Here is a 72,089-nt window from a genome sequence, read left to right as displayed (position 1 = left end):
GGGATTAGGGCCCCATTGTACTTGGCACTGTCTAAACAAATAACACAAACAGTCCCTGCCCTAGAGAGCTCACAGTCTAGGATTCTGCCAATATCCAGCAGGTGAGTAAACAGACAAAGGAGGGAGAGGGAGGTGGAAAGGCAAGGTAACAGGGGAGACAGATGCATGTGTATAACTGTGTAGGCAGTGGCCTGGGCAGCCAAAGGTGATTGCCAGCCTAACTAGTTGTCGCTGTTATTCATGTGGGTTGCCATTAACTTCCACAATATCCTGGGTGCTTTCCACATATAAAAGGCCATGATCCCTGCCCCAAAGAGCTTGTACTCTAGAAACACAAGTAAAACAGCCAGGCAAAGAGTCGGGGAAAGGATTAGAACATTTCAGTTGAGTGATGAGGTGCTGGTTGGCGGTGTCTTGGTCTGTATCTCTGCGAGTACTTGTACGTGATGGCCCCTATCACCACAGGCCTTTGATAACACAATGACTCATAGAGTTTAAGGCCTGAAGGGACCATTAGATCATCTAGTCTGACCTTTTGTATAGCACAGGCCATAGAATGTCACCCAGTTAGCTCCATATTGAGCCCAATAACTTGTGTTTGACTAAAGCATCGTTTGTGTTTGATTAAAGCCTCTCTGCCAGAAAGGCGTCCTGGCTTGGTTTGAAGACATTAAGAGATGGAAAATCCACCACTTCCCTTAGTAGTTTGTTCCAATGCTTAATCTCCCTCACTGTTAAAAATTGGTGTCTTATTTCTAATTTGAATTTGCCTTTAATCTAGTGGAGAAAGGCACAAAAAGGATGAATGGTTGGAGGGGAAAGAGCCTTTTAGCACCCAGAGTTTTCCCCACAGTGAAGGTCCTTATACATGGTCATTTCTTGATCTTTTTGATAGGCTAGCCAGAGGGAGCTCTTTAAATCTCTCACGTTTAGAAGTAATATGACACAAATGCAAGACTCTCACCATGGTAAGATCCAGGGGAGGGGGGGTTAGATATGTTATAAGCAATTCCCTAGTTACCCTTCAGTCTTGCTACGTTATTAGTTGGCTGAGGCCAGATATTTAAAGGCATTTAGGTACCTAAAAATGCAGACAGGCACCTAGTGGGTACTGGTATCTTATGGCAATGAGTTCCACTGGTTAAATGCACATAGCATGAAGAAATATTGCCTTTTCTCAGTTCTCAATTAGAAGAGCCCAATCTCCATTCTCTATACCATCATTCATTTTATGCACCTTTATCACATCCCTTCTTATTAGTCTCCTCTGTAAAGTAAACAGTCCCATTCCTTACCTGTGCCGTTTCCATTGGTAAATAGCATTAAAATAATGCTTAAAAACATTTAAATATTTTTAAAAAAAACTAAGTGCAATTTAACTTTAAAGAAAACATACATAAAACTCTTTTTTGGCTCCATTTTCACTCAACTTTGTCTTGGTTGCATTTAGTGGTTTGGCAGCTCGCTGTATATTTTGGGATCAAATACTCTGACCAGTAAAGACAAAGGTTCCTGGTATGATACACAGGGAAAGACCTCAGCAAAGAGGAGTATTTATTTTTGTTAAAATAGCCCATCTCTATTTGTATAAAATTTGGCAAATGAATGGGTATGATTTTCATTTTTTTGCAATGCTTCATTTTAAACTTTTGATAAAAATAGTAGATAACAAAAAAAAGTTGGTTTATTTTTATACCAATGCATTTTTTCCTTGCTGCTCGAGTCCCAGATGACAAATATAGCACATGGGGGCGGCAAGTTACGGGGAGGGCAGAAAACTTTTTGTTCTCATTTCCACAAATCTGAATCAGTAACCACAAGCCAGACAACCCCCATATTTGCTGCTTTTTCCCACTTTTACTGTTGCTCTTCCTTCCATGCCCACTCCTGTGCTCAGAATTTCCTCATCCTCCGGCTCTTCATTCAGGTTTCTCTCCTTCTGCAAGTCCTCTAACGGACATCCTACCAAACAGTATAAAACACATCTAGCCATTGCTTAAAATCTGCACTTCTCAAAATGTCGCCTTTTTACCCATGTATCATATTTTTTGGTCTATATTTACTGTGCCTAATTTAGGCCCTGATCCCACAAACACACACAGGAGTAATGTTCTGGAGGAAACTAGACAAATGAAAATCAAGTATTCTCAGAGAATGAAAGTTACTCATGTGAGTAAGTGTTTGCAGGGCCAGAGCTTTTGTCTGTAAGCGCTTTGTATCAGGGGCTATATCTTCTTCTAGGTTTGTGAAGCACAGAACAGTCTGTTGGTATAAATCCATGTAGCTCTATTGAAGTCAACGGGCCGGATTCTTAGCTGGTGCAAATCAGCATAGCTCCAAGTCAGTGCAACTATGCAAATATGCATGCGCTGGGGGCATGGCCCAGTTCTGTTGACACGCAAAATAAATTAACTAATTGAATATTATTACAATCTCTCCAGATATATGGACATGAATTATTTAAAATAATGCAAAATTAGTTGACTGTCAAACTACATATAAAGAGACACAGCTTTACAATCAGCTATTAGCAGCGGTAGTAAATATTGATAGTGTATAAACATTTATAGCACCCAGAGGCCCCACTCTGCTGGGTGCTGTTTTACCACAGAAGAGATGATCCCTGCCCTGACGAGGTTGGCAGAGATATACACCCTCTCTTCACGCCTATGAAAGCAGAACTCTGAATGAAGAGATGGACTTTACAATGCACCCTGAAGGTTAACAGGGTCAGGCTTGGCTGAACCAGTGAGAGAAGCAAATTTAACAGACAAAGACCTTTCACTGACAATTCCCTGCCCTAGCCATTCCAGTGTTGAGACAGTGCACAGCGAGTTAGCTGATCTCAAACGTTGTGGTGGAACATGGAGAAAGCGGTGGTTTCTTAGGTCCTGTAACAAGGACTCTAATCACATGGAGCATTAAAGAACAATTGAACAGCACCTAGAGGCAAATAATCTCACATCAGACCTGTTGATTCATCTTCTAGCAGTCTTCTGAATGCAGCACCTATTGGCATAACTCAAGGGATCCATCAGAGCAATGGACAGCATTAATCCTTTTATGATAGATATTGTATATCAGTACATACTAGGTGGGCATGGAAGGGGCCAAAAACCACTGTGTCTTTTCAGGCCTGTCCAGCATTGGCAACATATCACTGGATTTCAATTAAATCATCTTCCAGCTATACCTCATAGGCTACACTGAAGGGAATGGATATATAGTCTTCCATCTGATCATCTCCACAATAAAGGTAGGAAATTTGTCATTAAGTCCCATCCATGTTAGAACAAACTGTGAGGTGATGGATGAGTTAATGGCAATGATGTTGATTTAATTTTCTTGACCCAGCTTATGTTTCTGATCCTCACAAATGCACATGAAGACTACAAAACTTTCCACAGAAAATTTTAATCCCTTGAAACAGACAAAGCAAAAACCGCATTTTCAGAAAGGTGGACCCATCCCTTCTCCACCCTAGAGAGAATTATTTTTCGGTATAAGTGTATTCAAGAGTAATCCTTGCACACCACACAAAAGGAAGATCACGTTTCCTTCCACCCTCCAGGTTCCTTTTGTTAATAATAATTATCAACCAACACTCAGCTCTCAAGTCACGTGTCTACTGGTGAGAGATGGGCTGTGTCTCTAATTCCGGTCCTCCTCTCCCATTATTGTTTCATTATTGACTTTAAAGTGCAACTGGAAGCCAGAAATGAATGGGAAATTGGAATTGCAAGACTGGTGGGGCAGGTTTTCCCTACCAGTGTTGCAATAGGCAGAAAAGAAATAAATTTAAAAATACTATTTATCAAGAGTCAGGTCCTTCTAGGGTCACTGTGCACATATGTCACAGATCTAGGACAGCAGCAAAAGAAAAAAACCCACTTGGTTGTGTTTCAAGTTTTAAAAGTGGCCTCCCTTGATACATCCCATGTGTCAGCCAGAATTGAAATGGCTCCAGAACTGGGCAGCAATTGTCTGAGATCCTCCTCCTAAGTGGAACCAAACTGAAAATACTCTCCCCTCCCCTTAATAATTCAATTGGGATGGTCAAAGCAGCATTTTGGGAGAGACTCTCTCAATTAACAAGTTACCGGCTGACGAGGCGAGCAGGACTCACTCTCGGTCAGAGAAAGTTCTCCTCAAAGTGATCTTGCAGACACAATGCCTCTGGGATTTTTGCTTCCAATGACTAAGGCCAGAGTCCTGATCCCTGGAGGAAACCCTCGAGCTGGTAGTACCTGAACAGTTCTGTCAGATCTTGCCACCAGGACCGCAGGAGTGGGTTGTATCTGCACCAGGCAGCCATCCTGGGAACTGCAGAGTGTTTGGTCAAGAACTTCCTGGAGGCTGAAATAGATTGTGGGGTGCCCCTCTCAGCCTGAAACAGGAGAAGTGGGTCTGTTTGGCATTCTCCCTGCAAGGTGTTGGGCTCTTGGAAGAAGGGACAACCCAGGGGTTTAAGAGGGCCACAGGAAATCTATTTTGTGGGTGGGGGCAGCCCCCCAGGTAACACGATACCCTCTCTGAGGGCGACAATCCCCAAGGGGAGCACTTGGGCAGGGATTGAAGTGGCCCACGAGAGAAGAGGGGTTGATAGGAACTGCAGAAGCTGCTTCCCTGCTGAAAACCATTGTTGACCATGTGGAACTAGTACAACCCTATGGGAAGGAAGGAGCCTGATCTCCTTCACTGGTGGGAAAGAAGGCCATAGCCACCACTCCTGTCCCAGTCTGGAATATGACAATGTGGTAGCCTGCTACTCCAAGACATCAGCATTCCTCAGGAAGCCTGGTGCTCTAGGTGTGCTCATTATAGTCAATGTATTGGAGGTCTATGGGGTGGTCATCTCTGGTTCTGGCTAGACTTCTGTACACGAGCAGCTACTGGGCCCCAACATCCTGAAAGCTGGGGGAATGTTGCTTTTAGGGTCTATCCATGGATATTTCTGACTCTATCCCACTAGCAGGCTTAAGCTGTCTGTAAATGGGAGCACCATGGAGTTGGTGTTGGCAAAAGAATTGTTATATCCAGTGGTGCTGGGTGAGATTGGGGCCTGGTAACTGGCCTGCTATAAGAGGCAAACCAATCCTGCCAGGATCCTAGCCCGCAGGTAGGGTTGATGTACCACTTGGGAAGACCTTGCTCTTTACCAACCCTGAGCTCTTTGGCCCTTCTATCCTGACCAAGAAAACTCACTAGGAGTGTTGCTTTGTCTGGAAGTGATCTCTACTGACAGATAAGGGCCTGGGAACATGGGCCCATAAAGCCATGGCCACCCAATGTGGCTCCGACCCCGCAGATTCCCAGACACGACTGCCTGTGGTCACTTGGGCCCTTAGGGTCTTACAGCTCCTGAACCAAAACTATTGAAATGGGCATGGAAGGGCACGGCTGCTCAGTGCAGTTTGAACATCCCAATAGGCCCACACCAGGGTTGCTACTTCCAGGAACCCCAAGGTGGACAACCAGTCTCTCATGGGCTTTTTTGACTTTTAACAAGAGCGGCAAAACAATAGGAAGTTTAGCCATCTGTACGGGCAGCTCGCTGGGGTAAACAGGACCCTGGTGGATGCAGTACAGGATGCACAATGTCCTCACTTTGAACTGGAAGGAGGTGTCCTGGTTTGGGTGGTCAAAGAACACCAAACAGGGAAAGGTTGGTCACAACTACTAGTCCCCAGGCTCTTTAGGCACAAAGTCCTCAGGCTGGCCCACACAATACCATGATTTGGATAACTGCGAATGGAAAAACCCCAGGAATGAATATTGGCTCATTTCTTGGCCAAAGTAGGAGTACATCAAGAGGTTATGGAATATTGCAACTCTTGTCCTGAGTGCCAGCTGCTGAGTGCCAAAGCTACCGAAAGCATGCCTCTGAGTCCTCTTCCCTGGGAAAACACTCCATTTGAACTCATTGAGGTAGATTTCATTGGGCCCTTTGAACCGACAGTCAGGAGATGCTGCTACATTGTAATCATCATGGATTATGCCACCCAATACCTCAAAGTCATTCCCCTGTGGTCAATTTTGGCCCAAGAAGTTGCTGATAAATCGCTAAAAGTATTCCCTCGGGTAGGCATCTGCAAGGTGAGCTGACTGAGCATGGTATCATCTTCATGTCAAGGTTACCACAAGAAATGTACTCCCTACTTGACAAAATCCACAAGAACCTCAGTGTACCACCCCCAAATGGGTGGGTTAGTGGAATGTTTTAACTGGACTCTCAAAGGAATGCTGTGCAAGTGTGTCACAGCTGACTCCCGCAACTGGGACCAACTGCTGCCATGCCTACTATCTGCCACCAGGGAGGTGCAATCTTCCATGGGGTTCTCCTCCTTTTGAGTTGGTGTGTGGAAGGTGGCCCTGGGGAATTCTGAACCTGGTGCAGGAAGCTTGGTGGGACCAAAGGCTGAGAAAGTTGAGCAGTGTGTCCTCAATCTATGGGAAAAATGAAAAGTTAAAATATCAGAGTTTCTAAAAAAATCTAGATACTTTCCTAATACAGAAAGGTATGGCACCCAACACCTGGGAACTATTTTGGACTCAATTAGGATGGATAAAGATGAATTAATCACTGGACTAGAAGTCGGTGGTTGCCTAGGGATAATGACCTATTTACATTCAATATGGGCAAACAGAGGACAGTCCCAACCAGTAATTATATATGCCTTTATTTTAACTTGTTCTGGGGCAAATTATAGTGAGTCCAGCACCTGTATTGCTACAGTTTTAAGATAAATAGGGTAGAAATCACCTTTAGATTTGAAGGCTCTAGAAACAGGTGAAGAATGAAGACAGTGACCACACACAGAGTCACATGTAAGAAATTTTGTCTATATTATAAGTTTTACTAAGCAGACGACTGATGTAACAATCACAAACATATAAAACCTAAGAGAGCCCCCACACTCACTAATGTTGTATTCACACTCACATACCTGGTGGATGTCTCAACAGGTGGTCATTGATAGAGAGGTGGTTTCTGCTGGGGTCTGCCCAATCTCTTCATACCAGGGAACCCCCTTTTTTATCTTGTTGTTCTGACAACGCTTAACAACTTGTGTGTATGCATGAGGGTTCCAACCTCCTTTTCTTTATCTCTTTTTCCATACCTCATAAATTCTGGGGTCTCCGCGTCTCATAGGTCGGTCTCTTAATTCCCCTTATTCTCATTAGCAGTTACGTAAACATGTTTCCATTGTGACCTGTGGTCCAGGCAGAACTTTCCATGATTACAATCAGGCACCTTGCAGTCTAGACAGATACATTGTGGTCTATTTTTCCAAAACATCACCTATTGGCACATCGTTTACAGTAATCTCGTAACTCTACTGGCGTAGGGTCATTCTTGGGTTACCCACTTATGTCAAGTCTCCTTAAGCCTGAGGCCTAGTTTGGCTAAGCTGATATCTGACAGGCCTTAAAAAAGGGATTAAAAACCGGCTAATCATCAGATCTCGAAAAGCAGCTGTGAATGGTGAATAATCATTGAACGGGGATGTTTCTAGTGAGGTTCTGCAGGGATTGGTACTAGGCCGAACTCTATTCAACATTTTCATCGATAATGGGGAAGTAAATATAAAATCACTGCTGGTAAAGTTTGTGGATGATACAAAGATTGACAGAGTGGTCAGAGCTTAAATGCAGCCGGAGCTGTTCGGAGCAGAGCTCTGGTAAATATTTTCAAACACACAGGGCAGAAACCCCGAGCCCCAAATTGGGGGAAGGGCTCCAGGAAATACTGTATGAGAATTTAAGCCCCAAGAGTGGTAAATAATGAGGAGGACAGGGCAGGTACACAGAGCAGTCTGAATCTCTTGGTAAGCGAGGCCCAAACAAAAGACATTTTAATACAACCAAATGGAAGGTCATACATCTAGGAACAAGAATGGGCTCTGTATCCTGGAAAATAGTGTGTCCAAAAAAGGATGTAGGGGTCCTAGAAGACAAGGAACTCAACATGAGCTCCCAGTGCAATGCTATGGCAAAAAGGATTAATGTGATCTCTGGATATATAAAGAGAGGAGTAGGGAGTAGGCCCAAAGAGGTGATTTTACCTCTGTATACAGCATTTGTGAGACCAATACTGGAGTACTGCCTACAGGGGTCGGCTCCGGCTGCATTTAAGCTCTGACCACTCTGTCAATCTTTGTATCATGTAAAATGTGTCCACATTTTTGACATAACATTGAAAAAGTAGAGAGGGGGGGCGCAGAAAAGAGCCACAAAAATTATTCAGGGGCTGAAAAAAAATGCTCTTCGGCTAGAGACTCAAAGAGCTCAATCTGTTCCTCTTATCAGAAAGAAGTTTGAGAGGTGACATGATTCCAGTGAAATACTTTCCTGGGGAGGAAATCAGGTCCTGAAAGGTCTCTTTAGTCTGGTGGAGAAAGGCATAACAAGAACCAATGAGTGGAAGCTGAAGCCAGACAAATTCAAATGAGAAATTAAGCACACATTTTTAGCAATAAGGGTTTAATAACCATTGGAACAAACTACCAAGGGAAGTGATGGATTATCCACCTCTTGATGTCATCAAATCAAGATTGGATGCCTTTCTGGAAGCCATGCTTTAGCCAAACAAGTTTTTGGGCGCAGTACAAGGATAACTGGCTGAAGTTCTCTAGTCTGTAATACAGGGATCGGCAACATTTGGCACGTGGCTCGCCAGGGTAAGCACCTTGGCGGGCCGGGCCAGTTTATTTACCTGCTGACATGGCAGGTTCGGCCGATCGCGGCCCCCACTGGCTGCGGTTTGCCGTCCCGGGCCAATGGGGGCGGCAGGAAGCTGCGGCCAGCACATCCCTCACCCGTGCCACTTCCCGCTGCCCCCATTGGCCCGGGACGGCGAACCGCGGCCAGTGGGGGCCGCGATCAGCCGAACCTGCCACGTCAGCAGGTAAATAAACTGGCCCGGTCCACCAGGGTGTTTACCCTGGCGAGCCACGTGCCAAACGTTGCCGACCCCTGCTGTAATATACAGGAGGTCAGACTAGATGATCTAATGGTCCCTTTCTGACCTTAAACTCTATGAACTGTTCAAGAACATTTTACTAGATATCCAGAAAGATACTAGAACCCACAATTGAGAAAGCAAGCTATACGCTGCTTTAAAAACAGCTTGGCTTAGAGGGGAAGTGAAAGCAGTTATAAGAAATTATATATAACAAATGGGGAAAAGGGAGAAGTTGATAGCAAAAAATATAAATTAGAAGCTAGAGTTATAGAAAATTGATAATGAAAGTAAAAGGACACAAGGCAAAAATCTATGTTCAGCAGGATTAAGCACAATAAGGAGTTTAAGTAAATCAGGAACACAAGGAATCAGGAATCCTAACAATGTTAAATGTCCATTACTAGCTGGAAATGGTGAACTTGTCAATAATATTGCAGAAAAGACAGAAGTGTTCAGTAAATATTTCTGTTCTGGCTTTTTTCCAAATACAGATGTATTCATATTGTGAGGAGGAAATATTTTCCATTCCAATAGAAACTAAGGAGAATGTTTAACAGCAAATAATAAAGCTAGATATTTTAAAATCAGGAGGTCTGGATAAATTGCACCCAAGAATTTAAAAAGAGCTGGCCGAGGAGCTCCCTGAACCACTGAGGTATATTTGGTTGCTCATAAGGTTGCTGTGTTAAATTAGGGAAATAAGAAGCTGAGGCTCCACTAAACAATGGGAGACAAAGTGGGTGACCAACTTTATGGCCCTGAGGTCACTATGTGCTGATGTAACTATTTCTTTCCCCCCCTCCATCTTTTACTATCCAGCAGCTTTTCTGCTGCGGTCAAACCACAGTTTGGTCTTTTTCAGGACTTGGATACATGTCTCATAAATATTAAACAGAATTAAATCAAAGAATGAGTGACAGCCTATAAAGTAAAATATTTACAATTCTAAATAGATATTGATATACACATATATTCCTAACAGTTTGCTTATAACCTTTGGGGGAGAAAGGTATTAAATCTCCTCAATAGCAATGTCAAAAGAAAACATTTTCAGTTGGTCTTTATGTTCAAAAACAAATGACTCTTTATACATGCGCACAAACATACACGTCCTTAGGATATGGATTTATCCCCTTCTCAGTATCTGCAAGGTGGGATCAGAACCCTATCTTATATATACGAGGCATGTGAGCTCTCCTGAACAAAAGAAAGAAAAACAGTCTCAGCCTTTTTCTTCAAACGTTTTCCCTTGGGACTCCGCACAGCAATCTGCAATGCACACAGCCTACGGCCAATCTTCAGTCCTCCTCTTCCTCAGTGGGTAAAGAGAGCTGCAGTCCAGCTCCAATAAAACCTGGCAAACTCTCTGTAACGTGTCCAGGCTCCATCGATCCCTAGGATTTCCCTGCACTGCTCCACTGCTGAGGGGTCCCATCAAACCCCACGTATATCCATTCAAAGTTTCCTCACCCAGCCTCTTGCCGGGTTCATCACCCTAGATGGAGTTTTTCCATGTTATTCCAGACAGCTACTGAGCATGCCCAATGCTTATCTCACCCAGCTTCTGGATTGTTCTGGCACATTCCTACAGAGTCCCCCTGGCTGACTACGGGAAATCTGCCGGCACACAAAGCACTTCAAAACAAAACATGGAAACTGTATTTCACCCCACTGATTACTCCCCTATTTCCATGACTATATGCTGAAATGCAATGGGTTACACTACTAAGCCACACTCAGGTTTAAGTCCTGACCTTAGTCTCACACATTACCTAGCAAGGGCAGGGAATGTTATGAAGGCAGAACACTCATCTTTAGGGCCACCTTGTCACTGAGTAGCATCACAGGCTTGTCAATCAATACAGACATTAGCAGAGCTCTAAAAAGTGTTTCCAGCAGGGGCTGACTATAGTGATATATAGCTTGAACAGGCAAAGGGCTCAAGTCTTGCTTCCCTTGCTCAGGATCTGTACCCCAAGATGCAACTAGATTTTCCCCTACTTGGAAACATGTGTTGCAGGGGCTTATCCCAGACTGAGCTTGTGTGATGCTGGAGAATCAAGGATGTCAATAAATGGAGAAGAGAAAGAAATGTTATCTACTAGAATGATAGAATTGGGCTGGTAGCTTTCACTCATATGCTGAAACACAGGGAACTGTAGCTTGTTGCAGAGAGTAGTGAAATTAAATTGGTGCCCAGTGGATTTAGAGACTACAGAACTAGCCACACACACTTGTTTATTTTCCACTTTGTCTTAACAATCGGTCCTGACTTTGGGAATGATAGTGTACCGATTCTTGCTGTGCTCTTTCTATTCCATTCGGCTAGGCTATTCAGTGGACTCCTTCTGTACAATCATTCTTTAAAAATTATTGTTAAACCCCGACCCTCTACGCTCACTCCAAGAGGAAACTCTTTCAATCTGTTTTTGATGTTCTCTTCCTCTCCTCCTTTCAGGCCGTGCTCTCCACCCCAGAAGGCAGGCAGGCTGCCAATCCACCAGCCTGCCCCACTCCACAATAAGTGTTATAAACAAAAGAATGCACAAAAAGGAATTGTTAACTGGATTGGCAGCTGGTAGCAAGTTTTTTTTTTAATTGTGAGAGTGTTCGTGTGTGTGTGTTCCAGAGAACATTCTATTCTATGTTATTCAGGTTCTTATACCAGGCCTTGGCCTTATGGCCCAAACTGTTACTGCTCGGGGTATGTCTGCCACAAAGCACAGAGAAGGTAGCAGAAATGGCTTATGTATTGAAAAATTTACACTCGTCTTCCTTTAAGTTCCTCCCCTGCCAAAAATAGATTCATTAGGGGCAGATAAGATGGGATAGGGTGCTGGGAAACTACTTATCCAGCCAACAGGCTGACAGATGCCTCCATCTTAAGAGAGAGATGAACATTTTCCCAACAGTTAGGTGCATTTACAGGGCCAAATCCTCAGCTGGTGTAAACTGGGGCAGCTCCATTGCAGTCAAGAGAAGAGCTTGCAGCTGGCAATTCAAGTAATGGCTGCAGAGTAGCCCTAGAGCAGTGGTTCCCAACCTGCAGCCCAATCAGCACACAGCTGCGGCCCATATATATGACATCTTTAGGGCATACAGGTGGTAGAGTGGATGCGGTCCACATAACACACAGAGAGCTGCATATGCAGCCCACAATGGTAAATAGGTTGAGAACCACTGCTCTAGAGAGAAGATTCCATTCCTTAAACCCCTATGCATATCCACTTTCTCAATGGCCCAAATACAGACTTGTCATTATTTTAACTACATGAAAGTCAATGGGCCAGATCACCAGCTGGTGTAAGTCAGAAAAGAGCCATTGACTTAAATGAAGCTAAAATGATTTATACCAGCTGGGGATCTGACCCCTTGAAGAGGTAGGGCAGCCGTTCCCCAAGTGCACAGACTGCTGCTCTGACCCTTCTGGAGATCTGGCCCTGAATCTGCAAAGAAACAGTGTTGTTTGTTTTCCAAAGTGCAATTGAAGCTCTTAGTACAGTTGAATGTAATTATTTCTTTTTAAGTGCAATTTTGTGCAGTTAGGTTAGTTCCCTCTGCTCTCAAACTGTAAAATGCCTGACCTAGCATCAGATATTTAATATAGTCCAGCGAGACATGCTTCAGCTGGCAGTTAAACCCTGGTCAGTCTCCCTTGATCCTTAACATACAATATGCTGGTCTGTCTCCACCAATTTGTAGCCTAATTTACATTAAACAGATTCTAACAACTGCATTGGCCTTTGGTTGATGTATCTCATGTGTTGTAACTGTCCCAGAGTTATAGCCTGAACTACCTGCACGGACACGAAATAAGCAACCGGCAGCTAAACTAAGGCCGTTCCAATACATAGGAGGGAGGAGATAGGGAGCTTGTGCAAAGGATCATCACAGAGCAGTTCTCTGCACGGTGCAATCCAGGATGGGGTATGGGAGTTATACAGATCGACCCTGCAGTCTCCTTTCTGTACAGGTAGGTAAAAGATCTTGCACTCCCGAGATTGCAGTAGTGGCTGTACAGTAGCCAAAGATAGAGGATTCCATTTCTTAAACCCTTGCCCACCTCCAGTTACTCCATGGCCCAAATACAGACTTGTCTTGCTTCTTTGTTGCTACCACAGCATGGACAAATACTCATGCTTCGGCTATTGCACATATATACCATTGGCCATCATTCAGCGAGGACGAGAGAACCAGGTCTGTGTGCAAAGGTGCAAGCGTGTGACCAGCCATACCGAATGACAGTCCTCAATCCATAAATGTTTCCACTTGTGTGCACACGGAGCCTCAGGAGTTTCAGTTTTTTTAAACCCATTAGTGCTGGTAGCGGACATAAAAAACATTAGCAATGGACAGCACCTAACAGCCCCTGAGTATTGACCAGACTGGTAATGGCTCAGCTATCCCTTGTAAATGGGACACAGCCCTCACACTCTGCAAACTGTGCATTTTGAGCATTTTTCTTTTTTTTTTTTTTGCACAATATGGAGAATATTTATTTCAGACCCGGGCAGTGAAAAGAGTTCTCCATGCTGTTGTCAGACTCAAAAAAAAAAAAAAAAGACGATTAGCTGGTGTGCGTAGCGAACTCTTTGGCTGACTACGGAAGTTTTTCATCTTTTCATTTCATGTGCCTCCAAACGTTTCACTCAGCTTTGCTCGGCACAGGAGTGCTGAGTCACCATTACCCCGCACGGAGGCTGGCTACATTGAGTAAAAGGCCTGTTCTCGTGGCGGAGGTCCCAGATCAGAAAATGATAAAAATGTCAGGCTTTTTTTTTTTTAAAATAAGCACATCATATTTCATTAAGAAGTTGCTTGTAAAATGCAGTGCTCATCATGAATATCTGATGGGACAGTCTAGCAACGACGGTGTTGGCATTGATTTCATTTCTCTTTCTCTGGGTGGGAATTCTGTAAGCCTTCCTTGTGTATATGGGGTTCTTTTTTGACAGTCAAATGTAAGACCGTGGTGAACCACTGTAAGGATAATCTCAGACCTTCCCTTTGGAATTCATTCCTTTATATCAGTGGTTTTCAACCTGTGGTCCTCGGACCCCTGGCTGTCTGCAGACTCTGTCTAAGATTTCCAAAGGGGTCTGAACCTTCATTTGAAATTTTTTAGGGGTCCACAAATGAACAAAGGTTGAACACCACTGCTTTATACCATTGACTTATTCAGTGTTCAGGTTATTAATAATAATACTTTACATCGTGTTACTTCCATCTAAGGATCTCAGATCACTTTACAAACATTAGAGACTGTCAACTTGAATTGTATTTCGGCGCTAATTTTTAAAAATTCCACTTTGACAGATCCCTCTTTAACATGCCCTGAATTTTTTTTAATTCCTTGAAAAAGAAATTGATAAAGGTTTTGCTGCTTCACTATTAATGTTTATAAGGGTCTTCTCCAGGAAGGAGAGAGAGTATACAAAGGCAACAGTGACACTGAAGCTTATGCTCTAATAAATTTGTTAGTCTCTAAGGTGCCACAAGTACTCCTGTTCTTTTTACTGACTATATGCAAAGTGATGTCAAATGCAAGAAATGAACAAACTGGGGTAAAGATATTGAACAACTATTATTTGTCTAACTTCTTTCAATAATAGCCAATTTAAGTGTTACTTTTAACTATCAAATGTACAATATCTTACAGATGTGATTTTCAAGCCTGTGGTGTCCCTTTAAGGGCCACATTGTGAATCCCTTTGTGAATAGTTATACAAGCCAACCCAATGAAAGTTACTAGAACTATACCAATTTACACCAGCTGAGCATCTGGCCTATGACTCCAAGCTATTACTGCATTAAACCTCTTGGGTTTAAGCAAAGCCTCAATTTTCTTGGGTTCTTTGTAATAATTACTTCTCCATAGTTCAGCAAGGCTATTAGTGTTATAACTTCTCATTCTTGCCTGAGCTCTGCTTCACCTTTTGTTCTGCTAGCATTGTTAATGGAACTTTTCTAGGTTCCCGCATTACTGCATGGGTATTCTTTTGCAATTATATGTAGTAATCCCCCAGGACCTGAGAAAACTTGTTGATTCTCTTTTACAATAGTGTTTTTGTCAAGCTCTTTTCCCCCCCCCCTTTTGTTACTTTAATTATGCTCATTTCTTTGCTTGTTTGGTAACTTAGTACCCCACAGGGTAGCAGCATCTATGACATAAGTGTCTATGGGGCATGGCTTCTTTGTAATTTACCAAGAATTCACATCTATTGGTGGTTTGACAGAACTGCTCTCTCTAGATAGCCTTCTATTGTGCAATAGGATTTTATTCCATTTAGTTTGCATGAACTCTGTTACCACTGGGCAGTTTGCTTGAGCTTGTTTTAAAATGACACACGTGGCCTTCTGTCATTTGTAATTTTACAAATACTTACCCCTGATATTTAAAGGACATGACTTCTGCAACAAACAACATCATTTTCTCCTTCGCTGTTCCCGGTACACCCTGCCAGTATGGTATGGCTTATTTAACCCTTTGTGTTGTAGCTCATCTTGGCTGGCAAAGCAGCTTCTCTTGCCACAAGGCTAATGGGGTGTTGTATGCCCTACATCCAGCATCTTGTCCAGTCTGCAGTTCTGATTTTTCTGACTGGTACCACAGCAGTTCTGATCGTGCCACTGAAGGCTTTTGCTTTGCAGAAGAATAGTTCTTTGGAGTTGTGTGTTCTCACAGCATCATTTTTAATTGTGTTGCCATAGCATCTAGGATCCCCAGCCATGGACCGGGACCCCATTGTGCTAGGTGCTGTACAAACACAGAATAAAATGATGGCCTCCTTCCCCAAAGAGCTTACAAATCTGATTTGCCTGCTAGTATTTGCATGTCTTGAAGTTCTATTTAGAACAGTCCAGATCTAAAATTTCCACTAGATGCATTTTCCTTGTACCTCTTCACACTGTATTTTGCCATCACTAGAATTTGGTCTTATCAAGTGTCAGAACAGCAATCTGTCTAACATGAGTGACCCACAGTTCCTCTCACCCTGGCAACTTGTATGTAATGCTTTCCAGTGGCAAGGTGGCTTGAAGTATTTTCCAGAATGCACAAATAATTGAACAGGGTCTAATTTGTCTGCTTCTGACATGTTCTCACTGGCTAATCCATGTGTTGAGTACACAGTATTATCAATTTCATGCAGTTGGAAATCATGAGTCAGGACCTAAAAAAATTATGATACTGGCTTACAAATCATGGTATTTGAAATAATACATTGGGGTTAGTTTTATTTGTGTTCTGGTGTTTGAACCGTTAGGATTCAAACTTTCAAGTGTTTCTCGGAAACCACAAAGGCTAGAAACTTGCTTTTTAAAAAATGCAAGCTGAGATGCTCACAAAGCCATGTGATTCCAGTGGACAGGGCTTTAAGAAAAATACCAACTGATGTGTCACTCACAATGGAAACACCTATAGATCAGTGTGACAGTTTGCCCGCTCCCTCCCCTCTGTCCCCCGAATGCCACCAGATGAGCTGGGATGGTACTGAGTCAGCCTATTCTGACAGCCTGGGTCCCCTTTACCTGGTCTTGCTGGGCTCGGCTCACAAGCATCTTCCAGCCAAGCTCACGGGCAGGGCCGCACCCAGCTGCACAGAGAGACCGAGATCCGCTCTGGAAAGATTCAGCCTTAGGGCTTGCCTCAGCACTCTGGTGCCCAATCCCTTTAAGGGGTACAAACCCAAAGGTTTTATGAAATTCGCCCCTTCCCTCAATGTGAAGGGAGATATGCACAACTTTTTTCTACCCCCCACCCCTCCGCAGTTAGAAATTACATAAACTGGGTTATATTATAAACAGGAAATAAGTTTATTAACTACAAAAGGTGAATTTTAAGTGGTAAAGAGGTAGCAAACAGAACAAAGCAGATTACCAAGCAAATAAAACAAAGCACACAAACTAAGCTTGATTCACTAAAGAAATTGGTTACAAATAGTAATTCCTCACCCTAGATATTGTCTTAGGTAGATTCCTTCACAGGCCAGATCTCTTTCCAGACTGGGACAAGCAGTTCTCTTCCCTCACCCCCCCCCCCCCCAGTTCCAGTCCTTTTGTTTCCAGATGTTTTCAAGTATCTCTTTGGGTGGGGAGACTGCGGAGAAAGGAACTGAAGACGTTGATTGTTTTCCTCACCCACCTTATGTAGGATTTCCATAAGGCGGGAATCCTTTGTTTGATTCCCCCACCTCCCAGTGGAAAAGTTCAGCAGTCCAAGTTTGAGTTAAGACAGTGCCGTTAGAGAACAGGACCCAGGCCTTCCATGATGCCCGAGCTCGAAAGGTAGAGAAATATGCTCCTCTGGCTGAAACCTTGAGAACTAAGGGTTAGCAGGTCTAGACACACGCATTGATCGTTGGAGCCTTAGGCACATGGGATCCCAGTAATGAGAGAGTGCTGAGAGAATGCGGAATAGGTCAACGCTACGCTCAGCTGATGCGGCAACTCATGGTGTTGGACGCCATCAGGTGGTCGAGGGACATCTACATAGAACACATCACTGGACATAGGCAATACCAGGAGGGATGAGCTGGAGTGCCGACGAGAAGCGCAGTCAGGAAAGTAACTGAAATACTTTCCTCATGGATTGTATTTTCTAAATAGACAACCAACCTAATTCTCAATTATTGAGGGACAATCTCCACTCACTGATATATTTTGCTTTCCACAACCAAATCTCTGTACAACTTTTCATGAGTGATATACCCAAGTATTCAGATTCTAATATCTAAACTGTATTGTTAAATCTATTCACCTAAATTTGGGTTATTGCTGATTATGTACTCTATGTATCATATGACTTTTAAAAACTAACTTTATATTTGTGGATAATCTAAGCACAGTACCCAGATGTACAGACACTCTTTTCCCAACCTATGCATATATATAATTTTTTTAACATTAGCTTTAATAATTTTTTTATATCAGGTGACCAGGTCACCTGACTCTAGTATCACAGCGTCCATGAGTCAGAGGCAGTATGGAGATATGGAGAGTCCATAGGAAGGCCAAGCTTTTTCAAAGTCCATTGTCCTCACTGATGGGCCATCAGCCCTGTCTGGCTTTTCCATTGTTGTACCTGAAGTGTTGGCAGTGGGCGTCACCCAAAGTAGCATAGTTGATATACAGATACATAGTCAATATTCCTAACTTCAGATACAGAAATGATACAGGCATAGAGATCGGGTAATCACATTCAGTAAATTATATCCTTTCCAATGATATCTTACAAGACCCATCTAGCATAAAGTATATCTCAGTTATATCATATGCATATGATAAGCATATTTTCAGAAAGAGTATGGAGTGCAACGTCACAATCGGTGCAAAGAAAAGTGACTAGTTCTCTATCATTTTGAGGCTGCTAGACATCCCAATACTAATCGCAAACGTTTCTGCCATCAGCCCAGCTTCCTTCTGACTTCACATATGAATGTCGTAGCAGTGATCCAAAATAAATATCACACAGGGTTTAAGTTCTTCCCCACAATGCCCAGGAAGCTGTTGTCCCCAGTTTGCAAAGAGCTAGAGAAGCTCGCCAGGATCTGAAACACAATCTCCTCACTTAAAATATATCAAAATGGTCATACTTGTTCCTGCCTCAGCATGGCTTCCTCAGTCTTTATTTTCTCTCTGTATTTCAGAGGAGCCAGGTCGGTGCGAGTGCCGTATTCACTAACATTAGCCCAACACTGGGGCACAGCTCCAACCATCATTCAGTGCGGTATGGTCGGAGTGACTAGAAGCCTCCCCTTCAGGAAAGACTCAGAACTAGAATAGCAAGACTAAGGTGCATTGGTAGAACAGTGCCAGGCCCAGGATTTGAACTGGCAGAGAATTCTGTGGGCCAGGATAGGTGTGAATTGACAGAGCTGTGAGGGAGCCCAGGAGTGAATTGAGGGACATGCTGCAAAGCTGTGAGAGTAATTTAGGACTGGGATAGCAGAGGCAGGAGGGTTTTGTGGAGCTGTGGGTCAGGACTGAAGTGCGCTAGCAGAGCTCTGTGGGGAGGCTAGGACTAGAATAACAAGAGCTGCTGCTGGTCAGGGTAGAGGTGAATTGTCAGGGCCGTTGGGAACTCAATGGGAACAGCAGAGGTACAGCAGAACTGAAGTGTGTTAGCAGAGCTGTACAGCCAGGGACCCACAGCCGGAGGAGGTTGCTGCAGGTTTACAGTGAGGTGTATTTGACAAAGTTGTGTGGGAAAAAAAAAAACAACAACACCTGCCCCCAATAGCCCAGCTCCAGCTTGTTCTACAGCCCTGTCACTTCCCTGTGTACTGCAAGTGTCACTCTAGAATGATACTTGGGGGAAAAGGAAAGGGGAGTGATGACTATTCCTTTCCAATGGTCCTTTATATGCTCAGCAGTCAGAGCTGGGTCTGCAGCTTTGCTGCGGGCATGTGAGAACTGTACTGGGGATGCCAGTTTTGGCAAAGCAGCCAGCAGTTTATGACGAGAACAAGGGGCAGAGCCAAAAAATTCCTCCCCCCAAAATCCCTCCCACGCATGAACTGAACTGTAAGGAAATAGAATAATGGCAAAGGTCAGCCCCCAGCAACATTTGGCTCTCTCCGCGGTAGTACAAGGGACTAGCAGCCCAACCATGAGCCCAGCCTTTGGTACCTGGTGTGGTATGAAGGGCAGCATGAGCCAAACCAGCTAACTCAGACTTCTGGGAAGCCTCTCCGCTGTCCACACCCCAAGTCAATATGTTCTCTTTCCTCCACACATTCTAGGCCCCTGGATGAAGGCCTTGCTTGGCAACAGATGCCTAGAAGAAGTGCATGACATATTAAGCATTACGTAGGCATGTGATCCTAAGTCCCTGGCAGTGTGCCAGCGGAGTCATATTCCCATTGCATTCCTTGGACATCTCCCAGATGCTGGTCTGAGAAAGTCACTCACCCAGTATGGCTTCATTGTTCTGGCTGGGGCATCTCAATACAGCAGGATCTGATTGACCATTGAGTGTGCATTTGTATGTCACCTCGAAGAGAACAGAGGAGATGGAAGTTCTGTGGACAGTGCGTATCCCCATTAAACTCTCCCAGCTGCTGCATCTCTGAGAGCAGCTGGGGGTGGGGCCTTTCCAGGTGTGTTGTGTAATCATTTCTCCAGCAAGGCCTTCCAGTGGGAGATTGGGGAATGATCTTGTCGCAGTTGAGTGTTTCTCTAATGCTGGGGGGTGGAAGGACCATCTGAGAGGCTGGTGCAGGGGAGCTCTTCAGCATGAGCCTAGCTGCACTGGGTATACCTGAAAGGCAAGTACAGCACTGTGAGAAGCAGGCTGCACCCTCTAGAGGCCTGTGTAATTACAAAAGCATGTGTATCCACTTCAGACAGCATCCTTTCTTCCTTCCTTAAAAGTAATACTCACAATGGGAAGCCTGGCTAGAGGTGAACATCCCCACACCAGGATACATCTCTGCTATATTGAGAAGAGCAGGGATTTTTTTGCATCTTTATCAACAGACCACTGTGGGTTTCCAATGTAGTCTATACCTCCCGTTTTTGCCTCAATGCAATCCACATATTTTTCTCCCTAGGAATCTGGGCTGCTGAAAGAAGAATTTCATTCTCCAGCTGTATTTTCAGTCAGTCCCCGCCTCCCTTGATTCCCAGGACACCTATTCAAATAGAAAATGATCTTGCATGGATTCTGGGATGGCGCCATTGCACAGAGCTGGTGCTTTGCTGGTAAAGTTGAAGAATTCTCATCACAATTAGAATGAGCAGGAATGAAATCTCCTGCCTCCTCTGGGGGCAGAGGGGAAAGAAAGCTGCACCCGCCAGCTCATCCCCAGAGTGGGTCGTGTGGCAGAGAGGTGGGCATGGCTCGGGTGCCCAGAGAGGAAATTGTTTCAGTGCTTCCCTAGGTAGCCTCTGCTGTCGGGGATCCCACGGAACTTCAGTCATTACAAAGGTACCAGGTAGCAGCGCTGCAGTTAAGGTTGCATGCCACAATGAGTTTAAGAAAGGAGGCATAAATTCCTAGTGTGTAAGCACATTGGCTTACACACAGTTTTAGCTGTTATGCCCTTTGCATTTTCTGTGTCTTTTTTGTTTAGTTTCTCTTCATACATTTTTAATAGAAAGCTTTTACAATTGGGCTCCTGTTGAAGTTTATCCTTGGCAGTCCTGCTTTGCACTGATGACCGAGATCTTGTTAAGAACTTTGTCTTATGTAAGCATAAATTGGAAGAGATATGGATCGTGACTAGATGCGGTGCAACGGGTAGGTTATTTAGCTTGGGCAGCCGTTAATTTGGATTTATGGTCATTTTTAGCTTGTATTCATCATACCATACTATTTATCTAGCTACTTTTATGGTCCCTATCACCATAGTGTCTGAGCATCAGTATTGACTTTGGCTAGGGAAAGGGGAAGGGTTTGCCCATTCCAACATTACTGCACTTTTATGAGTTATTAATAAAACTGGATTCTGGTTTCTCATTTGTCTAATACTACTAAGCTGTTCAGAGCCTTAGGAGTAGCAGAATGAAGGGGGTAAAGTCCAATAACATTAAAACTACAGTAGTAGCTGTGACTTCACCCTTTCTTTAAATATAACAGGTGTTGCAAATATAGATAGTATGTGACATACCTGGGACTCACACGCACAAAACAGGTCCATTTTAATATTATAAAATGGTTTGATATAACATGACACTCAAGTATAATAAAATACAATATATCCCTATGATAAAACTCCTGCTTAACCTCAGTTACTGATACTACACATTCAAGGAACTCCATGCCAACTCTGAAGGCTATGCAGAGATTGTCTCAAGTCGACTACAAACTGCAGATTGGAAAAGTTGTCAAAGTACGGGGCCTGTTTCTTCAATACATTAAGACAAAAAGAGTGGGTGAGAATGAACCATAGGGAACAAAATAAAGAATGACCAGTGAATCAATCCATGGATATGAGACGGAGTTTAGGACATATACCGCAATATTTGGAATTTGATTAAGGACTTTTATTTGATGGGGTGTATTCCTTGTGGGATTGAAGTAACGCTGGACAGAGCAAGCAGCATTTAAAATACAGGCACAGTGTTTGTGAAAAACATTCAGCTGGTGGGAAAAGAGATGTTACAGTAAAATGTATACAAAGAATATGTATGTATTCAGCATTATACATATAACATCCAGAATACTACACTGAAAGAACATTAAGGTTGCAAAGTCAAGCACTCAGAAGTTAGGAAATGCCAGAATAAGTTGCCTGTGCAATGATCACATGCTATTTTTCCATAGAACTTCTGCCTCATTCAGTGAATGGATAGCTATTCAATGTCTCCCTTTCAACCTCCTCATTCAATGTGTGGCCACAGGCCTATTTTCCACACCCCATTCAAACCCTGCACTGAAAACAGAATTATTAAACGTTTACATGAGCATTTCTATGGTGCTGTCACAGTAAATCTATGTTTGTGAAAAAATTGGCTAATTTATCTTCGCAACACACCTATAAGATTAGGTGGTGTTGCTACACCCTGTTACAGCTGGGAAATAGAGCCACAGAGAGATTGAGGTCAAAACTGTCAAAACTGCCCACTAATTTGGAGTCCCCAATTTGAGATGTTTGGGCCTGGTTTTCTAGAGTACCTAGCGTTTTTATAGCATTTTATATGTTCCAAGTATGTCTCCCGTTGACTTCAGTTACAGCTGAGAAGGCTCAACAGTTCCGCAAGCCTGGCCGTAGGTGTCTTACACTGAAATCCAGAAAATGAACACAAAGCTAATGGCCAGCTGTGAAAAGTCTGGTTCGGGTGAATCGCCCAGCATTACACAGGGACTCTTTGGCAAAAGCAGGGATAGAATCCAGTTCTCTAGAGTAACATTCAGCTGACTTAACCATGCGCCCTTCCTTTCTCTTCCTGCAGTCCCCTGTGCCTCAGTCAATACACACCTTCCAACCAAGAGGTTTCCCCCCAAGACCTCTCTGAGCTGCCGGTCTTCTACCATGATCTCCTCAGGACCTGAAAGCTAGTTTCAGTGACCAGGTCCGTAGCAGTTCCTGAGGGGGAGAGCCTCTTAACCGAACCCTTGCTACACAATCTCCATCAGTGTATGAAGGTGGAGGAGTCCCCCTTAGTGTGCTGCAGGTTGGTCTGGCTGTCACCACCAGAGTCGGAGACCTCCTGGACTATAATTGGGGGGACTGGGTGAACCCTGTGACACTTAGCCTGAGCACGGGGCTGTACATCCCGTATGTCCCCGGTAATGTGCCCAGGAGGTGAGGGCAACCTTGCATCCTGCTTAACTGGCCTTCTTTGGGCTGGTCCTGCAGTAGGGTGCTCCCCATCCACTTCTCACCCCAGGCCCTCCAGAACTTGTCATCGGTCCCCTGCCCTGTAAGCCTCTCTGGCTGCCCACAACGGGCAACCTAACTTGGCTGAATTACATCCAGCAAGTCTGCCTCCAAACTACATCCAGGAAACATCTGTATGTGCTCATCCTTCATACCATCCACTTCCTCACCCTGGTGTCTCAACTCAACACCAAGTGGTAGGACCTATTGCCACCTGCAGAGGTGAGGAACCTCAGTGAGCTAGTCTGTACTTCACTCTGGTCCCACGGCCCACTGAGGATATCAGCTGGCAGCTCCTTCATGGAGCCATAAGCACGGGCGTGTAGTTGGAACGGTTCATGAACTCCCCTGACACTTGTCCTTTCTGCAGTGAGAGGGAGACCCTGGCACACATCGATGTGGGGAGTGTGTCAGGTTGTAGCCCCTCTTCCAGTTTCTCCAGAACATCCTATTTAGGTGCTGTTCGCACTTCTTCCCACACTTCCTGATCCACTCACATCCCATCTGTGGCCCCACAAAAGTTGTGAGACCTCCTTGTCACCTCCTTTTGGTGCTAGCCAAGACAGTATCCATCACACCAAGAGGAAGAAGCTGAGCAGTGGGGGTGCGCTGTGACTGCGGGGCCTATTTCTATTCGATTGTTCAATCACATCTCTGAGCAGAGTTCCTCTCAGCTGTATCCCCTGACTCTCTAGACACCTTTGACGGGCAGTGGGCACTGTTCAGGGATCTCTGCTCAGTGTCCCCTTCTGGCTGTCTTATCTTCAACCTTTACTCCCCTTTTTGTTTTCTCCTTCATTGTCCCTAGCAATCAATTGTGGCTGGGGCTTAGGGGTTCCTCCCCCTTAGTTGAGGGGAAAGGCCTTTAGTTATGCTTGGGCCTAGACATACTTATCCAAGTACTATAAATAGCACACCCCTTCCAACTTCTGCAACACACAAGATAGGAGTCCTACAGACGATAGCCTTCTTCACTGCACAGCCCTGATTCATTCCCAGAGGGGGCCTGCCCTCCACTGAATGAGGCAGGGGTCCTGTAGAAAATATAGTTTATGTTAATGTAACTAAAGATGGTGTCATAATGCACACACACATGGGAGCTGAATTAATGTTGAATGGGGGGCGGGGGGAGAAATCGCACTTTTGGCATTTTCTACATCACTTTGCAATCTTAATATTCCTTTAATGTAGCTTTTTCATATGTTCTTCCTTAAGTTTTGTCAAAAGCAAACTGGAAAAAAAAACTGTATAATGTAGAAACATATTGACTGTATCATGGGTCATCAGCAGGACTGAAACCATTAGATCCACAGCATAGACCTCTGCCCCTGAAGCTAACAAAGTAACTGATAGCAGTAGAAGGTTGTTATTCTCTATTTGTACAGACAACCTTAATTATTGCATTTCCTAACTGTTCAGTGCTAAACTTTGCAAACTTAACATTCATTTAGCATAGGAAATTACATAAAAAACTAATTAAAAATGAAAAAAATAGAAATTCCATCATATTGACCCCCAACTGGAGTCATCAATAAGTCCCTTAGAGCCACAGTACAGATCTGTGCCTCTTAAGATAATTGAGTAACTAGTAGCAGTAAGGTGAAGAAGGGACTGTGAGACTGCCAGTGGATTTCACAGCTATTTGCTGACAGCACAGGCATATGGAAACTGAGGACCCATGAATTCAATTCCAGATCCTGTAAAGGAGTATGCTCTAGTGATCATAAATCATTCTGCCCCTGTGCCCCTAGCCAGTCTGTTCCTCCTTCTCCTATAGACCCCAACTCCTGCCTCCTCCTCCCCCTCCTCTCCACTATCCAGATCATTTTAAAGGATCCTTAGTGTAAAGGAGACTGAGATCCCATCTGTGTGTGTTGTGACAGACCCAGACCAGTGGGGTACAGGAGTCTGGTAGAGGGCAAATATACTGGTCACTGGATGAGTAGTTTTCTGTTCCCTGAGTGACCAGAGCAGGGGCTTCACTAGAGTAATCAAGAACCTGCTAGAACCAGTTAAGGCAGGCAGGCTAATTAAGACACCTGGAGCCAATTAAGAAGAAGCTGCTAGAATCAATTAAGGCAGGCTAATCAGGGCACCTGGGTTTTAAAAGGAGCTCACTTCAGTTTGTGGGGGGAGTATGAGGAGCTGGGAGCAAGAGGTGCAAGGAGCTGAGAGTGAGAGGGTGTGCTGCTGGAGGACTGAGGAGCACAAGCGTTATCAGACACCAGGAGGAAGGTCCTGTGGTGAGAATAAGGGCAGGTCTTCACTACGGGGGAGGGGGGGTCGATTTAATATATGCAAATTCAGCTACGCGAATAGCATAGCTGAATTTGACCTATTGGAGCCAACTTATCCCGCTGTGAGGATGGCGGCAAAATCGACCTCCGCAGCTCCCCGTCGACGGCGCTTACTCCCACCTCCGCTGGTGGAGTAAGAGTGTCGATTCGGGGATCGATTGTCACGTCCCGATGAGACGTGATAATTTGATCCCTGAGAGATCGATTTCTACCCGCCGATTCAGGCGGGTAGTGTAGACCTAGCCTAAGGAAGGTGTTTGGAGGAGGCCATGGGGAAGTAGCCCAGGGAGTTGTAGCTGTCATGCAGCTGTTACAGGAGGCACTATAGACAGCTGCAGTCCACAGAGCCCTCGGCTGGAACCCGGAGTAGAGGGAGGGCCTGGGTTCCCCCCAAACCTCCCAATTGACCTGGACTGTGGGTTCTTCCAGAGGGGAAGGTCTCTGGGCTGTTCCCCAACCCACATGGTGAATCTCTGAGGCAAGAAAATCCATCAATAAGCGCAGGACCCACCAAGATAGAGGAGGAACTTTGTCACAATGTGTTTGAGTGATATCAAATGGAACCCGTTTAGTAAATGTCACAAATGTGGCACATTATACACCTTTTTCCACGTGGGTCCAACAGCTGATCTCCTGCCATTCCAAGAGAGTCTATGCAATAATATAGGAAGATGCCCTGCATTTGCTTGAGGTTTTAACAGTAGCTGACAATCTTAGCATGAATTTGATGCACAGCAAGTGACTGTATAAAAATTGCAATTGGTTTAGCTGTGTTGTTATTTTCAATGAGGCCTCTCCCTCTGGGACAGCATCTATGTCAGAAGGCCTTGGAGACGTTACCTCATTCATCTTAATGAGACACCTAGACGTGTGACTGACACAACCATAAATTGTTCATTTTTTGTGTGCATGGGGGTAAAAAGACTCCCTGTGTTACCCCATGAAGGGCTTGACTGTTTGATATGCTGACGTCTGCTGTTTACCCTCACTTCACTCTGGTTTCTCCACACAGTTCCCTTTTGATACTTTGGCTGCCCCTTGTGAAGTGCCTTCATGCCTTTTCCACATACCCCCGCATATAACTGTTCTCTGGCTCCACCAGAGGGGTTTACCTTCACCCCAAATACAATTCCAAAATGAAGTATTGACACCAGCAGCCCAAGACACCTCTATTCAAATGTATGCTCATAGTAGCACATTGTTTATCCAACCAAGTAACCACCATTTCCCATAGTCTAGATTCTGTTCTCTGTATTCCCCACATGCGCCTTATTTTAACCTCTTACAAAATGGGAAGCCTAGGATTTTGGCTCCATTTCATAAAATCTAGGGTATCCAATGACCCCTACAAACAGCCACAGAAGGGGAATAAGGGAAGGGCTGGCAGTGCCTGTGAGGTTTATAAAGGCACTTCTCTCTGACCATCTGGCCACATTCCATGGCCAGTCCTGGAGACCCAGCCACCAATGTGAGCCATTGCAAAAGGAAAATCACTGGGTCCGAACTTCTGTCATGGGAAGGATGTAGCTTTGTGCGTTCTGTAAGAGAGGCTTGGAAAACTAGCATCCTAAAGGACTCAACCCAACTAGCATCAGAGGATCCAGCCACATCAGCCACATCATCAGGGACTCATTCACCTGCACATCTACTAATGGGATATATGCCATCATGTGCCAGCAATGCGCCTCTGCCATGTACATTGGCCAAACCGGACAGTCTCTACGTAAAAGAATAAATGGACACAAATTGGACATCAGGAATGGTAACATACAAAAGCCAGTAGGAGAACACCTCAATCTTCCTGGACATTCTATAACAGATTTAAAAGTAGCCATACTTGAACAAAAAAACTTCAAAAACAGACTTCAAAGAGAAACTGCAGAACTAAAATTAATTTGCAAATTTAACACCATTAATTTGGGCTTGAATAGGGACTGGGAGTGGCTGGCTCACTACAAAAGCAACTTTCCTTCTCCTGGAATTAACACCTCCTCATCAATTATTGGGAGTGGACTACAGCCACCCTGATTGAATTAATAGAATCATAGACTTTAAGGTCAGAAGGGACCATTATGATCGTCTAGTCTGACCTCCTGCACAATCTCACCCACCCACTCCTGTATCAAACCCCTAACCTATTGAAGTCCTCAAATCGTGGTTTAAAGACTTTAAGGTGCAGAGAATCCTCCAGCAAGTGACCCATGCCCCATGCTGCAGAGGAAGGTGAAAAAATCCCAGGGCCGCTGCCAATCTGCCCTGGAGGAAAATTCCTTCCCGATCCCAAATATGGTGATCAGCTAAACCCTGAGCATGTGGGCAAGACTCACAAGCCAGACACCCAGGAAAGAATTCTCTGTAGTAACTCAGATCCCACCCCATCTAACATCCTATCACAGGCCATTGGGCATATTTACCGCTAATAGTCAAAGATCAAAAAATTGCCAAAATTAAGCTATCCCATCATACCATCCCCTCCATAAACTTATCAAGCTTAGTCTTGAAGCCAGATATGTCTTTTGCCCTCACTGCTCCCCTTGGAAGGCTGTTTGAGAACTTCATTCCTCTGATGGTTAGAAACCTTCGTCTAATTTCAAGTCTAAACTTCCTGATGGCCAGTTTATATCCATTTGTTCTTGTGTCCACATTGGTACTGAGCTTAAATAATTCCTCTCCCTCCCTGGTATTTATCCCTCTGATATATTTATAGAGAGCAATCATATCTCCCCTCAGCCTTCTTTTGGTTAGGCTAAACAAGCCAAACTCTTTGAGTCTCCTTTCATAAGACAAGTTTTCCATTCCTCGGATCATCCTAGTAGCCTTTCTCTGTACCTGTTCCAGTTTGAATTCATCCTTCTTAAACATGGGAGACCAGAACTGCACACAATATTCCAGATGAGGTCTCACCAGTGCCTTGTATAATGGTACTAACACCTCCTTATCTCTACTGGAAATACCTCGCCTGATGCATCCCAAGACCGCATTAGCTTTTTTCACGGCCATATCACATTGGCGGCTCATAGTCATCCTGTGATCAACCAATACTCCGAGGTCCTCCTCCTCGGTTACTTCCAACTGATGCGTCCCCAGCTTATAACAAAAATTCTTATTAATCCCTAAATGCATAACCTTGCACTTTTCACTATTAAATTTCATCCTATTACTGTTACTCCAGTTTACAAGGTCATCCAGATCTTCCTGTATGATATCCCGGTCCTTCTCTGTATTGGCAATACCTCCCAGCTTTGTGTCATCCGCAAACTTTATTAGCACATTCCCACTTTTTGTGCCAAGGTCAGTAATAAAAATAAGATTGGTCCCAAAACCGATCCCTGAGGAACTCCACTAGTAACCTCCCTCCAGCTTGACAGTTCACCTTTCAGTATGACCCGTTGTAGTCTCCCCTTTAACCAGTTCCTTATTCACCTTTCAATTTTCATATTGATCCCCATCTTTTCCAATTTAGCTAATAATTTCCCATGTGGATCCGTATCAAATGCCTTACTGAAATCGAGGTAAATTAGATCTACTGCATTTCCTTTGTCTAAGAAATCTGATACCTTCTCAAAGAAGGAGATCAGGTTGGTTTGGCACGATCTACCTTTTGTAAAACCATGTTGTATTTTGTCCCAATTACCATAGACCTCAATGTCCTTAACTACTTTCTCCTTTAAAATTTTCTCCAAGACCTTGCATACTACAGATGTCAAACTAACAGGCCTGTAGTTACTCAGATCACTTTTTTTTCCCTTTCTTAAAAATAGGAACTATGTTAGCAATTCTCCAGTCGTACAGTACAACCCCTGAGTTTACAGATTCATTACAAATTCTTGCTAATGGGCTTGCAATTTCATGTGCCAGTTCCTTTAATATTCTTGGATGAAGATTATCTGGGCCTCCCGATTGAGTCCCATTAAGCTGTTCGAGTTTGGCTTCTACCTCAGATGTGGTAATATCTACCTCCATATCCTCATTCCCATTTATTATCCTACCATTATCCCTAAGTGCCTCATTAAAGACTGAGGCAAAGTATTTGTTTAGATATTGGGCCATGCCTAGATTATCCTTAACCTCCACTCCATCCTCAGTGTTTAGCGGTCCCACTTCTTCTTTCTTTGTTTTCTTCTTATTTATATGGCTACAGAACCTTTTACTATTGGTTTTAATTCCCTTTGCAAGATCCAACTCTACATGGCTTTTGGCCTTTCTCACTTTATCCCTACATGTTCTGACCTCAATAAGGTAGCTTTCCTTGCTAATCACTCCCATCTTCCACTCCTTGTTAATTGTCCTTGTCAACACTGGTTCTCCACTTGTGAGGTACCTCCCTTCTCTTCATGTGTCAGTATAATAATTCCTGCATCTGTAATTTCACTCTATGCATCTGAAGAAGTGGTTTTTTTACCTATGAAAGCTTATGCCCAAATAAATCTGTTAATCTTTAAAATGCCACCAGACTCCTTGTTTTTGTGGATACAGACTAACACAGCTACCCCCTGATACTTATCATCCTAAATGCTCTCCATTCACTAGCTGCCATGAATTCAAATCCCCAGTGTCTGCTGTGGGCTCTAGGTACCATCCACTTAAGTAATATTGCATCAGGGAATAATGGGCTCCTGTCTCTATGGAGTACTAGTTGTTCTACCTTATATAATCAATAGTAGGAAAAGCAAAAGGCCATCTATCCCTAAATGAGTTATTTTTAAAAATTCTTATTCTCATTGTCCTGCATTTCAAAGACAACCCTCTTTTCCCTCCTCTAGAAATAGATCTAGAAAACTCTTGAGCTCTTTTCTTCAGTTGCTACTTGCAGTAACTTATTCCATAAATTGCTTACGTCTTGCAGGGGGTAGTTCTGCCTGTGGTTCTTCATTTACTCCTATCTTCTTCAGTTTTCTTAGGCTAGCAGTAGACCATTACACAGTCTCTTATTGTGCTGTTGGCCATGTCCACCCCAAATCAGCATGCCGTCAATAGTCAGGTCCACTACATCCAAATCTACAAAGACTGGGGTAAGATACTTGCTGCAGCTCAGGCCCCGAGGCAATCCCCAAAGGAAATTGCTTAAACTTACTTCTATCAAAAGGGGACATGAAGGTGCAGATATTTGCCTTTTCTGTATCACCCTGGACCTGACAAAGCCATTGGCTTGCATCTGAATCTGAAAATACTCTTGCATTTTGCAGTCTAGACATACCCTCAACTCTTTTCAGGGGATAGGCATTAGCATTTGAAGGTCTTATCTAAGTCTTTTGGATCTACACAGATCCTTAACTGGTTGGTTTGGTTACTGTGAGCTTGATGTTAACTCGGGCATTGGATGTTTGTATTCACTCAGTAACATCTAATTTTACAGTCTGGTCAAGTTCAATTTTGACTATCTCACAGTGCTAATGGGATTTTACTTGGTCACGTGCACACACAATTTTATATATGTGATGTACACTGGAATTCATATCAATGAGATGTATTATATTCTTAATCCAGCCCAGTGCATTAAAAAAATCCCACAAGTTCTTTAAGAACATGTTTTGCATCTTATTCATTACACAAAGTATACACCTGCATTTGCAAACTTCAGTTCAACTCAAACACACATAGGGCCTCATGTTCCACTATTTCAAATTCTTGAGGTGGTATTTTGTCCTTGTACTAACATGCCAGTATAGGTTTGCCATGTGGACTGTTTCTGCATCCACTATATGAAACAAGCTTGCTCTTTTTTTATATTAACTTTTGGCTCTTAACTCCAGTACCAACCTCTAATTGAAATTCACTTTTTGTTCATCTAGTTTCAATATCACAACCCAATCTGTGGTAGAACCTTCCTTTCTAGATTTAGTAAGAGGCCCAACAAAGAACTTTGGTTTTGCATCATGATCACCACCAAAGCTTTGTCCCCCAACTGTATATTTATGAACAGATTTTGGTTTTGTCTCTCTTAGCAGCCTGTGCTGCTATGAGCAACACCCATTCGTAAATGGTTGCTTTCATTGCAAGTGTAACATCACATCTCTTTTGTTGGACTATTGCTTTCTGCTGTGACTGCTTCCACACTTATTGGAAACAAGAGTGGTCTCTGCACTTTGCTTCCCCTTGCATTCTGTCTTTATGTTTTGGCATGCTTTTTTAATTAGATGCACTTCAGTTCTTCATTGCTTTTTAACACTTCCATTTGGGAAACACAGATTTCACTAGCCCTGCAAACATCCACTGTTCTTTACAAAGTCAAGTCTATTTCTAGCAATAACCTTGCTGTGATCTGGTTAAGCAGCACAAATAATTTAGTCTCTAATAGATCAACTGCCAACTGTCCAAATGCACACTGCTTAGCTTTAGCACATGGTCTGTAAAATAGTGGTCAATGGTGTCACTGGGCGTCTTGTCTCTTGTGAAGGACACATGTATTTCCCAAGTGACATTTTGGAATAGAACATAGAATTCTTGAAGTTTCTGAAGGACTATCTAGTGGTTTGTAGTCTCCTTTGCATTCCCCACTGGAATGCATTGTAGATCTCCAGTGGATCTGCCACACATATTAGTGGATAAATCTTCCACCCTGCTATTTCTCTGACACCATTCGCTTCTAGAAAAACTCAGAACCACCACACCCACTTCCTCCATTCCCCTAGGCTTCCTTTGAGGCTGAGGGATTCAGGTGGCCTTATTTGTTCTGATACCATATAATAAAGGTGTGACAGCCAAGAGGGGTGGTAAGAGCCCAACCATTTTTTCCTGGCTCCAGTCACATGACATGGGTCAGGGTTACAAAGGGTAGACCATCTGTCGTATGCAAACTAGTCTCTCTATTTTTTTTTTTTTAACGGGGTCAACATCCACAAATACCAGAGGGTACATTACATCCTTCCCCCTGCCTTCGCGCTCTCTCTTCTTCAGACTCTTCTTTCTCTCGCTGTCTGCTAGCTTCTTCCTCTCTCTTTCCACCAGTCTCTCTGTCTATCCCAGATGTGTCTCTTACCAATTCCAAGCCAGCCTCGCTTCTTTCTGCCTGCAGTGTAATCTTTTCTGACTTTATCACAGTCCATTGGGGGAGGGAAGAGAGAGAAAGGGTGACAACTCCCATCATACTCCATGAGCCCTCTGGTGGACTTTGGTGCAGAGTGAACATCCTAGTGAGAGGATCTTTGAGTACCCAGCCCTATTGCCTCAAACGGAAGGAGTCACATTCACTAGGGTTACCATATTTTGAGTGTCCAAAAAGAGGACACTCCACGGGGCCCCGGCCCCGCCCCCAGCCCCGCCCGTGCCCCCGCCCCAACTCCGCCCCCTCCCCTGCTTCCCGCGAACATTTGATTCGCGGGAAGCCCTGAAGCAGGCAGCAGGTAAGCTGGGGTGGGGGGAGGAGGCGCGGCCCAGTCTGGCCCTCCCCAACTGAGCGGCTCCCTCCGGCGGCCGGCCCCGGCGTCTCCAGCCTGGCTCAGCTCCTGGGGTGCCGGCCCCAGGCCAGCCCCCGGCCCAGCACTGCCGGGCCCCGGCCCGGCTCCGCACCCCCGGGCCAGCCCCTGGCCGAGCACCCCCAGCCCCGCACCCCCGGCCCCGCACAGCCGGGCCCGACCCGGCCCCCGGCCGAGCATCCCCAGCCCAGCACCGCCGGCCCCGGCCCGGCCCCCGGCCCCTCCCTATTTTCCCGGACATGTTCGGCTTTTGGGGATTTCTCCCCGGACGGGGATTTGAGGCCCAAAAAGCCAGACATGTCCAGGAAAATCCGGACGTATGGTAACCCTAACATTCACACAATATTCTACCTCTTAAATGACCAGGTTCTGCAGTTAAGTTTCCATCCCTGGGGTGCAAGTGAATTTAACTAGGACATATTCTCCAGTTCCTGCTTCTAAAATTAGATTTAAATCAGCAAATCATCCAGCTGGAACAAGCTATTTACAGCTGTACCTGAAGCTCTGATAAGATAATGGATAGGCTGTAAATACCTATCATGCTATGTTGCCTTTGGCTAGTGTTTAGGGATCACAAATAAACTGGATTTGTACTGAATAACATCATAGGGTTCCTGTCAGGAGCTATGAGCTAGTATTCTAGTGGGATTTTAAAAAATAAAATAAAATTGCAAGTCTCCTAGGCACCTTGTATGTATAACCTAATGGCATGGTGAACCATGTATCAGTTTGTGTTACAGCTGGATTTCAATGCAGGGGATCAGCATGGACTTTTCATTAGGTAGGTATACATTTTAAGTGAGATTGGCCTGACATTTATTGGAGTTAGGGAAGGGAGCGAGGGGCAAAGAAAAATGATTTTAGAATGAGGAAGCAAACAACAAGCAAGGCTTGCACGCATACCTGGGAGGAGGAAAGGAAACTTTGCCCCTTCCTCTTCCCTCACCTAAAACAAAAGCTTTCTGCTTTCAGATAGTCCAAGTGGGAGCAGGGCTGGCCTCATCCATCCCGAGGGCTCTACATGGGGGGGGGGGGGGGTTCTGTTCTATAGAACCCTGTGAGGCCTCTGGGGGAGATAGCGAGGCCGTTTGGGCTGCCCTGACATGAGCAGGCCCCCCAGTTCTAGGACTCTTCTATCTCACTAGAATGATGTGGCATCAGTGTTCTCCCAGGGCCCCGCCAAGACAGGATCCCTGGTTGTGGCTCATTCCACCTAACACTGCTATGATGCTGACTGGTTGGGGGATACTAACCCTGCCACGTTCTGTTTGTATCTGCCATACTATTGACAGGTTGTCTCCATTCCTTATCAAAAGGATTTGCAATCTAGGGGTACCTCTGGGCCTCAATAATTCCTGGATCCCCAAGTGGTTAGGGGTGCTCTATTTCATCTACATTTGGCACAGCTGCTGTGATCTTTTCTCTGAGATGTAACCCTAACCCCAGACACCCCCTGGATTGGATACCATAATACTCCATCTAGGGGAACACTTGTAAGCCACCCACAAGCTGCACCCAGTGTAGAGTACAATGGCCTATTTGCTTAACAGTGTTAGTCTGAGAGGGGTCATATTATACCCATGTTCTAGAGACTGCACTGGCTATCTGTTCATTTGACTGCAAGAGAGTCAGACTCTGTTAAGCTTCGGGGCACCCTGCAAAGCTCACCAGGTGCTTGCCTTATGTGGTGATTGAGGTATATTTTCTATGTAGGGGGTGAGCTGATCCTGTCTTGTGTTATTAATTTATATTGCTGTGGTTACATATACATGTGCAAGCTGAGGAACTGAAAAATAAGCTCCTATTTCATTATTATTAAGAGACAGATGAGGTGGTACTTCCCCACCCTTCCCATGAAACCACAATCATGCTCAGCTGGACCTATCCAACTCACATACACTGACACAATTAGTTATCCGCAGGTGGTGTAAACTGCTTCATGACCTAGGAACCATTAGGGGAAGCTACTAGCATCTGCTGTTGATTCTGATCTCAGCGTATAGCTAGAAATAGAACCAAGCCAGGCAGTCAGGAAAACCAGAGAGCTTTATGAGAGACAACATGGGCTAATAGGTAGCATACCAGACGTGGAGTCAGGAGACCTTGGCTCTATTATTAGCTCTGCTATTGAGCAAGGTGCCTCAGTTTACCCTCCTACCCTTTGGCTGTTTTGTCTATTTAGGGATTAAGCTCTTTGGGTCAGGGACTAACTCTTACTGTGAATTTGTACTGTGCCTAGCAAAGTGGGACCCCTGATCTCAGTAGGGGGCCTTTACTGTAATAAAGGTCACAAGATATAGGGTCATATTACTGTAGATTGGTGGTCCAATGAGTCTGGCCCACATGTTAAATGCAGTGAGATTACATTAAATAAGGGATTTTTAGTGTAAGATCCTGTAGTAAACATGTTAATTTAGATTTACAAGATTCTAGTAGCAGCTTCCCAAGAAATAAACACCCCTTTAAGGTAAAAAGGCATCTAACTGAAACCTACCAGCACTAGCCTGATCTCCTAACTCAAATTAAGTTACTGAAACTGGAATAAGATCTCAACACCGGAGCAAGACACCAAGCAGAACTAAACTGTTAGACTACAGCAAGCCTTTGAGCTATACTGTACTCCCAAACTAGAGCAAACTTCTGAGCTAGGCTAGACATACTAGTAAGAATGAGGCTACACTAGACTTCAAATCAACTACACTCCCAAACTGGAGTGAGTAGTTTAGGCCAAGAGTCATTTATAGTTTCATGGTCCTTTAGCCCCACCCCTGAAATGTTTTGGCCAATCAGCCCCTTAATCTGATCCAAAATGGAGTCTCACAGACAGCAGAAAACACTGGCTTCTCCCAGCTTCAAAGAAAATGTCATTCATACATCACCCCAAAGTAAAAGCACCTTAATTGTCTATTTTTTTTCCCAATAAGGTAATAAGGAGGAAAAGAGAAAGCAGTTCTGTAGTGCACACCCAGCAGCTTGGTTCTACTTTCCTATCTCTCTTGGGAATTCAATAAGAAATTTTAATATGAGGAACATATATTACCCTTTTAACCTGTTCCTAACCCTACCCCTCTATGTTCTTTGGGATAGCTTGCTGTGTTGCATGAGCAAATATTCACATAGCATTCCCAGTATGCATCCAAAGTGTAACTTACACCAACATTACAACCTCAGAGGTGGCCACAGTAGTTGCACCTACCTAGTCCAACCTGCATTTGGCTGAATTTGGTGCCACAAGTTCCTAGACCCCCAATAGTGTGTGATTAAAGCACCACATTGTACTGGGACTTGGGAAATCTGAGTTCAGTTCTGCCACAGACTTACTGCATGATCTTAGGCAAGTCACTTCTCTCTCTGTGCCTCCATTCCTTGTCTGTAAAATGGGGACAATGCTTCACAGTATAGCCATCAGTTCTTGTGAGGCACTAAGCCACTTTAGTGATAGGGGCTATATAATTATAATGCCTGCTGCTTTCCTGTTTTGAATGACTCATTTCAGCTCAAAGAAATCCAGATTCCTTTGTATCTAAAGGAACCCAAGATCATGTTTTTAAATTCTAACAGGGTTATATTTGCCCATCACACACAGCTCTAAAAGTCTGGCTAGCACGGAGAGGGGAAGTGGGGATGTTATACTTAGAAACGGATTTAATTAACCTTGCTGTTTATTGCTTGCTTCCAGAGTTCAGCGAGGTTAGGAAAAGAACAAGGGAATAGGTCACCCAATGTTTACACTTAGATTTTGAAGAATAGACCAGTGACTTATTTTCCCCCCTGTTTCTTTAAACATTCTGAGTCTAAAGTTGTGGATTAATTTTGGAGCCAGGATGAGGAATGTTGATTCAGAGGGTGGTAAATATGTGGTGTTAGGATGCAATGTTAACTCCTCTGTTGTATCTTTAACTCTAGCACATCTCTTTACTTCCCTGGCTTTTTGTATGCTAAGAGCATTTTGGAGATCCTCAGCAGACTGGCTGAAATTCACCACTAGGTGAAGGGCCAGTACAGAACTTCAATTGTGCATAAGCTTTGTGCTGTCCTTCTGCACAGGGGGTAAACTTCACCCACTATGGACATTTAAGGTGGAATGGGTTGATATTTCTTTTTTAGAAATTGTTTCAACTAAACCCTAAGGATATGTCTTCATGGCAGAGTTAACCTGGGCTCTTCTTATTCAAATAGGTAAACACCAGATCTTCAGAGCACCCTGGTGTCATACACCCTGCAGGTGCATTGCACGTTGTTTTTTTTGTAAACTCTGTGGTCAACCAAGATGTGCATAATGAGAGAGTAGTAAATCTCCTTTCTGGTTGACATATTCATCTGCATCTTGTGGGGGCAGACAAAAGGCACACGTGTCATTGATGGACCCAGCACATTTCAGGATCCCCATTCTCTCAAAATCAGCTGTTTTGGGGGGGGCATTAGCAATCTCCACCACCTATGGGTAAACTACAGCAATAGGACCTTGCAAACCTCCGTCACCACATTACCAACAGTTGATTTGCTAACACCGAACAGGTTAGCCTGGGGTAGTTGGCTTCCAGAGGGGAATAGAAACCCTCCTCTGCACTTCCACACCAGGGCCCAGGAAGGACAGACAAATTCTCCCACTATACACTGCAAAATGATTAATAAAGCTCTGCAGCTTGAAGAACCATGGGATATGACCCAGAACTCCTAGTGCCTAATCCAGGTTAATTCAGTGTAGTGTTGACACAACTACATGAATGAGTCAAGTGTTGCTTAGCAATGTGGAGGCTCATACCCAGGCTTGGCTAACCCATACTCAGGCAAACTCTGCAGTGAAGACATACCCATAGCATTTAACAGACATCTGCTTAAGCATCATCCCTTTCTTCAGTTCTTTCCAAGTTGAACCTTGGTGTCCTAGCTCTATATGTCTGTCTGTGTGCCTATTTTACCAGGTTTATAAAGGCACAGACCTGCCACAGACTGGGGGAGAAGGGCCAATGAGTGTATAGGTTGCCAAGGATCGAATGGAATCTGACTCACAACTAACACACTGTATTTTCCCCCCTTGGTTGCTTTTATTCTGGCTAGGTCCTCTCATCTCTCATGGTGACCTGAGGGACATCTATAGCTCCCTGCCATAGCCAGACACACAAACATGCTACAAGAGTTAAGTTGAAGCACAGGCAGATCTAGTTAAAAGGTGGGCTACATTTCCTGTTGCCTTTCACTTTTGCTCAGGCATAGAACATTTGAGTCAGTTTGGGCAGCTAGGCCAGATCTTAGAACAGCAGGCAATAAACCACTGAGCTAATTTCTCAGTAGATGGGTTATCAGGAAACCAGCCTTCATTCCTCATTGGAAATAACCCATTGTACCAGGAAGAGGGAAAATAGATGGTGAGCCTCTCATGGCCCTGACTGATACATACAGAAGCAAGAGGTACAGTTGAAATGACTTCCATGAAGTTGTTGTGGCTGTGGCAAGTAGCTCCCCGGCTGGCTCTGAGTCTAATGGGCAACCCAGAAGCAAGCAGGAAAAGGTTAAATCAGCAATTTGTACTGTACGTGAAAACAAGGGAGGCAACTGAAATGGGAGGATGAACTAAAACTGGCTCTGGTTCTGTCAATGGTGGGGGGTTCACTGCCGGAGATGTAAAATATATTGTCTACTGATGGAGAAGGGAAGAAAGCTTTATAGAAGTAATGAAAATACAGTGTGTCCCTGGAATGAAATATCATCTACTGTACAAGGGAGAGATGATCCACATAAAAGGAAAAAAAATAAATTTTCTACAGGCTTGAAACTAAAAAGCCAGTCGTCAAAATAAGAGACATTCTCTCCCTGAAGACTGAGGAGCAAACCCTCAGTGTAAATAGACTCAGTTCCGTTGACTACACTGGAGATACCCTGCTTTATGCCAGCTCAGGATCTGATCCTATATGTTGATGGGGTGTGAAAATATCAAGGTGTGAGAGGTTACCCAGGGACGTGGAGCTGATACTGGAAAAGGTATTGGCTCAAATTCTGCTCCCAATTACACCAGTGTAGTACTGGAGTAACTCCACTGACTTCAGCAATGAGCAGAATTTGGTCCCATCTGTATTGTCCAAACAGTGGACAAACCAAATGCAAAAAAAGGCCTTAGAAAGAGGCTACTAAAACATGACTGCAAATACCACTGCTAAAAAAGCAAAAAACTGTTTACAGAACATTTAAAAGAAACATAAATAAAATCCTGCCGTAACAGTTCTAGTAAGGCACGCAACATCTCACCTGCATTCCTTAGACGGTCCAAAATGGAATCCTTCATGTGGCTTGACCACACACCTGTGGAGCATGCAAGGTCACGCTCGCCACAAAATGGTGTCCTCTATGGGAGATGAATGGAATTGTTCCATGGGCTGTCAGTTGGCCGGCGTGCTGCTGATCAGCCATGCAGGGCATAAGTAGACAGCACGCCACTGGAAATCCCTAATACTTGGGCATCTCATAAGCCCAACCATTATGCAATAACTTCCAAGTGGTACAATGAGCTACAGGCAAGATACAGAGATTCCTCCAGCAGAGGAATCTCTGTGCTTTGTAAGCTTTTTTTCTCTTGCCTTCTCTAAAAGACGTAGAGTAGACAGCTCTGGTGACATGCCTGAATCCTGAAATGAAGGTGGTAATTGTACCACAGGAAGAAAGTTGTGTGTTCCAGTAACACAGAGGAAGGGGAAGTAGAGAGGAAGGATGATCTTGTGGCTAAGCAATCATACTAGCATTTAGGAGACTTGGGTTTGATCCTTGCCTCTGCTATAGGCTTCCTGTGTGACTTTGGCCAAATCACTTAATGACTGTGTTCATCATTTGTAAAATGGAAATAGTAACCCCTCTCTTTGTTTACTTAAATTGTAAGCTCTTTGGGGCAGAGACAATCTCATTCTATGATTTTGTACAGTGACTAGCCAATGAGGCCCCAGTCTTGGTTGGGACCTGTGGGCACTTCTGTAATACAAAAATGATACCAACACAGAAACTTTAATCTACGACTCACAGTTTTCCACCAACAGAGGGGCTGTGAAACAGTGCCCGGCAGAAAATGGCTTCATTTGCAGAATAGAAGTGATACCCGACGAGGTTCTCTCCTTTGGAACTGTAGAGGAAAAAGGAAGTAGACATAGATTTGGAATGAGCCCTGCAGCTGAACAGAATCATTAAAAGGGAAACGTTCCACTTTTCAGAAACCCACTGACTGCACACCCTTAGTTGTCAACAATATCCCCCTATAGAGTATCCTTAAACAATTACAGCCCATACTTGATGGCAACAGCGTCCTGAAAGAATTCTTTCCTGAATCCCCTTTTCTGGCCTTCACTGGATTTGATGATTTTTTCAATGGTTGTAAGCACCCTCAGGGATACAGCAGTTAGTGATGATGTGGAACAAGCAGTAACAGTTCATGCGAACATGATAAAAGCACTGTGTGCGCTATCGCCAGAGAAAATAGCTAAGAACAAAACACTCAAGCACCAATACAAGCTATAAGTGAAAGACAGAGAAACCAGGGCTTCACATACACCCTATACAAATGAGTTTTCAGGATGAAATTCACTCCTTTGCAGAGGGGCCACAGAAGCTAGACTAAGCTGAAGAGGTTCGGGGTGTAGCGTTGTATCTAACCATCCATATATCCGTTGAAGTCAGTGGGTCGGATCCTCAGCTGGTGTAAATTAGCATAACTCCACTCAAGTCAAAGCCTGATATTCAGCTGGTGTAAATCAAAGTAATTCCATTGAAGGCAATGGGCCAGATTCTCAGCTGAAAAGAGCGACATATATCCGTTGAAGTCAATGGAACACCATCGATTTACAGCAGCTGACATTCTGGCCCACTTTGTTTTATAGTTAATGCGAAACAGAGAAGAATTGTCCAAAAAGACCAATTGAGACATATTCATGTTGCAATGATAGCAACTAAAAAAACAAGGGGGTGTGGGGCATTTTCCAAGTTCAAACATTGTAATTGTTAGACTAATGTATTAGTGTATTCAATTTAGAAGAGAAACTTTTAGAAAAGGAAATGGTGTTATTAAAGGCGGAGCTGGTTGTGCCAGGCTGTGATGGAATACCTTACACACTATTGTAATAATCTTTGTACAAGGTGTGCCTTGTAAGATATCATTTGAAAACTCGTAATCTGCTAGTCAGTAGTGTCCTGATAAAATATAGTGACAACATTGTATGTGAAGTTACAAGATTTCCCTGTCTGGTGGTATTAACACATGTTCCAAACCCCACTGCCCTGCCCAAAAAGAAATTGGCAAATAAATCTGTCCTAAGCAAAGGAATGTGGGCATGCCTTAATTTGCATTTGAGCAGTAAGTAGAGTCATCAGGTAGGAAAGGAAAACAAAGGAAGCTAAAACAGGTGAAAAAATCCATCAAGGAATATCCTTCCACATAGATTCTTTGGCTCCTGGGTCTCAGCTGGAAACGTTTTTCAAGAGGGGGACTGAAACTATTAAAAGGAGGAACAAACACCAGACGGCACCCTTCTCTCTCCCCCTACCCACCTCATTCTCTGCATCCGAGAAAACGAAAGGAACCAGCTGTTGGACACTGGGGGAGTGGTCCTGACCTGTAGAGGTTGGTCAGTAACTTTGCTGGAAACACGTGGTGTGAAAGTTTGCTTTGCAGCTAAGATAGTTTCTTATGTCGATACCAGTAACCATTTTTTTTCTTGTAACCATTTCTGACGTTCATGCCTCATTACTTATACTCACTTAAAATCTCTTTGTAGTTAATAAACTTGTTTTACTGTTTTATCTAATCCAGTGCATATAAATTGAAGTGTCTGGGCAACTGTTTAAGATAATAAACTGGCATATTATTCCCTTAAAGGAATAATAGACTTAATATACTTGGACTGTCCAGGAGAGGGCTGGCAATACAGGTCTTACATTTCTGGGGGAAGATCTGGAACTGGGAGAGGGGGTGTTGGGGTCACCCTTCAGTATAACCAAGGCTGAGAGCTATGGTGTAGCTGGCAGGCTGCAGTTACACAGACACTTAGCGTGTGGATTGCATGCTGGAAGGCTGTTTGAGTGGCCCTGGTGGGAGCTACTATAGCAAGGCATTGTAAAGCACCTAAGGTTGCAGGGCAGGGGTGACACAGTATCCCCACCCCAGTCTTAATTGTACCCCAATATGTCACTGTAGAAGGACTCGGTCAGGGCTCGTCCCTCTGCGGGGCTGTGGGGTACCACACCGCCTCGCTACACCATTTTGACTGGGTTGGGGAACACCCAGTCTTTGGCCCAGACCTCCAGGCAGGGCCGCGCAAGGATTACCTTATAAGCCCTGGCCCTGGGTTCGGGCGGGGCAGGAAACAAACAGTCAGAGACTCAGGCCCTCAGGCAGGGGCTGAGCAAATAGTTCAATAGAAGCCCAGGCCCTGGGCAGGGCAGGGCAGCAAACAAACAGTCAGGGGCTCAGGCCCTCAGGCCCAGTTCAATAGCAAACCCCAGGCTCCTGGCTCTGAGCATCTGGGGAGAGGGGGAGACTACCACCCGTGAGTGGGGTGGCAGAGGGGACTCAGGCCCACCCACTCCACTGCGTCCCAGCCCAGGGCCCTAGCAGCAGTGGAAGACCCGCTGCTGGGTCAGTGGGGATCCTGACCGCAACACACTGACATTGGTTCTGGCAAGGCTGCGGCCAGACCAGGGTCGGTTGCCCCCGGGCTACTTCCAGACTCCCCCTCGTAAGGTACCTGGGTTAGGGCGGTGTCCTCGGAAGTTTCCAGAACCATTGGTTCCTCCGGGTAGCTGGCAAGGGGTAGGCTCGGCGCCTCCTCTGGGTAGCTGGCGAGGGTAGGCTCGGCTGGCGCGGCCAGTCCTCGGGTCGGCTGCGGCCTGCCGGCATCTCCCAACCCGGAGCTAGGCCACAGGCATCTGGCCTCTCCGACGGCTGTGGTCCAAGTGAGCTCTGCAGTTGGACTTTTATATTTCCTGTCCTGCGCCATGACCTCTGGGGGTGGGCGCAGAAACCACTGGCTCTGCCCACATTGAGGAGGCTCATCCCTCTGTGGGGCTGTGGGGTACCACACCACCTCACAACAGTCACACATGATAGTTAACTTGCCTAAAGCTTTTCATTATAAGTGATTTCAGTTGTCTCTAGCTGTCAATCCAACCATTTGGACTGACATTTCCCATGCTGGGGAGTCTGCCTTTTTTTTATCATTGTTTGTTTTAAGTTTCAGCTAAAATGGTTCAACCATGTCCAAGAGCAAGGCTAGAAAAACAGACTGTTTTTTCCATGTTACAAAATTACATCCTCTTCAGCTCTCACTTGTTCAGTAAAGGTTCATTAGAAGCTGCCAGCTAAATTCTCTGGAAATTTCTTCTGTACTGGTGTGCTCCATCCCCACACAGCTCCTGGGTGCCAAAGGGACTAATCATGCACCATCCCCACAGAGTGACCAACCATGCTGCACTCCAGGGCTGAGCATGAGTTTCCCAGAAGTGGTTCCTCCCTGCTGCAAGGGGCCACTGTGATTCTGGGCATGGTACTGAGAGCCGGGAGGCTGTGTCTCCTGTGTTCCCAGTGCCCTCCTGCTGGCACCTAGTCAGCGTGGAGGAGAAGGAGGAAGCCCTCTGATTCAAATGTAGAAAGATGAGGGGAGACAGGAGCTGGAGCAAGAGACGGGGGAAATAGGATTGGGTAGAATGGTGCGGGGACAGGGGCTGGAGAGAAGGAACAAGAGCAGAACCAGTAGAGATTGAAGTAGGAACAAAGACAGTAGGGGCTCCGGAAGACAGGAGCGGAAGTCAATGGGGACAGGAGCAGAAAGATTTCTAACTTTAAAGCGTACTTCCTTGCAGAAGCTGGAATGGAACCCAGGCTTCTCAGTCGCAACATTCCTCTTCTGTCTAGCAAATAGCCGTGGAACCCACTGGCACAGAGTGTGTCCCAACCGCCTTTAATGGCTGGCCCAAGTAGAGGCTAAACTGCCACTGTCCCTTACTCTGTTAGCTTAAGTGGCAGAGGTCTAAGCTGTGGCTCTAATAGCTCCAGTCCTACTGATGCCCCATGCTGATGTCAGTTTGTTTCCACGTGATACAATTTCCATTTTTTTCAGATGGCTTTTGACAAAACTTAGGACATAACAAATGTAAAATGACATTTAAAGAACATTTAAGATCACAAAGCGAAGTACTCCAAAGTTAGGAAATGCCATAATGGAGGCCTTCCATGCAATATTAATTCAGCTCCCTTGCATGCATGTGTTATGACGCAATGTTTAATTACATGATTACATGCTACTTTTTCTGCAGCATTCTGGCCTCCTTCAGTGCACAGGGCTGACACACTCTGGGAAGGACCAAGTGTTATGTAGCGAAGACACAGACAATGAACGGTAGGACCCCTGCCTCATGTATTGCAGAATTCGAAAGGTGCGTAGTGAATGAGATACAGGATTGCAGGAAGAGAAAGGATGGTCTCATGGTTAAAGCAGTTGAATGCTGCCCTGGAGACTTGGATTCTATCAATGCCTCTGCCACAGAGTTCCTATGGAATGCTGAGCAAGACCGCATAAACCAACATTTTCACAGGTGGCCACTGCCTCATTTTTTGGAGGCTAACTTGAGAACACCTGGGGCCAGATTTGCAAAAGTTTTGAGCAGTCACAACTGAACGGAGGGAGCTCTGCTCTGAACATAAGAAGCGCTAGAAAAATGCTGAGCACTTGAAAAAATCAAGCCTGTGGCATCTCAAATTGGGCATCCAGAATTAGTGGGCATGGCTTTAATCTCTCTGTGCCTCAGTTCTCTACCCGTAAATTGGGGAGAATTGCACTACCCTTCCTCACAGGAGAGTTGAGAAGATAAATTCATTAATGTTTGTGAAGCAGTTGGACACGGTAGTGAGAGCACCACAGAAATGAATAATTCTGTATTCCATACAAGGCTTCAGTAGTGTGTGGTACATAAGGACTGGGTTCGAATGCTGAAGATAAAAAGGTATATTGAACAATCCATACAGTAAGCACTGTCTCTCCTGCACACTCAGTGAGGCAGGGGTCCTGTGGAAAGAATAGTGTGCGACTGTGGAATTAAACACTGTATCATAATGCAGATGCACCAAGGGGCAGTTTTAAGGGGGCAAAGGCAGTCTTAATGCTGGCATTGCCTCACTTCTGAGTGCTTTACTGTGCAACTGTAATGTTCTTTTAACATAGTTTTTGGTATGTAATAAAGATGTAAATTCTTCAGCAACTTAAAATCTATTACACTTCCTGTTAAGATATTATGTAGCTAGCACACCTCCTAAAAGTAAGAGATGGAAAAGCATTATTGGGTCACCCTGCTCTTCTCCCTGACATTATAGGATTGGACTTTACAAGAACTGTCACACTTTGGGGTGCAATCCAGACCAGTAAGGGGTTGTGTCACCGCCTGCCCTGTCACCCTGGGAGCCTTAAATGCTCTGCTGCTGTGGCTCACAGCCAGGCCGCCAGCAGACCTTCGAGGAGCAGTGGGCGCTCTCCGGGGTTCTCTGCTCGGTTTCCCTATCAGGTTCCCTTCGTTTAACCCTGTGACTTCACTCCTGTCCCTGTTATAGCTTTAGTTCTCCCCCATAATTAATTGAGATCCCGGACTTTGTGGATCCTCCCTTAGGCTGGGGGAGGTCCTTTAGCAGTCGGTGGGCTTCCGCCCGCCCATTTCCAGGATCCCAACCTCCAGCAGACAAGCACATGGTATCCTGAGGGTCTGTGTGCTGTGCAGCCTGGCTTCAGCACGTCTGACCCTCAGCAGCCTGCCTACACCACAACAGCACCACCCTAAGAAGACAGGGGAAACCAGCACCTTGTTCTTCTGAGGAAGGTCCTGACTGAGAGACACTCAGCTATGCTGGACATAGAGTAATTGGTGAATGAAACCATCTGAAAAAAAGTCGGTGCCTTGCTGGCTTAAGATTTAGACGTTTAGATGCATGTTTTCACTTTTATTTGCTTGTCACCATCGCTATCTTTATATCTTTTACTTGGTGTCACTTAACCAATGTCCTGTTGTTAAATAGACCTGTTTTATTGTAATCTAAACCCACCCAGTGCTGTGTCTGAATTGAAGTAATTGCTAACTCCAGTTAATGTGGCAAACTGCTGGGTATTGTCTCTTTAAAGGTGCAAATGAACCTTATTCTTTTTCTGAGTGGCCCAGGAGAGGGCTAGACACATCAGGGCAGATGGTTCAGGGGAAATTCAGGACTGGAAGTGTGCTGATGTCATCTCGCCAGGTGTAACCAAAGCTGGTGGAAACTAGGGGTGTCAGTTGTGTTGTAGCAGACTGCTGGGGTCAGAAGCCCTGAACCAGAGCTGCAAAGACACTTAGGATACTGCATGCTTCTCTGCTGGCTGCTGGTGTCCAGGCCGTGAGCCCCAGCAGCAGAGTATTTAAAGCACCCAGCGTTACTGAGAAGGCCTTGGCTATGCCGAGGATGAACCAGCTGCAACACCCATGGTTGCCTCGTTCCCTGACGAGGCCGTGGCTGGACCTGCCAACCTTTTGCTACCCGACAATTTCCGTGCCCACCAGGAGCTGCTTGAAAGAGTGGCCTCCAACTTGGGGCTGGAGATTGTGGTGCTCAAGTGTAGTTGGCTACAGCAACTACACTTCCCCAAGTGAGGGACCTTCCTGGGACCAAAGGCCCTTACTGGTCTGGATTGCACCCCAAAATGTGACAAAGACATATTCTAGTGGCTAGTTTTTAAAAGTCACACAATATTCAGTCTAAATTTTTACTTAATACAATTTCATTCCCATTGTGCTTTGTTATGCACCACATGAAATAACTGCTCTCCACCTTGGGTGTTCAAAACCGAACAACTGTAGACTTTCTCAGCGCCCCCGTCTAGCAAAACCAGACAGGTCTAGCTCATTTATTCATTCTCATCAATCAGTCCTCCCAGCCTCTTGACCATTGGTTTTGCTCTTCTCTGAATTTCTTCAATATCTTTCTGCCAGTGTGGGGCTCAGAACTGAACGCATGACTCCACTGTTCTGGAGAAAGACTATTACTTCCCTGTTCTGTCTAGTGATGTCTTTGTGTTTACAACCCAAAATTGCACTGGCTTTCTTTGTAGCCATATCACATTGCAAGATCATATATAATTTGTTCCTTTTATTGGTCCATTTATTACCATCCATTTGCTGTGACTGCTCTCCTCTTGTTACTGTCACCATTATGTTCTTTTGGCATTACAGCTTCCCAGAGTTCTCCTTCCCATGAGCCTGTGTATTTTGGATTTATTAGCTTGCGTTTTTTCAAGACAAATGCAATTTTATAGGATTTTTGGCTGTGTTTCTAATTCTGCTAGGTTTCTGTGTAGTGTTTCCCTGTCCAGACTTGTGTTTGCAATTCAACCCAGTTAAATATTATCTGTTAATGCCATTAAGGTGCTGCTGACTTCTTTCATCTGGATTAATAATGAAGATATTAAATAAGAACAGGAGTAACATTGTCTAAAGGCCCTAAGTGATTCAGGAGCCTAAGGCCTGTTGACTTTCAATGTGATGTAGGCTCCTCAGTGCCTAAGTCAGTTCTGCAAATGAACTTTATATTTTACCCCAACCCTAACACTGATCCAGCAGGGGGCTGAGTGCCACCAGCTCCACTGTAGACAATTGAGGATGTACAGCACCTCACAGGAGAGGCTCAGATTTTCCTGGGATTAGGCTTTTTGCTAGTTTACTCCTTTAATACAGTACTTCAGGTTGTATATCATCCATGCCCAGTTGACTTGCACATGTTCCAATTTTCCTGATCTACCCGTTATCAGTAGTTATTGTTACAGGCTCTTCCTTCCTTCCTAATTGTTCCATCTCACTTTGTATAGTTTCCCTGAAGACACATTTTGAAAGGAAAGTTCTGTATCTGAAGCTATTATTTGAGCCATCTTTAATTTCATGCCCTGCCTCATTTATTAATGGATTATCTTCCCAATACTACTACTTTCCCCAAACTACATTTCTAAAGTCCCTTCATGTTCCCCTTAACCCCTTTAGCGGCAGTAACTCTTTTTGAGTTCTTGCTGCCTGGATCTTTTGCCTGCAGGATTTAATGACTGAGCTTTCTTATTTGGTTGCCTCTCCCTACAGCTATGGATATTAGCACATCTAAATATATAAATCTATTGAGGCAGGAGATGGACAGGTATCCTTAAGATATGGTGGTGACTCTGCTTCTTCTACTCCTCTAAACGCTTCCCCGTGCCAACAATCATCACTTCCAATTTATCTTGTCTGAGTAGCAGCCACTTTGCTTTCCCCCAGATCCTTGTTTTGGTCAGATCCCTATGTTGACCCCTATTCTGAGAAAACAGTGAGACTAGAGAAATTATACCCAGGCTTATACATCAGAGAGAGATTTTCCGTTCCTCAATACATATGCTTAACTTCTATTCACTGATGGGATAATACAGCACCTGGAGGACACAATCAGCTTTATAGAAGGGAATTCGCTGCACTAGATGATGTCCATGGAAGTCACTATTAAATCCCATCATTGGGCTGAACATTTACCCTCTAAAATCTAAGGCCCCGACCCTGCAGGAAGTTCTGTCCATGCGGACCCCTGTGTGGAGTTCATGGTTGGATTGGGGCCCACATTTTCAGCTGATTTATTCACAGAGAATACCCGCAGACAACCCCAAAAGACTCCATGCTGCAGCACTCGCCATGAGCATTGTAGATCACCATGACAGGGTAGGGTCCTTTAAGGAAGGAATTCAGGCTGTTTCTCTGCTTCTTCATTGAGATGCCTAAGCAAGAAATGCCTGCAGGGGCTTTTTCAAGTTATATGTCAACATGTTCATAAATAACATGATTAGAGATATGAAGCTAGTGGGTTATCCACTGTGTAAGCACTCCCAGCTATTTACTTCAGCAGCTCTAAACAGAAAGGCAGGCTGCTCAAGCAAGCCAAGGTGTTACCCTTAGAGGACATTAGTCTATGATTAAAAGTAGATGCGATCACTTTTGGACATTGCATTTCTTGGTACGATGCCAATGTGCAGAGTGAAGGGATGTCACCTAAATCTCAGTCCATGTTCTCACCAGATTGCTCTGAGGTTCTTTATTTAATGCAGACCAATTTTTATGATACAGGACATAGGCGCCGAGTTTCTACTCTGCTGGGGAGGGGGGGTGCTCCCCCCCCCCGGCTCCACCTCTTCCCCGCCTATTCCCACCCTGTCCCTTTCCCACCCTGTTCTGCCCCCTCCCACGAGCACGCTGCACCCTTGCTCCTCCTCCCTCCCCCAAGTGCCTCCTGATGCCGCAAAACAGCTGATCCGCGGCAGGCAGTAGGCACTGGGAGGGAGGGAGAGACGCTGATCTGCAGGCCCACCAGCGGGCAGGAGGCACTTGGGGGAGAGGGGATTCTGGTAGGGGGGCTACTCAGCACCCACCATTTTTTTTCTTGTGGGTTCTCCAGCCCTAGAGTACCCACGCAGTTGGCGCCTATGATACAGGATTCTGACTCAATGTGGTGATTCTGGCTGAATGTGGTGATACTGGTGCCATTCTCCTCACAGCAGGTAGAGCCCTCTGCACATGAAGGAATAGTGCCCCATGAGGGCCAGTTCTTCCCCCACCCATCGGCAGCTTTTAGGGGCAGGGCCACTAAATCTATGAGTTTGTGCAACCAGTGATGAGCTCCCTCCAAAAGCTGGGATGCAGCAATGGGAGATGCTAAAACATGAGGTTGAGGAGCTTGCTGTATCATGTCGCCAGTTGAAGAGGGAGAATGATGGCCACATAAAAGGTGTTCTGTATCATGGAAAATGCATTGATTTAAATAGGCTTTGGGGACCAGCGTATAGTGGGTTTGACCTGGGAGAAAAGCAGTGTGTTCAGAGGGTGGGGTTATACGGTCAAAAGGACTTTGACAAATTGGAGAATTAGTCTGAAATCAACATGATGAAATTCAATAAAGACAAGTGCAAGGAAGGACTTAAAGAAAAATCAAATGCACAACTACAAAAGGAGGAATAACTGGCTAGGTGCTGGTACTGCTGAAAAGGATCTGGGCTTATAGTGGATCACAGACTGAATATGAATCAACCATGTGATGCAATTGTGGAAAAGGCTAACATTATTCTTGGGTGTATTAACAGACGTGTCATACATAAGTCACAGGAGGTAACTGTCCTGCTCTACTCAGCACTAGTGAGGTCTCAGCTGGAGTACTGTGTCCAATTCGGTGCAGCACACTTTAGGAAAGAGGTGCATAAATTGGAGAGAGTCCAGAGGACAGCAACAAAAACAATAAAAGGTTTAGAAAACCTGACCTATGAGGAAAAGTTAAAAAACCTGGGCATGTTTAGTCTTGAGAAAAGATGACTGAGCGGGGACCTGACATCAGTCTTCAAATACATTAAGGACAGTTATAAAGAGGACAATGATCAATTATTCTCCATGTCCTCTCAAGGTAGAACAAGAAGTAATGGGTTTAATCTGCAGCAAGGGAGATTTAGATTAGCTATTAGGAGGAACTCTCTAAATATAATGGTAATAATCTCTGGAATAGGCTTCCAAGAGAGATTGTGGAATCCCCATCATTGGAGGTTTTTAAGAATAAGTTACACACACACACCTGTCAGGGACGGTCTAGGTTTACTTGATCCTACCTAAGCACAAGGGGCTGGATTTGATGAGCTCTCAAGGTCCCTTCCAGTCCTACATGTCTATGATTCTGTATACACAAAAGGTTCATGGTCATCAGCTGTTTCTGATTCTCTCGCCCCAGAGCAGATACAGTCAGGGTTAGTGGGAGAGCAAAAAGTGCTTTCAATAAGCTTCTAAAGTAAAACACGATGGTGAGCTACAGAATGTAGCAGAGAAGAAATACCATTGGACTGAAGCGTGTTTTCCACTGTGGAAATGTTAAGCTTAGTGCTGCCCTATCTCAGAACCCCACTGCGGATGTGTCTTTAATAAAGCAAAGGAAAAACGGCTTTCTTTAAAAAACTGAAACAAATGTGACTGAAATCCTCTGTTTTCTTTTAATGGGCTTACTCATATACCACAGTCCCTTCCTGAAGTCAAAACATTCCCACCCTCTGCCTCTGGGGCCACTTCTCTAGGAGACAGGATTCTGACGTGGGCTCACCCACAGATTCTTCAGAATTCCACCATGCAAGGGGAGATGGAGATTTTGGTGCCTGATTCACCAAGAAATAACACTGGTGTTCCTGCAAAAATGTCAACATGTTTTTTTCTAAATTAGAAGCATAGAATATCAGGGTTGGAAGGGACCTCAGGAGGTCATCTAGTCCAACCCCCTGCTCAAAGCAGGACCAATTCCCGACTAAATCATCCCATTCAAGCCTGACCATAAAAACCTCTAAGGAAGGAGATTCCATCACCATTACTCCTTGTTCTGGCATCTGGTACCACTGAGAACAGTCTAGATCCATCCTCTTTGGAACCCCCTTTCAGGTAGTTAAAAGCAGCTATCAAATCCCCCCTCATTCTTCTCTTCTGCAGACTAAACAATCCCAGTTCCCTCAGTCTCTCCTCATAAGTCATGTGCTCCAGGCCCTTAATCATTTTTGTTGCCCTCCGCTGGACTCTTTCCAATTTTTCCACATCCTTCTTGTAGTGTGGGGCCCAAAACTGGACACAGTACTCCAGATGAGGCCTCACCAATGTCGAATAGAGGAGAATGATCACATCCCTCGATCTGCTGGCAATGCCCCTATTTATACAGCCCCAAATGCCATTAGCCTTCTTGGCAACAAGGGCACACTGTTGACTCATATCCAGCTTCTCATCCATTGTAACCCCTAGGTCCTTTTCTGCAGAACTGCTTCCTAGCCATTCGGTCCCTAGTCTGTAACAGTGCATGGGATTCTTCCGTCCTAAGTGCAGGACTCTGCACTTGTCCTTGTTGAACCTCATCAGGTTTCTTTTGGCCCAATCCTCTAATTTGTCTAGGTCCCTCTGTATCTTATCGCTACCCTCCAGCGTATCTACCACTCCTCCCAGTTTAGTGTCATCTGCAAACTTGCTGAGAGTGCAGTCCACGCCATCCTCCAGATCATTAATGAAGATGTTGAACAAAACTGGCCCCAGGACCGACCCTTGGGGCACCCGCTTGATACCGGCTGCCAACTAGACATGGAGCCATTGATCACTACCCGTTGAGCCCGATGATCTAGCCAGCTTTCTATCCACCTTATAGTCCATTCATCCAGCCCATACTTCTTTAACTTGCCAGCAAGAATACTATGGGAGACCGTATCAAAAGCTTTACTAAAGTCAAGGAATAACACATCCACTGCTTTCCCCTCATCCACAGACTCAGTTATCTCCTCATTGAAGGCAATTAGGTTAGTCAGGCATGATTTGCCCTTGGTGAATCCATGCTGCCTGTTCCTGATCACTTTCCTCTCCTTGAAGTGTGCCAGAATTGATTCCTTGAGGATCTGCTCCATGATTTTTCCAGGGACTGAGGTGAGGCTGACTGGCCGGTAGTTCCCCGGATCCTCCTCCTTCCCTTTTTTAAAGATGGGAACTGCATTAGCCTTTTTCCAGTCATCCAGGACCTCCCCCAATCGCCATGAGTTTTTGGCCAGTTTTTGCTCGAAACGAACATTCAGTTCTACCCAAGGGGCAAAATGTCACCCATTTTCCCTGCAAGAGTCATGGTCACTAGTGGAAATGGCAAAATGTCACTCACGGTAACTGAAATGGATTGCACAGGTATAACCGAATGTAATTCATCCATGTCCAGAGGCCTATGCACCACTTAAGTAAATTTCACCCATTCACCCTGTAGACCATTAAGAATTTAAATGGGACTTTAATAGTAATCATCATTTCTAAGGCGGTACCACTTGGGGATCCCACTCAGAGTAGGGCTCCATTGTGCTAGGCACTGTACAAACCAATATCTTTAAGAACCTGTAGGACTAGAAGCTGGGACTGTGGGGGTTCAGGGCTGCTAACACTTCTGCATCACCATTGGAAGCTTAGGCTGGGTTCCTGCTGGAGGACCCTGGGACATTAGGCAGTGCAAGAAGTACGGCCTGAATGTTGGCTCCTCACAGCCCATTGATTGGCTCATGCCAGTATATAATCCAGGAAGCCATCCTGGGGAGTTGTCTGAAGAACAATGCAGACTGTCTACTTGCTTCTGCTCCAGACCTTCCTTGACTGTGGACCCTGGACACTGGCTCCTGATCCTGGTTGGGCTTCAACTCTTCTATTTACCCACTGTCTGTAATTTAGTTCCTGACCCTGACTTCCTGGTCTCCTAACCTGTCTCGATCCCATCTTCACTACTTGCCTTCTATATGAAATTTGTTGCCTGACCCTGACTTCCCTGTCTCCTGACCCAGCTTGGCCCTGACCCCTGCTACTCACCTCCTGGAGGCAACATGGTGACTGACCAGTGCACACAGACCGCCCACAGCCTGGCACTGACAATAACACAGTCTCTGCCACAGAGAGCTCACAGTCTAGGATTTAGACAAAATGCAACAGGTGAATAAACAGGAAAATGGGATAAGGGCAGGAGTAGTAGGACAAGGTTTAATGGTGACAGGGGTGTATGCATAAATTAGCTGCAACAGTGGCCTCAGTAGTCACCAGCCTGAAATAGTACATAGCCCTTGTGCTGTCCCTCTGCACAGGGGTTCATTTCACTTATTTTGGCCCTATCATTTCTCTCCCCTGTCTCCCTCACTAGTTTCTAATGGAACTGATGGTTAGAGAGCCCAGAGATCAGTGTTGCAGTTGGATGGATAGCTACCAGACTCCACTTTCACTTGCAGGTTTTTGCCTTCACCCTGTCCCATTGGCTGGGACCCATAGAGCATGTGTGATTGGCATGACTATTGCAGACCATCTGGCCAAGCCTGACGTTCTTGGTTTGAAACTGGAATTTTCCTTCTCCTGGGTGGACTGCCTGCCCCGGCTGACAAGCCCACCTGCCTGATAGAGGCACAGAGAGGTGAGATGACTTGCCCAAGGTCACCCAGCAGGGCAGTGGCAAAGCCACAAATGGAACTTGGGTGTCAGTCCCGTACACTCTCCAGTGTACCATGCTGCATCCCTCCACTTTTACATGCAAGGCTGTTCAATAATATACTTGTTGCTAGCCTCACTGATCGGCTTTTCCAGAATGACGTCAGCCAGCATGTGGAAAAAATAAATCTGACCAATCAACTGAGACTGTAAAAAAACATATCTTGCTCTTTGGGCAACACTCTTCAGGTTGGTAAGTTATGAGTTTGGCTGGTCATTAGGAAGGCACTGATGCACAGCGTTCCACAGCAACTTAATAGGGGAAAATGTAGGATTCAGTTCATGGGAGTGGTGGAATTGAGGGTTGGGGGAGACAGATCCTCAAGCGGTGTAAATCGGCACTGCTCCATTGAAGTCCATGGGCCAGATCCCTACCTAGTGTAAGTCAATAGAGTTATGCCAATTTACAAAAGCTGGGGATCTAGTCCAAATTACATCTTTGCTGATTCAGTTGTGTGAACTTTTACCATAAGCAAAAAGCGTATTTGTTGTTGTTTTGATAAGAAATACAGGCTGTTTCGCAAAACTTGACAGCAGAGAATGTGACACTGGCCAGAGGGATGTCAGGTTTGCATAACTGGGGGAAATGTTGCAAAGTGAAAACATGCTGTGTGTCTGGCGCCGTTTGCGGGCGTTCTGAAAGACAAATTCTTCAACACATTCCAGCTTCTGCCAGGGGCCTGATCCTCCCAGATTTGCAGAATTATCGAGAAATCTCTTGAAACCCTCTCCTGGCAGCCAAAGTATTCTTTAGTCTCAGTTCATCAAACCATTGGCCAGGGGATATAAATAGTAAAAAAAAAAAAAAAAAAAAGTCAGAGTTTTGACAATGAGTGTCTAAAAAAAGTGATGGCTCTGTAGCCAATGGGTCTGCAGGAAGCTTGCCATCCCACGACGCCAGAGACCAAAAATGCCGCCAATTTGTCCCTCTCAGGGCCACCCAAAATGTCTCGGTGGATGGCCACGGTATTATGTGCATCCCTAAAATAAGATGACTATAATCATGGTTAGACTTTAGTGATCCAGGAGCCACATGAAAGCACATGAAAGCCACAGAATAACTTGGCTACAACATCTGCTGGGTGCTCTGCCAGGACTATTTCTGAGATGATGAAATCTCCATCTCTGGAGAGCTTGTCCTCATTTCAGGTCCCCAGATTACTGTGTACTTGAGCTTATCAGCCCCATCACTCAAGCTTCTTTGAGTACACTTGTGTTCTTTCTCTGGCGTCTGCATCAAGAGGGTACTCCATGCCCCAACACTAACCTCATCATGCCAAAGGAGTGACTCTTGCATGCCACATCCTGAACTTGTGAATACACTGAGGAAGTCTTCCTCTTGCCTCTCCTATGAAGAACCCAATAAACCAGGAATATACCTAACAGGATACTTGTTTCACTTGCCGAGTGCCCAGCAGAGAGCAGAACGTGGTTAGGGACTGTAGGTTCCAGGACACTGAACAGGAATGCAGGACTCTCCTGCTGAGTCATCAGGGCATAGTACCATGCATAGCTATGCAGTTATTTTCGCTGACTTATTCTGATACCAGATCAAGTGAGAACTTTTAGTCAGCCAACCCAAGGATATAAAAGGGAGGCAGAGAGAGCTTTGCACCATAGAAGCAGTGCAAGCCACTAGAGTGTACAGGTGAATCTTGTCCGAAGTCTTTAATTATCCCACAGTGTGGGACTCGTGATCTTGAATTTTCATCAAACTGAACAGAAGCAAAATAAATAAAAATTATTCCCTCTGAACCAGTCACCTAAAGCTTAGTAGAAGTGCCTGACGTTAAGTGAACCAGACCCAATGAAAGAGCAACAGAATATTTAACAGAAGAAGGAATCATTCCCATCTCCGGCTGAGTTGGCTAAGTGGGCTGGGCCTGGCAGTTGTAACAATCTCCATGCCCTTGTGTTTCATTCCTAACTTATTAGAAATTCACAATGGGTAATTATAGCAACAATGTAAACAACAGATCCATTCTGTCTCCAAGGCTCATGCTAGGCTGCTGTCCTCATCCTCTGGATAGTTTCAACTCTGATGCCCGATAGGAGGCCTGTGTCTCTCCTGGAAGAGCCTCACTGGAAGAGTACACTGGACTAACCCAGGGATTTAAGAAAAAACCCTCTTTATATTAGGGTGAACAAAACTCTCCCAGGCTGCGCCACTGCTACACAACCAGCCACTAGAGGGAGTGGGGGAGAAGTGCTGCAATACGCACCTGCCTCCCCCAAGCCTGCCACCTCTACAACCTGTTCAGCCACTGACAGCCTGAGAGCAGCAAACGCCAAGAGCACCAAAGCCATGGCAGTAGGATGTACACCCTGAACCAAGCCACTGACAAAGGCCAGTCTGGTCACAGGTTGGCTCTCCCACTGTATACCCTGTTCTGCTTGGATCGTGGTCTCGCTCCCAGCTATTTGGGTCCCATAAGATAATTCCTCCCAATGCATGATATTGTGTCTTACCCACTGTTTCGCATCCATTACGTCAGTCCCTATCGGAGTTGCCCGACACAGAAAATGCACTTGGGAAAACAGGAAGATCTTCAGAATGAAAAGCAACTACCATGTTGCATCTCTAAGGAAATGGCAGTTGTGCTGCTCACTTTTGTTCCTAGAAACTTTTCAAACAGATGTTTTGTCTGGTAACAGCAGATGCTCTGGGACAGGATTCTAGCCACCTGCTAAAGATGCCAGAACGTAGGCAGGGTAGTAATCTATTCTGATATGCAACTTATGGGATTTCTGCACACATAGGGTAACTTTCCAGTACAAGGCCAATGCACCACTTAAAAGCTTAAGTGTGATGTAAGTAGTATTGCCAAATTCCAACTCTCACAATATTTGGTGGCTTGTCTTTAAGCCACAGTTCCTTAAGTCATCATTATATGAAAAATTCAGTTCCCATTTTTCAAGAGACAAGGAGGGTGAGGTATATTTTTTATTGGACCAGCTTCTGTTGGAGAAAGAGATGCTTTCAAGCTTACACAGATCTGTTCTTCAGGTCTGGGAAGGGTAATCAGTGTCTCAGCTAAATAGGAGATGGGACAGATTGTTAACTCTTATGTTTAACACACGTTGCAGGAGACCACTTAAAATGAAGCAGGCAGTTCACACCTCTGCAGTCATAGGACAAAGGAGGGTTAGTAGGTTACAAATTGTCATAATGAACCATAAAACCAGTGTCTCTTTTGAGATCATGATGTTTAGTGTCTAGCAACAGAGACACTGGTTTTATGGCTCATTACAACAATTTGTAACCTACTAACCCTGATCTGTCCTATGATTGCAAAGGTGTTAACTGCCAGCTTCATTTTAAGTGGTCTCCTGCAACATGTGTTAACCCTTACGTTTAATAATCTCTCACATTGTATTTAGCTATGACGTTCTTGTTGCCTTTCCCAGACCTGAATAAGAGCTCCATGAAGCTTGTAAACTTGTCTCTTTCAGCAACAGAAGCTGGTCCAATAAAAGATATTACTTCACCCATCTTGTCGCTCTCATATCCTGAGACCAACACGGTACAACAACACTGCAAACAACTGCAGAGAAATGCTTGAAAACATGAAAGCAAAATGCTCAAAAACAAGAAGACAAAGAATCTAAAAAAAAAAAATTGTTTTAATTCTCATGATTTTTAAGACAAACACATGACTTTTGGGGGCCGACTCATGTTTTTTGAATGGCTAAGGTTGGCACTTAAGTAGCACACAGACCTTGTGCTGTCCTTCTGCACAGAGCGTGACTAGCACCCTGTAAAGGTCGGACTCACCCCTGCGGCGCCTCCTGCTGGTCGTCTGGGGAATCAGCTCTGTCCAGCCCAGAGCGCCCTCTGCAGGCCGGTGATCCACCTTGTCCTTCGCACTGGCCCCCGTGTCCCTCCAAGGACCCCAGTGCCCCTTGCTCTGGGTGCTGCCCCCTGGCAGTACCCACACTCACTGGGTCTCCCCTCCTAGGGGAGCCCCCACCCACTAACCCCACCTCGCCTCAGGATAAGGCCACTGCCAGTCACCAGCCCTGCTCCACTCAGGTACCCTGTGTCTAGCACCCTGCAGCCAGGCCCTTCTCTCTCTAAGTGGAGAGAGGGAGAGAGAGAGTCTCTGAGCTCCTGGCTCCCAGCCTCTTTATACAGGCCAGCTGGGCTCAGATTGGGGCGTGGCACAGGTGCAGCTACTTCCCCAATCAGCCCAGTAGCTGCTTCCCTGTCCCAGCTTTCTCCCAGGGCTGTTTCAAACCCCTCAGGGCAGGGGTGGGTAACCACCCCGCTACACACCTCCCCCCTCAAAACCCCCACCCCGGGGAATCAAGGGGCCTTCTGGCCTGTGCGGCCCGGAGGTGTCCCGCCAGCTGCGCCTGCTTCTCCTCACTGTCTTTCAGCTTGAAGGCCAGGTCTTCCCTCTCCTGGCGGGCTTTTTGGAGCCCCGCCTCAGCCATCTGCCAGGCCTGCTCCATGGCCTCTAGCCGCGTCCGCAGGTCCTGGTCCCCCAGGCCATCTTCCTGAACCCCCCGCCCCAGGTCCATTTGGTGGCCTGATCGTGGACCACTTGGGTCCCAGCTTCTTCCTGGGCCCACTCGGTCTGGGTCTCATCATCGGCGATAAACCCCGGGTCGGTCTGGGTTCCTGCCTCCTGCAGGGATCCCTCCATCCCGGTCACCGCCTCCAGCAGTTTTGGCCCTTCTGGCCTCACAGGCACCTCCTCTGGCCTCTCCTCACTTCTTCTGAGGGGGCAGTGCCTCCTTATATGCCTGGGCTCCCTACAGCCCCAGCAGGCATCCTGCCTCCGTGCTGCCCCGGGCCTCGGTATTTTTCTTTTGTCCTTCACCGGGCCAACCCTCCTTGGGTTGCCCTGGGCCGTATTCCTGGGGCCAGGGCACTCCCGCTCCAGGTGCCCCCTGCACCCACAGGCCCAACATGCCCTCAGCCGCTGAGGTTCCCTCCCCCCGTGGCCTACTTGAGGGATCGGGCACTGTCTCTTCTCAGGGTGAGGTCCCCTGCCTTCAGCCCCGTAGGGACTATCCCATCTTATGTGTCCTCTCATGCCGCAGGCGTAGCAAGCCCTACGCCCTCCTACAGGCCTCCTGCTCTTGGTGCTCCGCAGCTCCCACCCTCCGCGGTTTCTTGCTAACTCCTTCCCAAGGAGTTTCTGCAGGGACCACTGTTCTTCTGCCAGCCAGCCGACCTGCTCATGGAGGGCCCATAGCACCTCCCCTAGTTCCTGTTGGGTCTCCCAGAATCTCAGCTGCTCTTCAGCCCCTTTCCTCCGGGGCACTGCCTCCGGGCCCCACTCAGGAATGGTACCTGGGGCCTCTGCATAATAAACCCCCACGTACCCAGGGTCCATCATCCCCTGCCTCAGTTTCTCCACCTTCTCCAGTCTGGGCAATAGTCCCACTGTCCTCCCCCTGCCCCTTGTATCAGGGGCGGACTGCTTATGCCCGCATTCTCCACCACTTTGTAAAGGTTGGACTCACTCCTGCTGGTCGTCTGGGGAATCAGCTCTGTCCAGCCCGGAGCACCCTCTGCAGGCCAGTGATCCGCCTTGTCCTTCGCACTGGCCCCCGTGTCCCTCCCAGGACCCTGGTGCCCCTTGCTCTGGGTGCTTCCCCCTGGCAGTACCCACACTCACTCCCCTCCTAGGGGAGTCCCCACCCACTAACCCCACCTCACCTCAGGATAAGGCCACTGCCAGTCACCAACTAGCCCCCACTCCCTGGGGCAGACTGCAGTATAGGTCACTCATCATCGGCAAGGTTGGGTTTGGACCTGCTGCCTTGGCCTAGCCCTGGGCTGCCCTCTACAACCCCCAGTACCCCTTAGCCTTCTAGGCCACAGCCTGGGGCTTTCCAGCTCCTCAGCCTTTCCCCAGCCCTGCTCCACTCAGGTACCCTGTGTCTAGCACCCTGCAGCCAGGCCCTTCTCTCTCTAAGTGGAGAGAGAGAGAGTCTCTGAGTTCTTGGCTCCCAGCCTCTTTATAAGGCCAGCTGGGCTCAGATTGGGGCGTGGCCCAGGTGCAGCTACTTCCCCAGTCAGCCCAGTAGCTGCTTCCCTGCCCCAGCCTTCTCCCAGGGCTGTTTCAAACCCCTCAGGGAAGGAGCGGGTAACCACCCCGCTACACACCCACAAATAGGAATTTTATACATAACCCCTACACGTAGTGTGCTGAATATATACCTCCATAACCCGTGTACATATTAGTTAGTGTCTGAAAATCCTTGTACGATTTAACATGCAAAACTGCTAGGCTTTGCTAGAATTTCCCCTCGCTCTTGAGGAAGCTGAAAAACATTCACCGGAAAACAATCAGGAAAAAATGTTCATCAAAAATTTACACTTGTGATTTTTGGGAATTCTGCCACGAGAGGAAGCACAGCTGTCCAGAAGCCACACTGCAGTTTAAGCATTGCCTAGTTGGGGCACAAGGGAATCCTGAGTTGTCTTCCAATTTTGGTTTAATAATCCTTGGCATTTAAATAACACTGTATAAACATGATTCAGTTGCTATTAATTATGTAATTGCGTCATCATGCTTACCTTGCTAAAGGGAGGAAAATACTGCAGGGAGAATTTCTCTCATCTATTATCTCTTCCTAGCCCACTGTGATACAATGAATGGCACCATCAGCGTTACTCCTTCCCATCTATCCCGGCCAGCTGCTACCAGGCAGGGGTGTTCTTCAATATGCATCATCAGCTGTTCTCAGCATTCTGGGGCCTCTTCAGTGCTGAACCCTTCCACATCAGTTATTCTCCACTTCCTGCAATGTAAATTGCAATACCATTCCTATGGTGCAAGCTATGGCCAGAACCTCAACCCGCTTGGCCAGTGTGGAATGGGAGCAAGAGTGGGGCTGTGAGTCAACTCTGTCTCTTCACATACCTCGCCACTAAGAACAAGCTTTCCAGGGTCTGTCACCCCAGTGGCATTGCTCTGGAGAGTTTGCCAGACTTACCGCTGTGTCTGATTTCTGAGAGAGGGCCTGAATGGACACCAAGCTAATCCTCAGGCCTGTTGGATCAAAGGGGGCTCATTACACATGGGAAAGGTTTGCGTCCACTCTTACCTAAAGCCACTGGGTTAATTTCTATGCATTCAGCTCAAGGCTGAGACTTGTTCTGCCCTTTTGCAAAAGCCCTGTGTGTATGTTCCACAGCCTGTAGAAGGGATAGTAAGGAACCGTAGAGTATTTAAATAACGCATTGAGAAATGGCTATGCTAGTTAATTATTTATCACTGTGTGAACTTGCTGAATGGCAAACACGCAAAAAATGTGGGGTGAGGGGGGGAAAAGGGCACTGTCAGAGATTAACTAGGGACAGAGTCAAAACTCAACCAGAAAGGACTCGAGATGGGCCTGAAAAGGCTAAGGAAAGGTCATGGAGCAGACAGAAAGGGTACTGCAGGCTCAGTTCAGTCTCCCAAACAGCAGGGGTGCTGGTTCCCGGTAACAAACCAGTGTGCAGGGCAGGTACAGCATCATATTCCCAGCTCAGGCTTCCCCACAGCATGCTTGTCTGTATTATTGGCTGGATAAACAGAATCATGGTTCCATCTCGTCTGCAATGATTTTGGTTTCAGTTTTCTTATTTTTTTTCTGCTTAAACTATTCAGATATAACTATTCTGAAGGAGTGTGTCCGCCCTGCTTTGAGCCAGCTTATGCTACTTCCCCTTTGAATCATTGCGTCCACACAGCCATGTGCTTTTATGAAATAAGCACAGGATGTTCTGGGAAGACAGCCCATGGTGCAATGTTATGCCACTAGATTTTATGAATTCTGGGATTTTTCTTGCAGTGCATTGTGGGAACCTACTAGACACCACTGGAATTCTGGGACTTAGAGGGGGTTGGTCAAATCACAAATTCCCATGATTCCTCCCTGGACATCCCATAATTCTTCTGGTTTTTGTGAGCAGCATCATTTTCAAAGTGCTGTCAGGCAGCTGAGGGGACCACAGCAGACAGGACCCTGATCCTGACAGCCATTAATACAAATAAGCTGATTCACAGTATTGGCAAATGCCCAGCTGGATGCACAGCAGCGCAACAGAGATTCAGGTAGGGGAGGAGCAGGAGGCTGAAATCGAGCAGCTACTTGGGGATGAACTTTTTCCTCAAACAGTGTCACTTGGTGGAGCGCTGCTTCTAGGCTCGGCTAACTACTGTGAGTGGTGGGACGGGCTAGTGCTGCAGGCCAGGGCTGATCAGCAGTGGCAGCAGAACTTTGAGATGACAAAAGCCACTTTCATAGAAACCTGTGTGGAGCTCACCCCAGAGCAGCGGCAGCAGCAGCACCCTAACAGGAAAACTCCCTTCCGAGTGGCCATCACCATCTGGAAGCTCACTGTCCCCGATTGCTACCAGTCTGTCGCTAACCCATCTCATGTGGGTAGATCCATAGTCAGGGCTGTTGTCATGGAGATGTGCACTGCTGTCAAGTGAGGGCTGCTGCCTTGGGTCAGAAACCTTGGCAATGCACAAAAAGGTTATTGATGAATTTGCACGGTTGTGTGGAGGCCACAGATGGGACCCATGTGCCTGTTATATGCCCTTCACACCAGGTGTTGGAGTTAATCAACAGAAAGGGGTATTTCTCCAAGGTGCCGCAAGGCCGGTGGGTTCACCCATATGAATGTGGGATGGTCTGGAAAGGTTAATGATGCCAGGAACTTTAGAAACTCTGGCCTGTTTTCTGCAATGAGAAATGGAACTTTTGCTCCCAGGACCAGTGTGGACATCAGTGGCGCTGTGATTCCTACTGTGGTTCTGGGAGGCCCAACTTACCCACTGTTTCCCTGGACACTTAACTCTTTAACTACACTCCGAGCAGCTGCAGAACAACAGCGGAACATGCATTCGGAAGACAGAAGGGATGCTTGAGGTGCCTCTGTCATGACAAGGCTGGACGCCCCTGAGCAATGTCTGGCCTCTTGTGCTAAGTGCTTGCTGTGGTTTGCACAAACTCGGTGAGAACAAGGGACAGAGCCTTACTGTGGGGTGTGAGGCAGAGGGGAAGAGGCTTTCATGAGTGTTCTCTGCTAACTGCTGCAACTGGTCAGGGACACAGGGTCAGGGATGAGTTGTGCTCCTACTTTGAGGCTGGGGGCTAGTGGTGAAAAATGTACCTATGTTGAAGGTTGTTGTTCAGCTTCATGTACCAGTTTTATGACATTTATCAGCTGAGTTGTAAATAACTAATAAAACAAGGTGTACGTAATCTAAAGCTTTATGGAACCTAGCACAGTGCACACTTACAACCAGTGGAACGGTGACAGACATGTCTGAAGTGCTGAGTGCACCCATGTTTGTGCTGAGGAGGTCACAACACAGTGCAGTCTGTTCTCCATGGTTTAGGGTGTCGAATGGGGAGGGAAGAGCCTGCCCCTTGTAGCTGGTGAAGTAAAGGGGTGCTCCCAGCATGCAGTGCTCTCAAAGGGCTTCAGGACATGGCAAGTTGGTGCTGGCTGTGAACAGAGAGCCACAAAGTTCTCCAGCAAGGCTGTTTGCCTCTGCATCATCTCCAGCAGTTGTGCCAGCATGTCCTTTTCTCTGTCAGTGCGCACCCTTAACAGCCTCTCCGACTGTCCCCTGTCCTTCCCGCTTGCCTTTGTATCATGTGGAATGAAACCTTCCTGCCACTCTTCCATCGTCTTCTCCCTCTGCTGGGACGCAGCCTTGAGGTTGCTGAACATTGTTCTCCCTTGTCCTCTTCCACCAGAGATGTGCCAGCTGTTCAGAAAATGATAGCACTCCTGTCAAAGGGGGCCATGGCAGGTCAAGTGCGGGGGGGGCGGCGAAAGAGCACAGGTAGTGATAGCCCCAGTTCTAGTCTCCATGTCAATAATGATGAAGTGTTGCTTTTTCCTGAAGTTTGGGATGCCATGCCCATGTGCTCTTGCCAGTCTAGGGTGAGCTTGGAGATGGTCAGACATTTCCACCTTACTACCCCCTTGTATATGACCCCTGGACCAATGCTGGGTTGGTAGTTGCCTGGGGGATGGGTAAGGGTTGGGTGGGCAGCAGGGGGCAGATTAATAATTGCACACGCACTCTGCAGGCTGTCGTAACGTTGAAGGATATTGCCCCGAAGCATAGCGCCAAAAGGAAGGGAAAGTCTTGTTAAAAAAGGCATTGGGAAGATATGCAGCACTGCTATTCACCAGGACGGTGCCCCTCCAGTTGGAGGAGTGAAAGGAAACCACAACCTTTTTGGCAGTGGTTCCCAAACTGGGGTTCGTGAACCCCTGGGGGTTTGCGAAATGTTACAAGGGGTTTGTAGTGGGGTGGTTACCCTGCTCCTGCCCTGAGGGGCTTAAAACAGCCAGGGAGAGGGCTGTGGCAGGAAATAGCTGGGCTGATTGGGGAAGTAGCCACAGCTGGGCTATGCCTCAATCAGGCCCTGCTGGCCCCTATAAAAGGCTGTGAGCCAGAGGCCCAGAAGAAGTTTCTCTCTGCGTTCAGAGAGAGAAGGGCCTGGCTGCAGGGATCTAGAGACAGGGTACCTGAGTGGGGCAGGGCTGGGGAAAGGCAGAGGAGCTGGGGAGCTCCAGCCTGGAAAGCCCCAGGCAGCGGCCTAGCATTGCGCTAAAAGGTAGTGGGGGTTGCAGAGGGCAGCCCAGGGGTAGGCCAAGGCAGCAGGTCCAAACCCAACCTTCCCAGTGATGAGTAGGCTGATACTGCAGTCTGCCCCAGGGCCTGGGGCTAGACAATGACTGGCAGTAGCCTTATACTGAGGTGAGGTGGGAATAGTTGGTGAGGGTTCCCTGGGGAGGGGAGACCCTAAGACTGAACGGTTACTGCCAGGGGGCAGCACCCCAGGTAAAAGGGCACCAGGGTCCGGGGGAGACACGGGGCCAGAGGACAAGCAGACCACCAGTCTGAAGAGGGCGCTCCGCAGCTGGAACGAGCCAATTCCCAGAAGTCACCAGCAGGAGGTGCTGCAGGGTGAGTCCACTCGTCTACAGGGTTCTTGGGGAAAAAATTCCCTAATGGCGGATAGAGCTGTCCCTAGGGACCCTGGGCAGTACGGGGCCAGCAGCCCAGAGCCCCTGGACTTCTAAGAGTTAAGCAAGCCTATCTATCACACTGAGGAGATTTAAACTTCAAGACTCCTTATAAGAAATGGAAAGGGAGATGGATATTTTTTGCTGTTTTTAAAATTAAATAGGCAGCTAGTATTGTTCTTAAAATTATTATGAAGAACAAGTTTAAGCTTTGTTGTAACGTGCGTTGTTTGCCTGGACTGCTCAAGACCTGAATGCTTGTGTAGGAGGAACTCTGTGAGTTGGCTTCTTAAATACCTTCATGCTGTTTCACATCTGATACTCCTTGATCATAGGAGCCTTGTCTTATAACAGGCTTATTCAAAGTGATACAAGCTATGAAAGTGTTACCATTTTCACAATGTAATAAAAATACTGTAATGATAAATAATAATTAATAATAGTGTGTAATAAGCATGTCCTAAAATTTATTTCCAAGATCACTGCTTTTATACTTTATCCTCGGGTAAAGGAGAAAATCCCTGGAAATATTCATTTTTTAGGAGATGGTTTGTGAGACTTGACATTTTAGTGAAAGGGGTTCACAAGTTGTTAAAGTTTAGGAACCACTGCTCCGTGGGCAGCCCTGAGAAAGCTACATTGCCTTGCAATGTGCATGCTAAAATAGAGCAATATCGTAGTCTGAAGTTCTTTTTTTATAACTCCTGCGGATCAGCACAAAGTGCATGGCAACATAGACTTCTGCAGTCACTGGCCCAGGCATTGACAATGCTGAGGGTGTGATTACAAATATCCATGAATGCCTTCTATTCGCTATGCCTTTTGAAATGTCTCTGTAGCCTAGTCTTGGCAATTTACCATGCATGAAAAGTAAAGGGAACTAAAAACTTAGGGTACTGATCAGATTGTGAGAGCCAAAGAACTTTTTCTCTTTCTGCCTCTGCCACTACAGTAAACATGTCTGCCTTGCAATGTGTTTGATTTTTTTTTTTAAAACTCCCACGTTGCCACCATCTTGAGTGGGAGAAAAGAGGTACGGGGAGGGAAAGGGAGCATTAAGATGCACAGAGTGGGGACACATTTGGCCAATGGTTGTGGGAGATCTCAGAAGTAAATGCTTGAGAGCTTATATCCTCGTGCACAGATGCCATTTGGAGTATGTTACAGGAGGGGTGGCAGTAAAAGCCAAGCTGGCAGAGAGAGGCTCCTAGCTCACATCAACCCAACATGGGGGGGCCTAGACATTATCCTAAACAAAGTTGTTTAAATCCCCCTAAGTTGTTCTGTAAAACAGCACATAATACTTCCTGGAACAGGGCTCCTTTCCAGCACTACCAGGATGGGCCTCCATCTCGGTTTTGGGGACCATCTCCAATGCTACCTCTGCCTCGGCGTCTGCTGCAGAGTTTTGCATGCCAAAGAGATCCTGGCTGTCTGGGGAAGCCTTGGGGTACTGCTCAAAGACCAGGGTTGCTTGGGTGCCTTTGGTGCTGCTGAGAACATTCCAGGTTTGGTGTTGGCCTTGCTGGCAAAAATCTGGTCCAACTCCTCTCAGTAGGTGCAGGTATTGGGACCATTGCCGGAGTTTTTGTCTTTGTCCAGGGGTTTTTTACAACCTGCTGGAACAAACTCCTTCATTTGGTCTGACAGCTGTTTGTAGATCTGACCTTCTGGTGACTGCTGTTCAGATGGGATGGATGTGGTGTTCTCCCCAGATGCCAAGGAAGTCCAGGACCTTAGTACAGGGCCAGATGGAAGCATGGGCCGTGGCTTGTATAATTGGCATGTGATTCCAGGTGTGTGAACTCGCAAAGAGCTGGAATTGCAAAGGGATGCACCTGATTGTACACCAGCATTAAAAGGGAAGGTGACATCCGGGTAAGATGACCCCAGAGCAAGAGAGGGCATGCAGGTAAACAGATTGACTGAGCCTGGTGTGCAGCAATGCAGTGGAAGAACTGCCAGAAGTAGAATAGTTAATTCAAAAAGGGGGATGCATCCGAATGAACCTTGTGCCAGGATAACTCATTCTGAAATAGAGTTAATCCACTTCCAAAGAGAATTAATTAATGTGGAATGAGACACCACCAGATCATCTGAGAAAAGGACTTTTGTTTGTGTGGTTCCATACTGGTTTGGGCAGTTTAGCCCCCAAAAAACTAAAGTTAATGTGAAAAATCTTCCTAGTGGAGAAAAGCTATTAGAGAGAGTTCATAGTAAATTAAATAAAAATTCTCAGGGATGCTCAAAATCAAATAATATTTTTAATTGTAGATATAGGGCTTCATTCTCCATTCCCTTACTCCAGTTTTCTACTACAGAGCTTAAGTGGGACTTAAGAAATGCATAGGTCTTGTGCTGATCTCCTGCATAGGGTGAATTTCATCCACTCAGTGCAGAGCAAACATAGCTTAAGAAAGCATGAAGTCTCCAGAGCTTTCTTCCACCAGGGCATTCTAGGAAGTGATTAAAAACAATGAGGAGTCCGGTGGCACCTTAAAGACTAACAGATTTATTTGGGCATAAGCTTTTGTGGGTAAAAATCCCACTGCTTCAGATGCATGGAGTGCATGTAAGTTGCCACCAGACTCCTCGTTGTTTTTGTGGATACAGACTAACACGGATACCCCTCTGATACTAGGAAGTGATAGAGGGATGATGCCTGTTTCTGGAAAACCTGTGTATTAATGCTCAGTGCATGCCCTGGGAGAAGAGAAATGTCTTTCTCAGACGTTTCTTGTGGAATTCAAAGAGCTGACTGAAAGGTACCCAGACATGTACATTTATCTCCAACTTCTGGGTAAATCTCTCTATATTAATTTCCTTAGCTTCATCCCAACTTGATCAAAGAGAGAACTCAGATACAAAGCTCACCAGGAAGAACTGGGCATCAGGGAACATGGAGCTACCTGCAGACTCGCAGGTTGGCCAGTTGGTGGGCTGCGTACATTTTCATCTACCATGGAGGTTTCTTGAGCTCATTCCTAGAAGAAACATCTTCCAAGGAAGGTGGTGCTCCAGCAATACTGCTAAATGGCAGCTCTGTGAAATGTCCAGGTCAGTTCCTGGCTGGGACTGGGTGCTCCTTGCTGATCACAGGAGCTCGAGAGAGAAGCAGAAAATGGGTTCTAGTGGTAGTTGCAGTCAGTGAGGAAGAAGAGGCTCTGAGAACTTCAGCCTTCGGGTATGGGTGAAGAGAAAGGGACTACATGAGAAAAGGATCAGGGAAGCAGTAGTGAACTGGAAGCAGAGGCATATGGCTGCTGTTTATAAGTTCCGTTGGCATAAGCCCGAAGAAGGGGGCAAGGCTTGTTTAGAAGACCAAGTGAAGGGCAGGATTTAAAGGCCCCAGAGACCGGGATGAAGACCCTGGTAAGGGCAAATAGTTTTGATGGACTTTTGCAACCCCATCCGCTTTGACTGTGTGACCTGGTTAGAGGGCCGAGTCATTGAAGACCTGCCTAGTGAGGTCAGCAACCTACAGGGATGCCAGGAGCAGGAAAGAAAGATTGCAGCACCACCCCCAGCTGACAGGAGGTACTCAGGAGGTGAGTGCCCCTCATCACATGCTCTCAACGTAGTATTGGAGGCCAGGTTTACACTACAAACATACATTCGTACTAGGTTGCTCCAGGGTGTTATAACTGCATTGCTCAGGGGTATGAATTTTTACCAACCTAACCCCCGGTGTAAATAGCATTCTGTCAATAGGAGCACTTCTCCCATTGACATAGCTACTTCCTCAAGAGGAAGTAGCTAACTACACTGACGGGAGAAGCTCTTGCGTTGGCATAGTCTTCACTGAAGCGCTACAGCTGCAACTTTTTAAGTGTATACTTGCCCTGAGTGCTCCACAAACATTAATGAATTTATCTTCATAAGACTTCTGTGAAGTAGGGTGGTATTAGTATCCCTGTTTTACTGACAAGTAAACCAAGACACAGAGATTAAAGCTAACAAAAGTTCTCAAAAGAGACCACTAATTTTGGACGTCCAGTGTAGACACCCAGGGTCTGATTTTTCAGGGCACTTGGCATTATATAACACTTGATATGTTCAAACTACAGCTCCAGTTGACCTCAGCTGAAGTAATGAGTTCCAAGCACTTCAGCAAAGCAGACTCCAAATCTCTTAAGCTAGGTACCCATAAAAAGTCCTGCTCAGCCTCGGAGCCTTGAACTGGAGCATGCTCAGTTGCTGTGTGGGGATGGTGTATGTCCAGTTTAGTCCCATGTAGGAGTTGTGAGGGGATGGAGCATGCGCAGTGCCGGTGGAATTTTCAGCGTATTTCGGAGTCAAACAATTCTCCACTGAGCATGTGTGTAAGCAGGCGCGGACTCACCCCTGCGGCGCCTCCTGCTGGTCGTCCAGGGAATTAGCTCACCAGCCTCTGGAGCGCCCTCTGCAGGCCGGTGATCCGCCTGGCGTTGGCCCCCGTGTCCCTCCCGGACCCTGGTGCCCTTGGCTTAGGTGCTGCCCCCCTGGCAGTACCCCACTCTCTCTGGGTCTCCCCACCCAGAGGAACCCCTATCCCAATGTCGCCTCAGTTGTGGCTGCTGCCAGTCACTATCTAGCCCCCGCACCCTGGGGCAGACTGCAGTCTATCAGCCATTCATCATTGGCAACAAGGGGTTTGGACTGGCTGCCCCTGTGCAACCCCAATACCTGTTTGGGCCTAGGACCAGGCCCTGCAGCCTGGGGAGTTGCTGGCCTAGGGCTTCCCAGCCCCAAGGCCTTTCCCCAGCCCTGCCTTACTCTAGGTCCCCCGGTGAGCTCCCTGCAGCCAGGGCTGTCTTTCCCTCCTGTCAGAGGGAGACTCCTCTGCTCTGGCTACCCTGGCCGCCTTATAAGGCTGAGTGGCTCAGTTTGGGGCATGGCCCCAGCTGCAGCCACTTCCCCAATCAGCCGGGGTTTTGCCCCTTTACACAGCCCCAGCCCTCTGCAGGGCTTTTCCAACCCCTTCAGGGCTGGAACGGGCGTTCACCCCACTACAACTGAGATTTTTCAGAGGCTTATTTTAACTTGGCCAAATTTGGGTGGTTTTCCTGAGGGCAGCAAAGAGCACATCTGGGAAGGGAAGAGCATCTTCGCTAGCAGGCTGGCTAACCTAGTGAGGAGGGCTTTAAACTAGGTTCACCGGGGGAAGGAGACCAAAGCCCTGAGGTAAGTGGGGAAATGGGATCCTGGGAGGAAGCACAAGCAGGAGAGCACAATAGGGGAGGATTCCTGTCTCATGCTGAGAAAGAGGGACAATCGATGAGTTATCTTAAGTGCCCATACACAAATGCAAGAAGCCTGGGAAACAAGCAGGGAGAACTGGAAGTCCTGGCACAGTCAGGGAACTATGATGCGATTGGAATAACAGAGACTTGGTGGGATAACTCATGACTGGAGTACTGTCATGGATGGATATAAACTGTTCAGGAAGGACAGGCAGGGCAGAAAAGGTGGGGGAGTTGCGTTGTATGTAAGAGAGGAGTATGACTGCTCAGAGCTCCGGTATGAAACTGCAGAAAAACCTGAGTCTCTGGATAAAGTTGAGAAGTGTGAGCAACAAGGATGATGTCGTGGTTGGAGTCTGCTATAGACCACCAGACCAGGGGGATGAGGTGGACGAGGCTTTCTTCTGGCAACTAGCAGAAGTTGCTAGATCGCAGGGCCTGGTTCTCATGGGAGACTTTAATCACCCTGATATCTGCTGGGAGAGCAATACAGCGGTGCACAGACAATCCAGGAAGTTTTTGGAAAGTGTAGGGGACAATTTCCTGGTGCAAGTGCTGGAGGAACCAACTAGGGGCAGAGCTTTTCTTGATCTGCTGCTCACAAACAGGGAAGAATTAGTAGGGGAAGCAAAAGTGGATGGGAACCTGGGAGGCAGCGACCATGAGATGGTCGAGTTCAGGATCCTGACACAAGGAAGAAAGGAGAGCAGCAGAATACGGACCCTGGACTTCAGAAAAGCAGACTTTGACTCCCTCAGGGAACAGATGGGCAGGATCCCCTGGGAGAATAACATGAATGGCAAAGGGGTCCAGGAGAGCTGGCTGTTTTTTAAAGAATCCTTATTGTGGTTGCAGGAACAAACCATCCCGATGTGTAGAAAGAATAGTAAATATGGCAGGCGACCAGCTTGGCTAAACAGTGAAATCCTTGCTGATCTTAAACGCAAAAAAGAAGCTTACAAGAAGTGGAAGATTGGACAAATGACCAGGGAGGAGTATAAAAATATTGCTCGGGCATGCAGGAGTGAAATCAGGAAGGCCAAATCACACTTGGAGTTGCAGTTAGCAAGAGATGTTAAGAGTAACAAGAAGGGTTTCTACAGGTATGTTAGCAAGAAGAAGAAAATCAAGGAAAGTGTGGGCCCCTTACTGAATGAGGGAGGCAACCTAGTGACCGAGGATGTGGAAAAAGCTAATGTACTCAATGATTGTTTTGCCTCTGTCTTCACAAACAAGGTCAGCTCCCAGATTGCTGCACTGGGCAGCACAATATGGGGAGAAGGTGACCAGCCCTCTGTGGAGAAAGAAGTGGTTTGGGATTATTTAGAAAAACTGGATGTGCACAACTCCATGGGGCCGGATGCGCTGCATCCAAGGGTGCTAAAAGAGTTGGCGGGTGAGATTGCAGAGCCATTAGCCATTATTTTTGAAAACTCATGGCGATCGGGGGAGGTCCCAGATGACTGGAAAAAGGCTAATGTAGTGCCCATCTTTAAAAAAGGGAAGAAGGAGGATCCGGGGAACTACAGGCCAGTCAGCCTCACCTCAGTCCCTGGAAAAATCATGGAGCAGGTCCTCAAGGAATCAATTATGAAACATTTAGAGGAGAGGAAAGTGATCAGGAACAGTCAGCATGGATTCACGAAGGGGAAGTCGTGCCTGACTAACCTAATTGCCTTCTATGATGAGATAACTGGCTCTGTGGATGAGGGGAAAGCAGTGGATGTGTTATTCCTTGACTTTAGCAAAGCTTTTGATACGGTCTCCCACAGTATTCTTGCCGCCAAGTTAAAGAAGTATGGGCTGGATGAAT

The 72,089-nt window shown here is 46.0% G+C and overlaps 1 long non-coding RNA gene across 1 annotated transcript; it reads right to left on the bottom strand.

The window, feature by feature from the left end:
• Positions 1-16,766: 16,766 nt before the first annotated feature.
• On the bottom strand, positions 16,767-61,231 carry LOC122173579 (uncharacterized). Its single transcript, XR_006174154.2, has 3 exons — positions 60,585-61,231; positions 40,011-40,109; positions 16,767-20,225 (listed from the first exon to the last, which is right to left on the bottom strand). It is a non-coding gene; the product is annotated as an uncharacterized LOC122173579 (long non-coding RNA).
• Between the last annotated feature and the right edge of the window lie 10,858 nt (positions 61,232-72,089).

Source organism: Chrysemys picta, chromosome 3 (genome assembly GCF_011386835.1).
Source record: "Chrysemys picta bellii isolate R12L10 chromosome 3, ASM1138683v2, whole genome shotgun sequence".
NCBI lineage: Eukaryota > Metazoa > Chordata > Testudines > Emydidae > Chrysemys > Chrysemys picta.
Note: the sequence above shows the minus strand (reverse complement) of the source record. Positions and strands in the feature narration are given on the sequence as shown.